At 41.5% G+C, this 72,089-nt stretch overlaps 3 protein-coding genes and 1 long non-coding RNA gene across 8 annotated transcripts; 3 read left to right on the top strand and 1 right to left on the bottom strand.

Moving 5' to 3' along the window:
* Nucleotides 1-2,490: 2,490 nt before the first annotated feature.
* On the bottom strand, nucleotides 2,491-11,869 carry LOC117484120 (phosphatidylinositol 3,4,5-trisphosphate-dependent Rac exchanger 2 protein-like). Of its 2 annotated transcripts, none has more exons than XR_004556077.1 (2): nucleotides 11,593-11,869; nucleotides 2,491-2,802 (listed from the first exon to the last, which is right to left on the bottom strand). XR_004556077.1 is itself a non-coding variant. In XM_034132585.1 (2 exons), exons 1-2 carry the CDS (start codon nucleotides 11,710-11,712, stop codon nucleotides 2,679-2,681), a joined length of 270 nt encoding a protein of 89 aa, XP_033988476.1. In that variant the 5' UTR covers nucleotides 11,713-11,869; the 3' UTR covers nucleotides 2,491-2,678. The 2 variants fall into 2 exon arrangements, 1 of the variants encoding a protein (XP_033988476.1); XM_034132585.1 differs by having other exon boundaries at nucleotides 2,491-2,828.
* A 14,700-nt stretch (nucleotides 11,870-26,569) lies between these two features.
* Nucleotides 26,570-53,624, top strand: LOC117484022 (NACHT, LRR and PYD domains-containing protein 12-like). 4 transcript variants are annotated; one of them, XM_034132428.1, is made up of 11 exons: nucleotides 26,570-26,674; nucleotides 35,564-35,693; nucleotides 38,384-38,684; nucleotides 40,174-41,956; nucleotides 42,043-42,216; nucleotides 44,966-45,139; nucleotides 45,502-45,675; nucleotides 46,036-46,209; nucleotides 46,357-46,530; nucleotides 51,709-51,755; nucleotides 52,861-53,624. In XM_034132428.1, the coding sequence occupies exons 3-11, from the start codon at nucleotides 38,393-38,395 to the stop codon at nucleotides 53,451-53,453; spliced, it is 3,585 nt and encodes a 1,194-aa protein (XP_033988319.1). In that variant the 5' UTR covers nucleotides 26,570-26,674; nucleotides 35,564-35,693; nucleotides 38,384-38,392; the 3' UTR covers nucleotides 53,454-53,624. The 4 variants fall into 4 exon arrangements, with proteins under 4 accessions (XP_033988319.1, XP_033988318.1, XP_033988320.1 ...); XM_034132427.1 differs by lacking the exons at nucleotides 26,570-26,674; nucleotides 35,564-35,693 and adding exons at nucleotides 38,086-38,188; nucleotides 38,304-38,307; XM_034132429.1 differs by lacking the exons at nucleotides 26,570-26,674; nucleotides 35,564-35,693; nucleotides 44,966-45,139 and adding exons at nucleotides 38,086-38,188; nucleotides 38,304-38,307.
* Nucleotides 53,625-57,749: 4,125 nt separating this feature from the next.
* Nucleotides 57,750-60,066, top strand: LOC117484059. Its single transcript, XR_004556073.1, has 4 exons — nucleotides 57,750-57,919; nucleotides 58,442-58,685; nucleotides 59,048-59,147; nucleotides 59,749-60,066. It is a non-coding gene; the product is annotated as an uncharacterized LOC117484059 (long non-coding RNA).
* A 1,304-nt stretch (nucleotides 60,067-61,370) lies between these two features.
* On the top strand, nucleotides 61,371-63,889 carry LOC117483941. The gene is made up of 8 exons (XM_034132282.1): nucleotides 61,371-61,410; nucleotides 61,624-61,715; nucleotides 61,937-62,560; nucleotides 62,650-62,920; nucleotides 63,065-63,201; nucleotides 63,367-63,573; nucleotides 63,664-63,852; nucleotides 63,884-63,889. The coding sequence occupies exons 1-8, from the start codon at nucleotides 61,371-61,373 to the stop codon at nucleotides 63,887-63,889; spliced, it is 1,566 nt and encodes a 521-aa protein (XP_033988173.1).
* The last annotated feature ends 8,200 nt before the right edge of the window (nucleotides 63,890-72,089 follow it).

The following is a 72,089-nucleotide window of genomic DNA, read 5'->3' as shown; positions in this document are numbered from 1 at the left end:
TGGGGCACGAAGACGCTTCGGGAAAGGAGCCAGGGAAGCAGTGCCCGAAGTCCACCCGGCAGCCTTTAACCCCAAAGAAGCTCACATCTGTGAAAGGTATGGCAATCTAAGAGCACTAATTTCCATTCCATTTATTTAAGAGACATAACATACAAACTCAGTAGTATACAAAGCTCTATAAATAAGACTGTTCGTTTTAATTGAAATGTCACTAGTGGAGATGACAGGTGGCCACATTGTGATTAATCTCAGAGTGTTATGAATGATACAACAATTACTTAAAAAGGACACCATTTGCAAACTTTCAGGATCATTTGTATTTAGTGTCTCATTGAGGGTGGTTCGTTTTGGGGTTTTTCTTTCCTGTAGTGTGTTATATAGGTTCTTGTGTAAACAATATTTAACAAGAAATTAGCACATTAGGGCCCCTTAAAGAGGAACAATTAAACATGAAAAAGGAGAAAATGAGTCCAGGGGAAAGAGAGACACCGGACAGTTTTACCATGATGACGGCTCATTACTCATTTAGCATTGTAATCCCTCTCATACAGGTTTGGGAAGTTGCATGGATACATTCCATCAGCGGACTTCACAAGGAGACATTTTTGTTCAAGATCATCAACTGGAACCAAGTGGATCAAGGTACCTTCATTTCCCCTAAAGATATGAGGCACAAAACCATAACCCTGTGGAAGGGGGAAGGACCTAGTCTGTGTGTCCAAAGGTTTGAAGAACATGGCCATTTCTGCTCCTGCTTCTGAGCTCAATGATATTATCTGCTCCATCTCCCCAGAGCGTCCATCTGTCAGACTTACACAATAATCATTGCGTCTTTTGGCGCGGGTATAGTTTTTACTTGTGTAGACCAAACCCTTGTGTGTCATTCTGTTGTGAAGAAGAATTGTAATCGGTGGTTCTATCAATGCTGTGAGGAAGGCATTCCTTTCGTGTTGTGTGAGGTGTTTGATCTTTCCATCATCCAAAACTGTTGTGTCCTGGTAGCGTATACATTTCTGTATTTCTCTGTGTTGTACCACAACACAGAGAAATACTGATAGAAATGTGTGTGTAGTTGTTGATACATTGCTGACAGAGGGAACTACATTTGAATACAGATTTAAGAAATATCAGTCTTTGAGCATGTAATAAGCATGTTTAGTTTTGACTATATTACAACTATATTATAATAAAATAATATAGTATTTATATTATTGAATTGATTATTATTATTAGTAGTAGAAGTAGTTTATTTGCATTAATTATATTTTAATCTTTTTGAGGCTAGTATTTTCACTATATTCATTCTGTAGTGCACTATTAAGATCAGAACATATCTTAAGTCTGCTTGAATGATGGATTTCTTGTCTGCATTGGTCCAGGAGATCATCAACCTCCCAAAGATGCCACTACAAAAACCTGCTCTGGAGATGTTGTAATTTCTCCACAAAAGTGAGTTACAGGAACTGTACCCAAATCTCTGGATTGCCCTCGGCATTGCAGTAACTCTTCCTGTTACAGTTGCGTCTGCTGAGAGAAGCTTTTCCAAACTGAAGCTTATGAAGACGTACCTCCGGTCGTCAATGGCACAAGAACGCTTAAGTGGCCTGGCTATCATAAGCATCAACGCACAGTTGGCACAGCAGCTGCCATACGATGACCTTGTCGATGACTTTGCATGCAGGAAATGCAGACGTATTCACCTGTAAACGCATACTGAACGACATACATGCACATTTACCATTTACCTCACTGTATAAAAAAGTAACTGTTGATAAGAATTATATTTGCAAAGTACTTTGTTTCCCACATTTTTTTCACTCCTGTCGGTGGGGGGGCTCATCTCACAATGTCGCTTGGGGCCCCAAGTTGGCCAGAGACGTCCCTGACTGAGGACCTGACATGGACTCATCACCGAGGACCTGACATGGACTCATCACCGAGGACCTGACATGGACTCATCACCGAGGACCTGACATGGACTCATCACCGAGGACCTGACATGGACTCATCACCGAGGACCTGACATGGACTCATCACCGAGGACCTGACATGGACTCATCACCGAGGACCTGACATGGACTCATCACCGAGGACCTGACATGGACTCATCACCGAGGACCCGACATGGACTCATCACCGAGGACCCGACATGGACTCATCACCGAGGACCCGACATGGACTCATCACCGAGGACCTGACATGGACTCATCACCGAGGACCCGACATGGAGTCATCACCGAGGACCCGACATGGACTCATCACCGAGGACCCGACATGGACTCATCACCGAGGACCCGACATGGACTCATCACCGAGGACCCGACATGGACTCATCACCGAGGACCTGACATGGACTCATCACCGAGGACCTGACATGGACTCATCACCGAGGACCTGACATGGACTCATCACCGAGGACCCGACATGGACTCATCACCGAGGACCTGACATGGACTCATCACACAAACACCATCACCAAAACAGCTCGACAGCGGCTCTTCTTCCTCCACAGGCTAAGGAGGTTCAACATGGACTCCAGGATACTCTGCAACTTCTACGGAGTATCCTGACTGGTAACAATAATAAGCCATAAACCACAATGGGCTCTGATTATGAACCAATAAACCAATATTAAACAAGTCTCTGCTTTGTTGTTATACATATCAAATAGAGCCGCACTAACCCTGTCTGACGCAGCGATGAGATGAAACTGATACTGCCAGTTGCAAGTCTGTAGCAAGGATGTTTGCAGAGTGAAGTCCTACACTGCCCTCTGTTGGTGAAGCTGCGCCACTCTCAGTCCTACGGTGACAAAAAACCACCTTCAACTGAAACAAAGTTAAACAAAAATCCATGTTGGTTCTTAAACAGTGTGAACAATTGGCAAATGCTAAGCTAAGCTAAACATTGAAGGATAAACACTGGCAATTAAACAGCAGCAGTTGAACCTACAAAAGGTGGGGGGTAAAACAATTCACCATGCTGCACACAAACAATTCATTTGAATGTTTTGGACCTATTCACCACAGCAGGTGTGGGTAATTAACAAATCACTGGTATCCTGGACAAACAGAGGCCGTTTCTCAATCGCGAGGATGCTTGCTTGGTAGCACATGTCTTCCGAGTCACTTCCTTCAGAAGCTGGCAAGAATCCTTCCTGGCATTCGGAAAACGAAGAGTGGAACAGGCTAGCAAGTGTGCAGGTGTGCGTCATATGATTCTGTTTTCTTCTAGTTTGTATCTTGTTGGTCGAATGCACTTATTGTAAGTCGCTTTGGATAAAAGCGTCAGCTAAATGTAATGTAATGTAATGCAATGTAGTGCCTACCTGTACCACCAACCATGACTCAGCAAAGAGGGAACAAAGGCCCACAGGTGCCTTTTATAGCAGAACCTGATTGGGGGAGGAGTCTGGATCTGCGTTCAACAACACTGCCCTGTTGTGGAGTGTTATGGGTAACAGCAGATCCAGACTACACACTGCACCACAGTGTGAAAGTGTTATCATTGTGCACTTCCTGCCATTCCTGCCTAAGCGTGCATGAGGTGATTTGCTTGACAGTTTATGTTTGAATAATAATAGTAATATATTGTATGTATTTATGTATTGGGGCAGCGATGGAGAATACTCCAGTTGACCCCTCCGTGCAGTTTCAATGCAGGTACTGTCTATTTTCTGTCACAGTTATCATCGTATCTCTGTGAGCTTCCAGCTTTTGGTTTTTAATATCGGAGACAACACACACAGAACCAGGGACCCTGTTGCTACATCGGCCTCGGTGAAGGAAGGTAGAGATGGCTTGAAATGAGGAGTCAAAGGGATTAAATGAGACAGACCTGGGTACAGCTCTTTTCCTTGTAATTGGTCAGCAGCTTGGACCAGTCCATTGAGCACAGACATGATGCTTTCACTGGAGAGGAGGAGGAGGGTAACCTTTATCAACTGACAGCTGTTAGTGCAGTGGCTGTGAAGAATGATGTCTGTTATCTCATGAACCCTATCACTCAAGGTCATTCGGAGTCAATGGCTGTGTGACACTGAGATGACCAACCAGTGAAGCATGGTGTCTGGAGCAGACACTTCAAACAACCCAAAGGTCACTGAATTACAATTCATCAATGTTATTTTATAAATGCTTTTGTTTAACATCAGTCAAATCATTATGATGCATGGTTACCATACTGAAAAGACAACTGAACCTGTGATCCACTCGACATATGACATTGGCAACACTGAGACACATTTGTATTAGCTAGTTTCATTTGTTTGATCAACATAGTGTTCCAGGAGAGGGTTTGACCAAAGATGACACCAGCATAATTGATGTATGTGGAATCAGGAACAGTTGAGACATCCTTGATTGATAGAAACATGTTTGCAAATGTAGGAATCAATGTTCAAAGCTTCATGAAGTGATGTTTGACCACAAGATGGCAGAAAGAGGCCTGATAGATCATCAATGTATCAATGATATCCAACCCATTAGCATATAACTCCCTGTATCCAGCAGACAGAGAAATGTCTGTGTTACGCTGGACTATTGGTTGTGCTGTGTTACATGACCTGATAGTGACAGTAGAGAACCAGGAGAAAGAGGACAGAGACATGCACACATGCAGAAAGGTAGGAACACTGCATCTCCTGGCGTCTCAACCACAGAAGGACCCGGTAGGGAGCTTCTTGCTTTCAAATGACTGCATATTCATTATCTCCAGGTTTATAGAAGTGGTGCACTGAAGCTCACAGTCTGTTATGAAGAGTGTGAAAGCTGTGGAGCTGCTGAGCTGTTACTACACTTTCCAAGTCTATCGTCAGCATTTAACCCTTTGCTGTTTCCATTAGTCATCTGATTCAGTGTTTTTGTAAAACAGAATGAAACAGATATTCAATTTCACATTGAATTGAGTTAGAACAGCTGACCTGGAGCTAGCAGAGTGTGATTCTCTTCATGTATTGAGAACAGGAATCATCTGTCCTCTTCCCATCACAGCAGATATCAATCTACAGACCTAATGTAGGACGCAGCGCAATGCACCTTTAAATCATTTCTCAGTCCTTTAGTATTTCCAGTGTGTAATGTTAAATAATAGATTACAGCTATTTGAATTATTCACTGTTAGCTTGACATGGCTGTTCAGTTTGAGAGCAGTCGGTTAAGCTGCTCCGTGGTTATGACCTGATTTAGTTTATTTGATTGTAAAATAATGCATCTCTTTGTAAACACAGCACACATTTGTGTTTTCTCTTCACACTAAGGACACACAGATCTCAGCATTCATTGCAAATGTGAAAATGATAACATATTTATATGAATGTGACAGGTAGTCAATTAGCTTTGGTGAAATGCACTGTTGTTATTAAATGTGACTCTGGTACAGTTCATCTCATAATATGATAAATGAACAGTTCTTCCTGAAGCTGGATAATAAATCCACTCAAATAAACTCAGCAAGATCAGCGAAGATGAATCTGCGTTACAACTTTAACTAACATTGCCTTGTTAAACTGAATGAAAATATGCTTCAAAGAGACACAGTTACAGACATCTTAGGCTAGAGGAGACCAAAGTGAACTTTAGATTTGAAAAGATGCATTTCATTTGGTCAGAGGGTGGACAGGGTGAAGGACCTGAAGAGACAAACATGGATTGGTTTCAATAGCAAACATTTATTCAAATCCTTTGGACAACACAATGTTTGACATCTACCCTGATCAACGTGCTCTGAATGCTCAGTGCTAGCTTGAAGTTACACATGGTCACGTTGTGTTATACAAAAACGTAACCATTGAGCTTTGAAATGTTTGAACTCAGATGATGGTAAGTGCCGCATAGAAATCAAACAGCTGATCACAGTATCAGAAAACTTTAATGATTGATCCAGGGACAACACAAGAGGCTACACATGCAGAGAGCATCCATCCACAGCTCGACATATTCATCTACATTTCTACCCACGTGTACATCACTCTTTGATTTCAAATCAGACAGTTCTCTTAAACAATACCATATCATTGTTCACGTCATATCTGCTCTTTTCCTATCCAATCCATACTTTATATAAGATATGTTATTCTGGTGGCTTTCTTGATGTTTCTCTGTGGCATCCTAGGTGCAGTATGGACAGTATAAGGCTTTGACCTGTACTGTGCACACTACATCGTGTCAGATCCGCCTCATAAAGAAGTCTGTTACAGGCTCACATACACAGTACCATCTGCTGCACATAAACAGTCAGTCTTGTCCTGTAAAGATTTAGATGATTCTTGAATAAATGAGTGCTGTATTGTTTCAGAGGGTAGCTGTTATGTATTGCACATCATAAGACATTGTTAGTCACAAATGTGGTCCTCTTTGAGACTTTGAAAATGTTGCTCTAACCCTACTTGGCATTGCTCCCCCGCCCCCCCCCCCCCCCCGTCCTCTCATTGCTCCCCCAAATCACCTGTGTTTCATTAACCATGTTTGAAACACTTCTCTCAGCGGCTGACGTGAAGCTGAATCTGAGCGACTAATGCACTGCAGAGCTCTTAATATAGAAAGTGAACTCTGCAGAAACACACACTCATTCAAATGTTTCCTTGACTCTTTATCTGTTCCCCTCATGCAGACGCTTCTAAGAATGGATGTCAGTTTATTGGCTCGTCGTCGTCGTCCAACATAAACACACCGCCCACTATCTGAAGATATAATTGTTCATTATGTAAGACAGGCTGAGACGACTTCCTCTCTAAACTACTACTGTGGACGCTTGTGGATTAAAAAGTGATGTTTTAATACAAAGAAAGTCCCATTTAGACTTTTAATATCCGACTAAAGTGGATATCTGTGGGCTTCTGACTGACAAAGGGGATGCAACTACCCTTTCATTTCATCATTTAGTAACCCATTAGTCAGGAAATGGTGAAAAGTCTCCATCCCAGTTGCTCAGAGTCTGGAAAAGGCTTTAGAAGTTGTTCATAGCAGTACGTTTCTTCATGTAGAAATCTCAGAAAAAGCCGTTTTCAGCCCCGAAATATAGACATTTCCTCCATTATCTGTTTAATATCATACTAAGTGAATATGTGTGGGTTCTGCACACACAAGACATTTGAAGACAGAAACGTTCATTTTGACATTTTTGCTCTTTTTCTGACATGAAACCATTAATCTATAATTAAAGCACTCGTTAGCTGCATCCCCCTTTTCTCAAAATAAGATATAACGTGCATACCCCCAGATAAAACACCCTCACACCGTCTCCTCTGAGGGGGGGGGGGAGTTCAGTAATCTCAGCTCATTGTTCCAGAACATTTCCGACCCTCGGAGGAATTCGTCCTGCAGGAAATATGGTTTTCAGGAACAGACCCCCCCCCCCCCCCCCACTCCCCCACCCTCACCCTGTGATACCCTTTACCCCCCCTGAAGTTAAGATGAAGTTATGACCCCCCGCCTCACAGTGGGGGGGCCTTTGATCATCCTAATGACTTAAGTATAATTAACTTCTGCTTGTCTTATATTGTACTTCTTAAATATATATGTTCACATATATTACACAGCAGTATTCATGTGTTAATACGCCCACTTTTCAAATAAAGTCAGTCAATTAAAGTTGGAAACATGTTCTAACAAATCTAAGTTGATAAGAAAAAAGCCCAATAACTTATTTACTAGGGCTGTCAAGTTGTCAACGCAAAAAAAAATTAACGCCACTAATTATTTTAACGCGATTAACGCATGTGTATTTTTTGTCCTCGGCCGCCGTAGTTTCAGAGCGCATCGAGTGTAAAATACCATCGACAAGCTGATGCTGACAGCCTCGCTCCTGCCGCCCGCTTGTGGCAGACCACACTTCCACGCTCACTGGCAGGCCCGGACTGGCCATCGGGAGGACCGGGAGGGAGTGTGTATGTGTGGCGCGACTCGCGCGAGCGAGGCACACCTTACGTGTTGTTGTTGTTAGCATCTGGTGCTAGCTAGCTGCGCTAACGGATATAAGGAGCTGTTTTCAATGACATTTCGCCGGACAACTGCGCCGAGCACTGACGTTATGCAGGTAGCCAGACAGTGGGACATTGTACGAAAAGTCAGCACACTCAGCACGGATGTACGCGCAACATGATTGCAGCGTCCAGGCAGCTCCCATTCGAGCATATATGCCTTGAGCCACACTAGAGCGCAACGATCATCACAGTGGGCCGCGCGCCACACACACACACACACACGACCACACAACACACACACACACACACACTACACACACAACACACACAACACACACACCACACACACCACACACACACACACACACACACACACACACACCACACACACACACACACACACACAACACACCACACACACACACACACACACACACACACACACACACAGCACACAACACACACACACACACACACACACACACACACACACACACACACCACACACACACACACACACACACACACACACACACACACACACACACACACACACACACACACACCACACACACACACAATTATTGTTATGAGAGGGTTCCAGGTTTGAATTGAGGAGAATATTTGTAATGTTCAGGTTGTTGTGTTTAATATTCATGAGAATATTTGTCATTGTTCAAATGATAATAAACAAACATATAAAGCATATTTGTCCACTCATATGTTGATAAGAGTATTAAAAACTTGAAAGATATCCCTCTAAGGTACATTTAGAACAGATAAAAAATGTGCGATTAATTTGCGATTAATCGCGATTAACTATTTTAATCGACTGACAGCCCTATTATTTACACAACAACCTTGAAATCAACCCTTCATATTTCCTCTCATTATCAGAAATCTGAAGTTTCTGTTTTAAGGAATGAGCTGCTAACACGATAAAGTGAACCCTCTGGAGAGCTGAATTTTAAAAGCATTTTCAAGTATCAAGAATAATTGACCTCCATTTGATTGATTTTTCCAACTTAAACAGAACTTATGAGGCGATAAACCTCTAGTGAGCGGCCCAGAGCTTTGTATATTTTTCTGTGTGTGGCCGTCGGTGAAAAAAGTTTGGACACCCGTGATTGAAGGGGTCTCCCTGCCCCCCAGATTATATAACAGTTGATCATAGAGCTGCAACCATTAGACGACTAACACACAGATTTATATAAGTATTATCACCGCAATAAACCGGATTACATTTTGTACATATCCCATATTCTATTGACATGTACATAGACTTCTTGCACTACTTTTCATTTAGTATTTGAGTATACATGTTGCATTGTTGGAGGAGCTCAGGTCAGAAGACTGTCTACTCTGAAGCATCTGATGATACAACCTTTGAATCTTTGAATTGAGAAGAAGAGATGTTTTGTTTAAAAAGTTTATTTAAAAATAAAATGACACCAAACAATTAATTTATTGGTAGCCAAGTATCCCCTTGATGAACCGCTAGATTATTTAAAATCATTCCTATTTCCTCATTTCTCTGTTTATTTCTAATAAGGTTGATATCTGTTGGTTTCTGACTGACAAAAGGGATGCAACTCCCCCTTCATTTCATCATCAGTGACCTATTGGTGAGAAAATGATGCATCTCAGTTTCTCCAAGTCTGTAGATGTTTTTACATTTCAAATGTTTTTGTGTAAAACATGTGTTTTCAGCCCATTATCTGTTTTATATCATATCACATGAATATCTTTGGGTTTTTCACTGACAGAACAAGACATTTAGCAAAAGATTTGATAGCAAATGATCCCCTAGATTATTAAAAATAATTCCTTTTTCCAGCTGTAGATAAAAGTGACTTTTATGTCCTTTTTTAATCACTTCTTCTTTATCAGCTGCTGAGTTTCTGTCAGATCTCAGTCTGATGCCTCCCACAGAGTTTCCTTGTACAGATCAGTCACTTCTGAAATGAATCCCACTCCCAGCACCACAGGGGGGAGAAAGGGGGGGGGGCACTGCATTCCCCAAAACCCCCTCAAACCCCCCCAAATCAGGACAGAGGACACATCTCCTCCTCCACATCCACTGATGCTCTGCTAAAGGTCAGAAAGTAGCAGAGATGTTAAAGTACACACATCCTTTCCTCAAGTAGAAGTACAGATACTCGTGTTTATAAAAGTACTGACTAAACTTCTTTACTCAAGTAAAAGTAAAGAGGCTTCGAAATGTACTTAAGTAAAAAGATAGTTAGTCCACAACGTTATCGATGAATGACGTCCCTGTGAGACTGAGCTTCTCCACAGCGAGTCTCGCAGAAAGCATCTCTTTAAATCTTGGAGTTCACAAATCTTAGTGGACAAAAACCTAAACAACCGCTGAGTTGACGTCTCGACAAATACTAATATGTTATCAACCAATTAGATCAGTTAATGTAATCGACTAATGGGAGTTCCTCCATAGAGAATCTTGTTTTGATCAGAGAAGCACCTCCAGACTACTTATTGGACTTAAGGAATCTTATTCAGCGTAGACCAAAACCACCCTTTAGTATCTTTAAAGCAGTTTCTCCACACAGACATCTGGCTTGTATCAAAGATGTGTTCATAGGTTTCTTCAGCATTCAAATAAAACTATTTGACCAACAAATCTTAATTGACTTTGACCGAAACGTCCAAAGAGGAGGCAGCAGTACTCTGTAGTTTAAAATAAGCATTTCCAAGGTTTCTCTCTATAAAAACAGTGTGTGGTTTTGATCTGACTCCACCTGCACCGAGTCTGGATCTGACTCCACCTGCACCGAGTCTGGATCTGACTCCACCTGCACCGAGTCTGGATCTGACTCCACCTGCACTGAGTCTGGATCTGATCAGAAGTTGGCAAAGGAAGCAGCTCAAAGTAACTCACTGTGTTTTATATACTGTGTGGGAAATCATATGAAGGGACAACTATAACTTACAGCTCATTTCCAGATGAATAAGTCAATAGTTTGGTGAAAGCAAAGTCAGGAAATAGTTTGAAAAGTCCGTCAAAGTTCCTGAAACTCCAAAGATGTCCAAAGATATTCACTTTACTATAATTTAAAACAAATAAAAGCAGCATTTTCTGACATATTTGCATAAAAACTACTTAAACGATGAATGCATTATATAAAAAAATAGATGATGTCTCAGCTTCAGTATCCAGCAGAAGCCTGAGTATGAAATACAGATGTCCTTGCATTAGCTTCCCTGATGAATTTCAGTTGTTTTAGGAGTTTTAAGGTGAAGTACAACAACTGGACTGTAACTTGGAAGCAAACAGTGCATGTAGAGAGTGAAAACCACGTGAGAGAATGTTCATTTTAACAGAAAACAAGGTCTAAAACCATTAGATTTAGAGGTTTATGTGCATTATTGTCTCAGTGTCTTCCTCTCAGACCCCAGACTGTGAGGATTAAACTCCTCTGGCTGTTCTGAACTAAAGCTCACACATGCCTGCTTTCACAATTTCACCCCATCAGTCTGATAGATCAATCCCTCCATCCCAGAGAGACCAGAACATCTCCCAGTATGAGAATAAAGTGCTCCCACTTGGTGCTGCAGCCTCACGCAGTTTGCATACTAAACAGCAGCCTGGGATTGTTTGTCCCGGAGCTTTTTGGGCTTCTTTTAACCCCAGAAATGTGCTTTTAACTCACCGAGAGGAACTCCAGGGTTTGCACATAGTCCCGCTCCGTGTGCAGCAGCTCGCTGAGGACGCACACCCGGAGCCGGAGCTGCTTCTCCGGGCTTTCCTCCGTCATTGTGAGGAGGTTCATGCAACAAATAATAATCCTGTAATATGTATTAAATCCTGCAGAAGAAAGTTTCCCCTCAGCCTTCAGAGGAGGAAGATGTGCAGCATGGTCCGGTGTCTGCAGGAAGTGGAATTTAAATAAATAAAAGTCCACAGAAGAGAGAAGAGTGGGCAACAAGTGCACAGAAAGTTATTTCCATGTAACTAAAGTCTGCATCCTCGATCCTGCCTCCACAGATTCACTGCAGAGGATAGATGTCAAGCTGCTAGTGTGTAAACAAGGCAACTTCCGGGTGTGGATTTCAGAATGAAAGAGCAGCAACAGGTTTGACAACTAAAACACAAACTAACTTATACTAACTAACTGTTTATATGATCAAAAAGAGTATTTACAATCTAGTAGCATTACTGGTGGAGACAACAGGCAGTAAGAGAGTGATAAACTGCCTGAATTAATAGTCCATATGACTTGGTTTTTATTTATTATCTTATTTTGAAGGAGCAATTTCTTGGATTTTTGTCTTTCTTTCCTGAAATTTTCACAAACTCCATTTCTTTTATTTAAAATATGTTAAAATTATAATAAATAATACATTTAATTTAAAAAAGGTTTTAATAAAATTGGATAAAGATAGGATTTAAAAAAATGCTAAATGTACATGTTATAAAAAGTGTAAACAAAGTGACTTCCGGCTGCGGTTTTCAGAATAAAAGAGCAGCAACAGGTTTGAAAACAACATGATTCATAATAGAGTATACTTTGATTGAATACAAGCAGGACATTAATAATTAACCTGCTGAAATGATGCTTTATATTACTTTTAATTGATATATTACTTTTATTTTAAAGGAACAACACCTGAAATGTCCTAAATGCAAAACATAAACAATTAATAAATGAGATGTTATTGAGCATTTGGTTTACCTGAGGAGCTCCAGAGCAGTACATATTGTAGAAATTAATTCAAAATGCCACCTTGACCCTGTAAGCTACACTTAGAGTATTTAGGTGGTTTTAATTGAGATAAATATCTTCCTCCACATTGACCAAGATGCAGTGTCACTACAAAAGTAAACCATGAATGGAGTAATGCTGCTTCACTATAATCGCTTTCTGTCTCCACATAATAAAGCACACAGCAGTCGGTTAACGAAGAGCAGTCAGAAAGCTCTGATTGGATCATTAAGCTTTAAAATAACTCAATGTTTTACACGCTCTGCAAAGCCATCAGTTCTTCAGATGAGGTGTGTGTGTGTGTGTGTGTGTGTGTGTGTGTGTGTGTGTGTGTGTGTGTGTGTGTGTGTGTGTGTGTGTGTGTGTGTGTGTGTGTGTGTGTGTGTGTGTGTGTAGGGCTGAAATAATGTAATTGCGATTTTTCTGACAGATATTGCGATTGCGATTCAATTTGCGATATATATATATATAATCTAAAAGGCTCAGTTTTGTGAGATGAGGACAGGTAAATGTTGACATATAGTGCCCTCTGGTGGAATGTGGTGGTACTGCATGCTCCAGGTATTATATTGTAATGTGTGTTTGCTGCCAGCAGGGGGCGCTACACTTCCAGATGTCATTGTGCATCCTCTGCTGGAGGCCTTCATGCAGATGTAACACACATTAACACAACTTCTGTCTTTATTGAACTGTGATGCTGTGATGAAGGGTTACAGTCTAGATTTGAGAATAAAGTTTAATCGTATGGTATAAAATGGAGGAAATGCAGCAAACTCACTTTATGGAAGGTAGGATAACGTTCTCTAAAAACATTCTTAACATTTTTGGTGATAACTTTCTTAAGATGTATGAGTGCATTGAGACAATGAATAGGACGTATAAAAACGAATTTGCAGGCAATATTCACTCACATACACTTATAATCACACTAAGGTATGTAGGCCCACAGTATTCATAATATCATGTGTAAAATATCAGAAAATAATCACACTTTTTTCTGACTATAAAGGTTGTGTCTCGTATGTAGGTTCTAACTGTTAGATAAGCTATCTGGCCGTGTGTGGTTTGTGAGGGCTGCGTATAAACAGTGTCCGCTGTTTATGCATATTGGATACAAATCGTTATTGCACCCTTTAGATTTGATATAGGCCCGTTCTTATTTCATCAAATCCCCCTCCTCGACTCCTCGACTCCTCGGTCCTCCGGTAGTTAACCGGAAATTAATTTTAGCGCGCCATGTTGAAGGACATCTAATTTCTCTAAATGCACATCGAGGACCGAGTATCGAGCGTCGAGGAGGCTCTCTGGAGGAGCTATAACCGAGGATACACTGATGGGTCCTCCACAGTCCTCCACGGCTCCTTCGTGGATGCATTTCCGGGAACAGAGATGTTTCAAAGAGTCGAGACGCACGGCCGGACTGATCTCAGCCAATCACAGCTCTGCATGCATCCCCTGGATATTATTTTATTAACTACTTTCATCGCGACACGATGTTTACAGTGAGAACAGCTGTGAGGTCCGTGCAGAAAGCAGAGCAGTGTGTATAATATATATCACTCAGTATAACAGGCCTACTCTCTTTATTTGCTTTAGTTTAGTAGATATCTACAAACAAAGTCGATATTTTTCTAAAACCATTTAGTGCTTCACATAATAAAATACACAACAGCTGTAGCCTGATGATTATGCTTTAGGAGCTGTAGGTGCGTGTGTGTGGTGTAGGTGTGTGTGGTGCAGTGTGTGCGTAGATGCAGCGGACAGACAGGTCTCAGTTGGTTTGAGGCCTGTACTACGAAGCCGGATTTTCTCTTAGCCGGCTGACTTCAGGGAAAACTCGGGCTTTCCGGTCCTACGACGCTGGTTCTCTTTTTAGCGTGCTAGATCTCCATGGTAACTTATGCTGAGCGTTGCAGGCTGATCAACTCAGTGAAAGCACTGCCTGCTGACCAATCAGAGCTCCGTGTGCGGAGTTTAAAGCAATCAAGTCATATTACAGGATAGAGGAAATACAGAAAAACTGCCGTTGCAGGAAAGACGGCCGGCAAAAATCAACTGACTGTGTGAACGTGAAAATTAATAGAATATCCCCTCCCACCTTCAGAGCAATCTGACTATTATAACATTAGCGTTAAGAAAGCTTACTTAAATATCTGCCACAACATAAGTAACCGGATCAGAGTAACATTACGTACAGTCCGCGGCACTGTGAGTGCAGACGTCGATGTGTCCCATTATCATTCATATCATATCACATCATAATGTATCATATATTTCCTTATCTGAGTCAGCTGAGCCGTATCTGGCCGTGCAACACTCACAGTGTCACATACTGGATGCAGAAGTATTATTTTAAGCAACACATTAAGTTGACGAAACACTGGAGTCAAATGTAATTAAAGTCAGATCGTGTCTTAGACGGGGCAGTGATATCATAAACCTGTTAATGTACGCATTCAAACACTTTCTCTGTTACCAGCTGTATTCACCTTGCAGGTGCAGCTATGTGGCTTTGATCCTGGATAAAGTGTTTAAGTCATGGATGTTTAAAGTTCAACTTCTTCATATTTGACTAATATTAAAGTTCACTTTTCATTCAGGAAGTATGACGCTGCGCTGTCAGTACGCTTGTCCATGTTTGTGATTGGTCGAATGCTCCAAATACCACCCCTTTCATGTGAACGCGCACCTAACTAGATAGGACACGGCTGGCTTGAGCGATCCACTTGATAACCAGCGTCGTAGTACAGTTTAGCGAGAGCGCGTATGTTTTGGATTGGGCCAACCGGCTAACTCAAACATATCCAGGTTAGGACAATCCGGCTTCGTAGTACAGGCCTCTGGTGTCCTCTGCTTACTTGTAATACTTGTTTGATTCTGAAATTGTATATATTTATATAAATATATGCATATGTGTGTGTGTGTGTGTGTGTGTGTGTGTGTGTGTGTGTGTGTGTGTGTGTGTGTGTGTGTGTGTATGTGTGTGTGTGTGTGTGTGTGTGTGTGTGTGTGTGTGTGTATGTGTGTGTATGTGGTGTGTGTGTGTCCGCATCTGTAGCCTGTTATTGTCTCATTATACCGCACTGTGAATGAATCAAAGTAAATATATAAGTGGTCATGAACACATCTGTCCATCAGACAGAGGGCTGCTGTGCCTCCTGTCATCATTAATGGACGTCTCTTTAAAATGACCGCTCAGAGGAGAGGAGTTCTCATTTCTCTAACCGCCTGCTGCTTCCCCTCCTCTCTCCTCGGCTCCCCTCCTCCGCTCGCATCTCCTGTGGGCGGGACTAAGTCTCGAGGATAGGAGTCGAGGAGGGGAATTTGATGAAATGAGAACGGGCCATAGAGGAACGGACCGACTGTCACTGCCCGTCCCTGAAACCCCTGTTAGTGTTTGCATGTGTTTGTTTCTACTGTGTGTCTCTCTCTCCCCCCCCCCCCCCCTGCCTGCTGGTCTGCTCTACATGGCTGGGAGCAATCTCCAATCAACCACACCTGCAACCTGCTCATCAGCCACACTATGAAAGCCTGCAGCCTGCTCTCATTCCCTGCTGGATTGTTGCGTGCCGCTCTGGCTTTTTGCCAGCATATTCTTTGACAACTTTGCCTGCTTTTGCCTCACACTCATTGTTATGTCTCTCCCAGGAGGAATCCAAGGCCTTCCACACTCCCAAGACCAGCCAGGCCTCTCTACCCACTCTGGAACAACTGTTTCCCACTGCCGCCATAACCAACCTCCACTCCCAGCTCCCCTTTTCTAATAAACAAATGTTACTTTCACCAGCTGATTCCGAGTCTGATTCTGGGTCCCCTCCAGTACATGTGAAGGCCCGGACACACCAGCCCGATTTTGGGAGTCAGAGGCCGTCAGAGGCAGTCGGGCATTCGAGGCACCCTACTCAGGTTTGTGTGTCCCGCACCGTCGTCTCTTTACGGCACCTTTTCACACCTCCCGACGCCTCACGTGGCCCGGGAGGTCAGAGAAAGTCGGGACAAGCAATCGCTCTGATTGGCTGTTCACACTACCGCTGCCTGCCGCTACCTAAAATCACCAGAAGTCATAATTTAAGGGGTTTAATGTTTACCGCCCTAGTATTGTTTGGTCACCATTTCCACAGCCCAACCTAAAATATTTTCCACCAACCGCCACTGCTATTAAGAGTTACATAAAAACAGTCACGACTTGTTAGACCGGTTCTGACACGCCCGGCATTTTTCTCTGATGACGAGAACTCAGATAACAATCAGACTGCAGCTCATTCTGCCTGAAACACTGACAACAGTACATGGAGATCTTTCTAAACCCATTCTGCTTTCACTCAGAGAGAAACCCTACATAATATTTCAGACAGATGTTTAGAATCAGCATCAAGAAACATGTGTCCTGTCCAGTGTTGGGCAAGTTAAATGTAATAAAGTACATATTACTTATTACTGTCTCTTTTAAGTAATAAGTTACATTACAATATTACTGTCTCTGAAATGTAATGAGTCACACTACTTTTGTCACACTACCAGCTGCTCTTGCAGTAACAAGTAGCACCTTTCTTACTGTCCTAATGTGCACAATGTAGTGACTGCTTTTTCCTCTTTTGTTTTCTTAGTTGTGTTCTCTGTATTTCATATGTCTGTGTTCTGTGTTAGAAGCCCTGAGACACAGTTTCGTGAGAAAAAAAACGGGGGAAAAAAGCCCCTTAACAGGTTAAATTGGAATTAAATCATTTAAAGTAATTTTGAGTGTTCCCAAAGCCCCGGTGTTCTGCAGTTTGTGTGGGCCTACTGTACTGTTACACAGTGTATGCTGCAGAAACTATGTCCAGGACAAGGTGTTTGGAAGTTTTGGAAGATTCATAGCTAACCACACTGAAGATTATGGAGGTATTGATCAGTCTTCTCATATTTTTAAGCCTCAATTTGTCCTTCCCCCCCCCTCTAACATCACCAGAAGTAATAATTTAAGGTGTCTTTTCTCAAAAATGTTTTACCGCCCTAGTATTGTTTGGTCACCATTTCCACAGCCCAACCTAAAATATTTTCCACCAGCCGCCACTGGTGAGTACCATGAATTGATGCCTCGGATATGAGTCTGTCGGCCTGGTTCTTCGGGGCACTCTACAGCTCAGTGCTGATATGGATCAGAGTCAGAGGCCGTCAGAGGCAGTCGGGCATTCGAGGCACCCTACTCAGGTTTGTGTGTCCCGCACCGTCGTCTCTTTACGGCACCTTTTCACACCTCCCGACGCCTCCCGTGGCCCGGGAGGTCAGAGAAAGTCGGGACAAGCAATCACTCTGATTGGCTGTTCACACTACCGCTGCCTGCCGCTACCTAAAATCACCAGAAGTCATAATTTAAGGGGTTTAATGTTTACCGCCCTAGTATTGTTTGGTCACCATTTCCACAGCCCAACCTAAAATATTTTCCACCAACAGCCACTGCTATTAAGAGTTACATAAAAACAGTCACGACTTGTTAGACCGGTTCTGACACGCCCGGCATTTTTCTCTGATGACGAGAACTCAGAGAACAATCAGACTGCAGCTCATTCTGCCTGAAACACTGACAACAGTACATGGAAATCTTTCTAAACCCATTCTGCTTTCACTCAGAGAGAAACCCACAATATTTCAGACAGATGTTTAGAATCAGCATCAAGAAATATGTGTCCTGTCCAGTGTTGGGCAAGTTAAATGTAATACAGTACATATTACTTATTACTGTCTCTTTTAAGTAATAAGTTACATTACAATATTACTGTCTCTGAAATGTAATGAGTCACACTACTTTTGTCACACTACCAGCTGCTCTTGCAGTAATAAGTAGCACCTTTCTTACTGTCCTAATGTGCACAATGTAGTGACTGCTTTTTCCTCCTTTGTTTTCTTAGTTGTGTTCTCTGTATTTCATATGTCTGTGTTCTGTGTTAGAAGCCCTGAGACACAGTTTCGTGAGAAAAAAAACGGGGGAAAAAGCCCCTTAACAGGTTAAATGGGAATTAAATCATTTAAAGCTCCCATGTCATGCTTTTCCGGTTATTACCCGTCCCCTTGTGTGTTATGAAGGTTTTTATGCATGTAAACGGTGTGCAGAGTCAAAACCCTCAAAGTACACCCTGTAGCGAGTAAAACTCTAACACAGAAAATACCTCCCCAAAACGCCTCGTTGGAGATACGTCACTGCCCATTTGAGTCTTCCATTTAGTTCCGGGTACCGCCTGATGTCATGCGGTACCCGGAACGAAATGGACCAATCCCGAAGAGCTATGGCCACACCAGCAGCGGCGTGTTCCTCCTCCAGAGGTTCGAAGAACCGGCATTTCACAGACGAAAGCTTCCAAAAACATTGCCCAGTTTGAGGCCGGATATGCACAGCTTGTTTGGACCGTTTGGAGCAGGGGAAGATCTGGGTATACAACCTGTAAGTTTGCATTGTTATTTGTGTATTTATCAAACAAGACTGTTTAAATGTGTAAACTGTGTTGGACTGCTAAGCCATTGACACAGTGCTAACTGTGCTAACTAAGTTGCTAGAGTTTCCATATATCAACTCTAATATCAGCAGATGGCCTTGCATACATGTATCTCATAGCAGGAGAATGTCTGCATTCACACACAAAATACCTATTGACAGTATACTGCGGGTGATTTGCCGGTCAGTCGCGAAACGTAATTACATTATAGCTGGCGTAGCGATCTAACACACGGAGCTTGAGCTAGTTTTGGTCAGAAAAACATTTTTGTGATGCTACGTTGCTAGCGTTTAAATATATCAACTACAATGTCAGCAGATGGCCTTACATGTTTGTCATGGCAGGAGAATGTCTGCAGTCACACACACGGAATACTCATACAGTATACTGTACTGTGATTTACCGTACATTGTGACCGTACATATACTGCATGTAGCTAACGAGGCTAGCTGTATGCTAGCGCAAAACAATGTATTCATGCAAGTTACATTGTATGGTAGCAGAATACCCGTATACGATTGCAATTATAAACACGTTATTGCTAGCCTAATATGAACCACTAGCTTTTGTTCATAGTAGTTTTATTACACTGCATTATAGTTGCCTTTCCTCCAAGCTAACGTTCATATCGTGTTAGCTACCAAGGTAAACAAAGCTAGGTTAGCATATTAGCAGGCAAGCTGTTCATTACACAACTACTACTAACGAATCTAAAACAACTAAGTTTCTCTAATATTTTGTGATTTGCATTTGATTTCGTCCAGCCAGATCCTGGCGGACAATCCATGACGGGGAAGGGATTCTACTACTACTGAGGCCTCGTGCTAAAAGGCACCGCACCGCACCAGCTGTGCGCAGGCAAGAGGAGGAGGAATGGATGATATACCGTGTATATATGTATATTTATGTTCATTTTGTACATTTCTAAAAATAAAGTTTAATGGAAATACTTAGTAGGCCTATCCTTTCTTCCCTGAATTCATATATAGCAAACCATGATTTGATTTCTCATCAAACAGTAGTAGTTTATAACGGGTAAAAATAACTTACTCTTTGTTATGAGAGTAGCTCGTAGGCCACAACGGAAAGACAAGGAGACATACACGAGTTTACAAAACCACGGCACATTTATTGTGGTAAATGCAAAGATAGGTGGTTGAGAGGATCGCAGAGTTAGTCTTCCTGCAGCCGCTTTGGAGAGAGACTGGGGCCGTAGTGTCCGGAGGTGTCCGTGATCGTGCTGATTAGCTTCTTCAGCTCCACCCCATCGTAAGACAAAGGCCCTGGGGCCGTCACACTCTTCTATAACAACAGTTTAAAAATATATATGTATATAAAATATACCGCTGTACCGACGCCATGATAAGACTGATGTTATGCTGAGAGCAGCCGGGAAAAGCACTGACATGGGCGCAGCCTCTCTGGTGGTTGACTAATCAGAACGAGTGGCCGAGCTGACCAATCGGAGCACACTAGGCTCACAGGGAGGGGGGGGGCAAGAGCTCCAACGAGTCGTTTAGTGGAGAAAGTGAATACTGCTGAATACACATGCTTGACAGAGATGCTGTATGCGAAACCAATGTGAGTTTGGAAAATTGCACAGTATAAATCTATTTTAGTATACCTCAACAATGTAATTATGATCAGTGGAAATGGCCATGACATGGGCCCTTTAAAGTAATTTTGAGTGTTCCCAAAGCCCTGGTGTTCTGCAGTTTGTGTGGGCCTACTGTACTGTTACACAGTGTATGCTGCAGAAACTATGTCCAGGTCAAGGTGTTTGGAAGTTTTGGAAGATTCATAGCTAACCACACTGAAGATTATGGAGGTATTGATCAGTCTTCTCATATTTTTAAGCCTCAATTTGTCCTCCCCCCCCCCCCCCCCCCCCTCTAACATCACCAGAAGTCATAATTTAAGGGGTCTTTTCTCAAAAAACGTTTACCGCCCTAGTATTGTTTGGTCACCATTTCCACAGCCCAACCTAAAATATTTTCCACCAGCCGCCACTGGTGAGTACCATGAATTGATGCCTCGGATATGAGTCTGTCGGCCTGGTTCTTCGGGGCACTCTACAGCTCAGTGCTGATATGGATCAGAGTCGGAGCCCCCCTTCTCCCGGTAAATTGAATTTACCCAGTGGTGTTGAACGATGATGGAGCCTCCCATCCCAAAAAAAAGCGTACCTTTCAATCGATTTTAATCGATTTCAATCTGCTTGTGTCTCCACAGGCTTGACTGATTGACTTCCATTCCAAGATGCTGTCCGAATTCCCGCTGTGTCGCCTGCAATACCACGCTCTCCCGAGGCACTTGGTGGTCAGGCACCTAGTCCTCAATAAAGATCGCAACATTCTCCTACGCATGTCAAATGGAAGAATTAACATTCGCTTGGAGCCCTGCTCTGTTGTTGGTTGTTCATACCATGGCACCAGGCTGGACCGGCATATCAATTGTGACCACCCGGAGCTCAGCCAAAAAGACTTGGTACTGCAAGAACTGAAACGCAAGACGGGGCTTAAAATGCTGAAGGAGCTCCGGGAGATAGACCCCCCAGTACAAATGATAACGACACTGGATGTCGAAGATGGTGCTCATGGTGCTGGGGGGCAAGACACGCGCACAGCCCCTATGAGGCATCTGAACAGCGTGTAAATTGTACATTGTAAACATTTTGACAATAAAGCTGATCTTTTGTACAGTGCTTTTGTTTCTCTCTTTTATTTTCCAGTCAAGACAGGCAACATTACAATAGTGTACAGTGTGGCAATATAATAACAATAAACTGTGCCAGGTGTGTTGTATGCACAGTAAATAGGCTCAGCAGCAAACCCACCTTTATTATTTATTATATATCTTCCTGAGACCCACTGCATCCGTCTGCCATAAACACTTTGGAATCCTACATGTTAGTTTCGGCCCATAGTGGACTCCATTTTGTGTTGTGTAAAATGGGGGGGGAATTAAAAGTTTGCAAATCCCCATGTCCTCCTCAGAGGACAATCATAAAAACAAATAATATTTAAAATGATGTAAATTATCATATTTGTGTATGTGGCCCTGCCATTCCTCCACAAGGTTGCAACATTGATGATAAATAAATGACAAATAAAGCTTTGCCAGTTTATAACCGATGAAACATGATGGTATCAGAATAATCACTTACATGTGATGTATAGGATGCTACATAGGTCACTAAAGATAAAGTGTCAGGAGAAATAAGCAAGATACAGGATCTGTTTAATCGCCATGTAGGTTCTCTTTATTGCACTCTCAAGACATAACAGTAAATAGAAGTTCACATTTTTAATGTAAATAAAATAGAAGTTGTACATGTAAGTTAACATTATCAATATAAAATAAAGTGTCAGTTGTATCAAGACTATATAATAACAGTAATAACAATAATATAAAATAAACTGTCCCAGGTGTAGGGATAGGCTCAGCAGCATACACACCTTAGTGCAAAGTTGTGTGTCAGTATTAATAAAAACAATACAAAATGAACTGTCCCAGGTGTAGGTATAGGCTCAGCAGCAGACATTGTTAACAGTGGCAACTATAGGGAGGAAGACCTGTTGGCTTTCACTAGCTGGGAAAGCACTTCCAGAAACCCATTCTGAAAAGTGGTTTGTCGCTCATCCTGGCGCTCCTGGCGCCGCTCCCGCTGCGCCGACACTTCATCCTGGCGCTCCTGGCGCTGCGCCGACACTTCATCCTGGCGCTCCTGGCGCTCCTGGCGCTCCTGGCGCTATGCCGACACTTCATCCTGGCGCTCCTGGCGCTGCGCCCACACTTCATCCTGGCGCTCCTGGCGCTGCACCGACACTTCATCCTGGTGCTCCATCTGCCACTTCAACACTTCAGCCTGGCGCTCCATCATCGTGAGCATCTTGTCCTCCGTTTCCTGGGCCTTGGTTACCAGCACCATCTGATCCCCGTGCATCGACTCTTTCACCACGGCACGCCGGTCCTCCAACGCCTCGACGGTGTCAAAGAAATTCACATCCCGTGCCCGCTTTCCTAAGAGGGAAAATAAGCAAGATACAAGATCTGTTTAGTCGCCATGTAGTTTTACAACATACTAGGAATGTGTTTACTAGTCAACATTGGACAGGGTGCAGGCTGGGACAAGACAGTGTACACAATGCAGGTGTATAGTAGAAGATAATATAGGATCAAATAGCATAATATATATATATATATATATATACACACACACTGAGTGTGTGTGTGTGTGTGTGTGTGTGTGTGTGTGTGTGTGTGTGTGTGTGTGTGTGTGTGTGTAGCTGCCGCTCAAAGTGCCCTTATTTATTTATTAAGTCATGTGACCTCTAGCCCGGATGTTTACAATGTTTGTGAGAGAGTAAAAACGGCACGAAAATGTGTAAACGCCGGTCTAGGCGAATACGTTTTCACGCTGTTTCATAATTGTACCAAGAAGGAAATAAACGTGATTGTGAACATCAGTTCGATGCGTAACGTTCTTTCAAGACCAAGTTACAGTGTGTGTACCTTTGCGTTTGGTTGCTGGTAAGGGGGACGAGCAAGCGCTGTGATCTGGAAGGGAAAGCTCGCTTGTTTCCAATCCTGAGAGTTGTCCAGCCTCGCCTGAAACACACGATTAGTGCCATGAGTTAGTGAAGCAAATTACAGAAACACTGCACAGTTATTCACAAGTCAAAACGTTTTCATAGCGGCCGAGAATATCTAGCTAGCTAGATGTTATTAGCCAGCTCGGGGCCGGTGTTAGCCAGTTCAGCCTAGCATGGCTAGCTCGATCTACTGAGCAAATAAAAGTACATCTGAGACCATTATTGTGCAGATTAAAACCCCAGTGCATGTAGTTGATTTTACCTTCGTCGTGGTCGTGGTCGTTGGCCACTGAATCCGCCGTTTGAGCGGCGGCCTCCCACACCATCGTGCCCGAATCGAAGGTCGATGCTGTGCCGGAGAAAGGTCTGTGGCCTAGCAGAGCATCCAAGCGCTCGTACCATTTACTGGTCTTCCGGTCGTTACCACTCTTGTTATAATAGTCTTTAATTTGTTTGTAGTCCTGCCTGAGTTTCTTTATTTTTAGCCGGCGTGCCGTGGCGCTGTGCACGATTCCCAGCTTGAGTAACTTTTTCGAACAACGCTCGAACATTTTGGAGTTGGGTACTGGCTTCAGTAGCATTCCCTGGGTCGCGTCCTCGGCGTAGATTTCCAGAAGCGCCGACACCTCCTCATCACTCCACCGCTCAAACAAACTACTCTCCGTTGGTGCGCTAGGTTTATGTAGCGAGCAAATAAAATGGCGGCTCTACAAAACATTTCAGAGTTTTACGGGGCGCGGTTTGCAATTCGCCCAGCCAATCAGAACTGGGGCACTTTTTTCCCCAAGGAAAGTACGATCTCTCAGCAGGCACTAAAAATGGGGGTAAAAGTTCCCGAGATTAAGTGCTCTTTTTGGTGTGAACGCGACATAAGGGGTACTAACGGAACTAAACGCGAAAAGTTCGGTGAAAAGTACTCCGGTTTGAACGCGGCTATTGAGTTTAAACATCTCCAAATGTCATCACATAAACACAATACATGTTACTAATCCTTACAGTGTAAGTGTAAGGCTTACACTTACACTTACAGTCATTGCTTTCTGACGGACTTGACCCTTTTACTCTTCAGGTTGCATAGCGAAAATTAGTAGCATTCTACTCATAGACTGTATATATAAAGATTCTACTGCCTTTCTTGGGCGGTGTCCGTCAGACGAAAAACGTAGAGCCAATCAGGAACTGAGAATTTAGTCCAACTTCCTTTTCAATCAAACTCACTTCCTTTTCAATCATACTCTCTCACACTCATAACTATTCTTATGCACACACCCTATCATTCTGTTAATACACATACCTATAGTCATTCACATGAACTATTATTACCTCTTATATAAGCTATTATTCGGCCTTTCATTCACTGCTATTCTGTTTTACATATATGACTATTGTTATTAACATGAAATACTATTCCCTCTTATATAGGTTATTATTCTGTCTTACATACATTGTTTACCGATTACACACATACTACTATCCTCTTTCACATACACTATTATAATGTTCTATTAGATTATAGTTGTTTGTGAAAGACGATAGTGGTGTGTGTACGAGAGTATGATGGTGCGTTTAAGAGATGTTGTTTTTGTGTGTGAGAGAGAATAGTTATTTATGTATGATAGTATGATAGTAAATGAAGGAAGGAATGACAGTACGTTAAAGACAGCCTCTCATAGCACAACACGCCTCCCACACACTAAACTCTTCACACACACACACTAAACTCTGCACACACACACACTCAACTCTTCACACACACACTAAACTCTGCACACACACACAGTAAACTCTTCACACACACACACTAAACTCTGCACACACACACACTCAACTCTTCACACACACACTAAACTCTGCACACACAAACAGTAAACTCTGCACACACACAGTAAACTCTTGAAACACACACTAAACTCTTCAGTAAACTCTGAACTGTCTGTACTACTGTATTAACAACGTGTCACGTGTTCTGAATTGACCAATCAGAATCGAGTATTCAACTAGCCGTGTAATAAGTTGTTAGTAGCCTTAAGGGCCTACACAGTTATTGTGCTATACCACATTGCCTTTCACTGGATGTATAATGAGCTGCACTAAACTACATTTGAGCATTTAAAATACCTAGCCATTCTTTTGTGGTTATTTTGGTGAAAGCAACTCAAAAGTAATATAACATTTATTTATTTTATTTTATTTAACCTTTATTTAACCAGATAAAAGCATTGAGATAAAATCTCATTTTCAATGCTGACCTGGCCAAGAAGGCAGCAACGTTACACATAACACAGAACACAGACATATGAAATACAGAGAACACAACTAAGAAAACAAAAGAGGAAAAAGCAGTCACTACATTGTGCACATTAGGACAGTAAGAAAGGTGCTACTTATTACTGCAAGAGCAGCAGGTAGTGTGACAAAAGTAGTGTGACTCATTACATTTCAGAGACAGTAATATTGTAATGTAACTTATTACTTAAAAGAGACAGTAATAAGTCATATGTACTGTATTACATTTAACTTGCCCAACACTGGACAGGACACATGTTTCTTGATGCTGATTCTAAACATCTGTCTGAAATATTGTGTAGGGTTTCTCTCTGAGTGAAAGCAGAATGGGTTTAAAAAGATCTCCATGTACTGTTGGCAGTGTTTCAGGTAGAATGAGTTGCAGTCTGATTGTTCTCTGAGTTCTCGTCATCAGAGAAAAATGCAGGGCGTGTCAGAACCGGTCTAACAAGTCGTGACTGTTTTTATCTAACTCTTCGACGCATAACTAAAGTTAAACAGTCACATCTTATCTGGATAAGTGGTGCAAAGTGCAGAATACCGTGATAAGGGAGACGTGTGTGTAGTCTTTACTATTAAACACAATCGCTGGTAGATAGCCACAGAAGTCGTATCACAAGTTAAACTGAGCGGATCACAGCTCCACAGCTGAAGACTTCTCCACGCTGCTTTCAAACTGTGAGTAAATAACGTGTGCTTCACTTGTAGGCTGTCTGAAGGTGTACACAGGTCTCAGATGGACTTGGTATCACATTAAGAACGATATTCAGTAATAAGTCTGGCAAAAATAACTGGTTTAAATGATTTATTCAAGCTTGCAATGTTTTGAACAGACATCCCCAGTCAGCTCATTGTCATTTTGTAGTCCTCGCTTCGCGTCCGGATATCGGCATCGCAACCACAACCTCACTGGTACTGAATGTGCATGTAAACGACAGAAGAAGATTTCCGTGTGTGTGCAGTGTGTGTGTGTGTGTGTGTGTGTGTGTGTGTGTGTGTGTGTGTGTGTGTGTGTGTGTGTGTGTGTGTGTGTGTGTGTGAATACCGTCTTTAACGTACTGTCATTCCTTCCTTCATTTACTATCATACTATCATACATAAATAACTATTCTCTCTCACATACAAAAACAACATCTCTTAAACGCACCATCATACTCTCGTACACACACCACTATCGTCTTTCACAAACAACTATAATCTAATAGAACATTATAATAGTGTATGTGAAAGAGGATAGTAGTATGTGTGTAAACGGTAAACAATGTATGTAAGACAGAATAATAACCTATATAAGAGGGAATAGTATTTCATGTTAAAAACAATAGTCATATATGTAAAACAGAATAGCAGTGAATGAAAGGCAGAATAATAGCTTAAATAAGAGGTAATAATAGTTCATGTGAATGACTATAGGTATGTGTATAAAACAGAATGATAGGGTGTGTGCATAAGAATAGTTATGAGTGTGAGAGAGTATGATTGAAAAGGAAGTGAGTTTGATTGAAAAGGAAGTTGGACTAAATTCTCAGTTCCTGATTGGCACTACGTTTTTCGTTTGACGGACACCGCCCAAGAAAGGCAGTAGAATGCTACTAATTTTCGCTATGCAACCTGAAGAGTAAAAGGGTCAAGTCCGTCAGAAAGCAATGACTGTAAGTGTAAGCCTTACACTTACACTGTAAGGATTAGTAACATGTATTGTGTTTATGTGATGACATTTGGAGATGTTTATACTCAATGAGAAAATGCGTTAGCATTCGCGCTAGCGTTAACATACACGCTAGCGTTAGCCATACTAGCCTGTACACATGCTTATTGAACAGCTAGTGTAAATAACCCCATTTGTGTTCTGTGAGACTGAAGGGGATGTTGTATTGTTTTTGTTGCTTTCGTTGCAGTTTTATTTACGTCTTAAATGTAATTTAGGTTAACTTCCTTTTTCAGTTAGATGCTTTTATTTTGAAGGCGAGTTAACGCTGTTGACAGGAAGTTGTTGTTGCTATGGAAACAACATGACTGCGAAAAGAAATATCTTCTATAAAGACGGAGAAAGTAAAGAATAAAGTGTATGTTTAAATGTTAGCACCCCCCGAAGAGGCACAAGGTTGGTATTTACTATAATATAAAATTGTAGGTTGTGTCCTAATTCGTTTATAAGCTGTTTTGTAGCTTTGCTGTCTGTTTATAGTTAACTTTTGGTAGTATGCTAAAGTGATTCTAATACGGATTGAGCCTAAATGTATTTGTTATTTTTGTGTCTTTATAGCTCTTACGTTGACTCTGGAGTTTCAATAAATTCTAAATCATCAGTAAAGTCTACGACCATATTTCGGAGGGATATGCTACAGCTAGCATTAGCTATATTTACCTTGTTTACACTTAGCGGTCCTAAGTGTTAATCTGTGTATGTTACACTTGCATGTATGAGATCATTAAGTGCCTTGTATCTTCTTTTTGTATAGTTTCACTCCGTTTGAATGTCAGTGGACTGCAAATAATTAAATAAAGCAGCATGGCTGCGCATTCCCTGGCTCTCAAAAGAGTTTGGCTGGCTGTTTAATCTGTTCACACTGAGACAGTACAACACAGTACACCTATTGTGTAAAGCAGGTCACACAGTATGATCACAAATACATAAAATCTGTTAATAAAAGTTTTTATTAAGAATTATACAGGCTGCATATCATGTGTTCTCAGCCTTGGAGAAACTTGACATGTTTTGGTATGTGTCTGAACCTCTCTTTAGTGGTTTAATAAAACAGATATTTCAACGTGTGCCTACTTTGTTCATGTGCTGTTGAGGTTAATTTCAGTAGTTGCGTGCTATAATGTATTTACAAAGTGTGAAGAGGAGGCAACTTTAGAATAGGGAACCTGTTCAGGTCAATTAGAGTCAAACTACTAGCTTATTGGTTATGAACAAGACTTCACTTTAAAATAGGGAACATATTCTTCTGTGGAGGCGTGTCGCAGTGGGTTGTGTGTAGGTTCGGATCAGGGGGTCACAGGTTCAAACCCCACTGCAGTCAGCATGTCGTTGTGTCCCTGAGACACTTCATCCCAAAGTGCTCCTGTGGGGATTGCCCACAGTATTGAGTATGTAAGTTGCTTTGGGTAAAAGCGTCTAACAAGTAACATGTAATGTAATGTAATTCTTCGATAGAAATACCTAATTTTGAGTTATTTAGACTTAATTAACACTTATAGTTTCATGTCTTGTTACATAAGGATATATCATATTTGTTAAGTGTGGAGAATTACTATTCTTGTGGTACTACTGCCTTATTAGGCCCATATTGAGCATATTAAGACCAAACAACTTCCTTACTTGCAATAAATAAGCACCAATTAGAGGGTTATTGAGGAAAGACTCTCAGCTAATGGCCTATTACTCGTAGAATATGGTCATGTAGAATAAGGCATTAATAAGTGTTTTATAGTGACTAATAAAGAGCCAATATACTGCTAATATGCATGTTAATTAACAACTAGTTGATGGTGAATTGGTGCACCTTAATATAAAGTGTTAACAAAAGTTCTTATTGCAGCTCAAATGTAGCTAGCAGTGCTCTGAGCAGCTTCAGGCTTTGTTTTCAAGGCTGTAAACCAGTCAAGGAATGAATATTTAAACTGGCTTCCTGTTGGATCAACCTGACGTCCTTTTAAAGTATACTCTCTCACAACCAGTACAATGTCCTCTCACATAAACTGTCATAAGCTCTCAAAAACACAAGCATGTCTTTCACATACACACTACTATACCCTCATACAGAATACAAGTCTCTCTCTCACATACACTATCATTCTCTCTCACACACACACACTACTAGCCCCGCAGACAGACGACAACGCCGCGCGCACAGACACGAGCAGGCGCGCGCACACACTCACACGACGAGACCCGCAGACAGACGACAACGCCGCGCGCACAGACACTAGCAGGCGCGCGCACACACACACACACACACACACACACACACACACACACACACACACACACACACACACACACACACACACACACACACAGACACACACACAACAACACACACACACACACACACACACACACCACACACACACACACTACTATACCCTCATACATACTACAATTCCTCTCTCACATACACTATCATTCTCTCTCACACACACTACTATTCCCTCATACATATTACAATTCCTCTCTCACATACACTATCATTCTTTCTCACACACAAAGTTTTCTATCTTGCATACACTACTAGAGTATTATATTGTAGTATGATGTTGTCTGTAAGTGGGAATAATAATGTTTCTAAGAAAGTACAGTTTGGTATGTAAGTAAGTTTGATTTATGGCCCAGACAAAAGTGTGTGAAAGAGGGTATGATTGTGTGTGTAAAAGTGTTTAACTGTATAAAAGAGTTTAATGGTGTATGTGTGAGATTCTGATATTGTTTGTAAGACCAAGTATGAGTTGTGAGCTAGACGGTCTCTCATAGGTTTGTGTCGCTGTATCGACGCATAACTAAAGTTAAACAGTCACATCTTATCTGGATAAGTGGTGCAAAGTGCAGAATACCGATTTGATAAGGGAGACATGTGTGTAGTCTTTAATATTAAACACAATCGCTGGTAGATAGCCACAGAAGTCGTATCACAAGTTATCCTGGGCAGATCACAGCTCCACATCTGAAGACTTCTCCACCCTGCTTTCAAACTGTGAGTAAACAACGTGTGCTTCACTTGTAGGCTGTCTGAAGGTGTACACGTATGAAGGTAGATATGGTGCAAAATGCGAGAGCGTGTAAAACCTGATGTGAGCACTTGCAGAAAAGAAATCTGAGCTTGTGTGCATACATTTACACTTGTATAACATATCCACGTATCTGTGAACCACATTTGAAGTCACAGAAGAAAAGAAAAAAGTTGTGTAGCTTGTAGAAAAAAAATGAACTTAGTGATGAAATGTTCACTTGCAGAAAAAAATATATTTTTTAAATATATTTTCCATTACAACTGCAACTTGGTTATTACAACCTCTCAAATCAGTCATTACAACTTCACGAATCTGCTCTGTGGCAGTATACATCCACGAATCTGCGGCTTTGACTTTTGCTACACTTCTTGCGATGAATGTGTCGCAAAAGTAATTTTCACCTGTAGATGTGGGGGGAGGGAGGGGGGTTGGAGCGAAGGGGCGGAGCTATCAGAACGACGAGGCTCGGGTCAGTCACACAGTCACAGCCATAGTCAGGTCGAACCAGATGACTGCGGGGCTAACGGTCCGTGTCGCTACCAGTCCGCTGACATGGCGCGTCAATCAACGGTAAGTTTTGCCCATTACTTCTCCAGTATTACTTTGAATATTATTATTGTGATTGAGGATGAAATCCGCTATGAAGACCACCGTTTTATATCGTGCAGTTTAGCGGCAAAATAACGTCAGTTAGCCAGCTAACGCTAACTTTGATGAATTTATGCTAGCTAAACAAGTAGTTGTTGTAGTCTATACAGCAGTAATTAATATATTATAGCCTACTGCTTTGGCACTAACGGTTGATAACCGTTTATGAAAATAAAACCAATTGAACTGTACTGAAATAAAGACAAGTTTTATAATTGTCTTGGGCTCCTGCTATGTTTTTAAAGCCTTTGTAAATTATCCATGCTATTTAGAACGAAGACTTCAGAATCTTAAAATCCCTTGACGTTTGTATGCAATTGTGCTAAATTCAACACTGGAATCAAGCAAATATGCTTATACAGTAATAGTATTGACAATCTAAAAAAACTGAGCAACTCAACGGTTCACTTTTATATTTCTTATTGTCTAAAGCATTTATTATTTTCATTTTCCCCCTCTCATATTCAGTGTGGACGGATTGAGACAGCGTGGTGTCCAGAGAGCTGCAGGGACTTCAGGGAGAAACCTCCGTGTGATGGACGTCCTGTCTGTTGGTTTGGAGAGGACTGAGGGTCTTTCCTCTGCGAGGAGGACCAGGCCTGATGGAGGAGCCCATGCTGGGCATAGCTGATACCAACTGCACAGGCCTAGTCTGTCACTTTATTTGACTAAATGTGTTTACTTATACATGTAATAGGTTTACACCTTCTGTCCATATGTGCTTTTATTTAAAACATTTTTGATGAACTTTTGGTTCACATTTCAATAAATTGTATTTGTATTTGCACTCCTTTTGTCCATTATTCTTACTGAAAATGTTAGATTACACATTCACATCCGACTGAAGATTGGCCCCATTTATTTGTGACGTTGCAAACTCTGCGGTACAAGGTACATGTTGTGAAGCTCATAAAGTGAGGCAAATAGAAATAATCAGCTGATGGAGTGTAGATGTGGAAATAGGTGCATTCGATCAGCTGACTGTGTTTTCACAATAAAAGTAGTTTCTTAGTGAATGTCCTGTACTGGTCTTAACATCTCATAACATCAGCTTTTAATTTTCCTCTTGGATGTTCTTCTTGACCCTCAGAGAAGGAGAAAATGTTGAGTCGTGTCTTTCAGGCATGTCCTTTCCTAACAAAAATTACAGGAAACATAAAACATATTATTGCAGAACAAGTGTGTTATTTATGAAAGAGGTGTGTTTGTGTTTTTAGGGGCTGTAGATATAATTATTTTGTAATGGTAATGTTTTATTTTATTTCAACAGTGAGCTACAAAGACAATCAGATTATGAATGAACAGTATGAAATTCATCAACATTGACATTTTATTATCAAAATAATATTGAACTGTTATCAAAACTTACTGCAACTGTAGAAGCTTGCTCTGTTGTCTCACTGAAAGAATCACTTTTACCACGTTTTTACAGACAATATTGAGAGATAAATAGCAGTTCTCACTATGTGTTAAATAGCTTTGCCTTCAATACATTAAATTAGAAAGCTGACAAAGTCATATTGCTTGTTAACATCTAAATTTAACCTTTTGCATGGAAAATACCCTCAACTTCACTGCTGTGTAGGTGATCTAGTATTTAGTATTGTTTAATGGAATATATATCAGTGTATTAAAGTCAATACTTCATTTATTTAAACCAATATCTTTCTTGATTCTTTGTACAGTATGAAAAAAGAGTCTTTGTACCTGTGCTGAAGTTCACTGCTGTGAGGAGTCCAGTTCTGTCTCTCACTCTCTGGTCCAGCCTGTCTGCATCACCTGGACACTTTAAACAAACAGATATATATGTAAAGAACCATGTGTACAAACAATATAACTTATTCTCTTCTGTTGAACATGTTGGATTGTGTATTGCCCGAGTCAGGGTCCTTTTTATTTTACTGTAACTTTGGAAGTTGTGTTACCAATGCTTACTGTTTATTTGATACCAATTTGGTAATGCAATTAATAAAAACAACAAGATTTGGGTTCGTTCTTCAGATGACTGTGACGTTAACGTGTAAGCTCAATAATGAACTCCAGCTCAACCAACCATATTGTAATATCCAAGTAATCATCTTGAAATATGACATTAATAATTGTAATATACACACATCTTATTGTGAGGTTGATTTCACATACACTACTTCGACGTTAGCTTGTCTACATACTTCAGCATAGCGGATTTAAATTAACCTTAGCGATGCATACAGTTACTACCTACATAATAAAATATCTCTCTAAGTTACAAGGATGACCTTATTTTATCAACCTCAAACAGAAGCCGTTTGTTCTACAGTATTATCCCACTTAACGCTTAACACTTGTCTATTTCGTTTTAACCTTTATATATACAGTCTATGGTTTTAACTTGGAGGCTACGAATAGCATCGTTAGCACAGATGTAGCTACCACTTGCTTACACGTTAACCCAAGCCTTAACATTCATTACGTAGCTGATTAAAATCATAAACACATAAATAAGTACTCGAATTTCACTTACCGCAAAACCGCATTCAAGCACCGTCTGTTTTAACCGCAGAGCGAGTCACAATAGTCCGATATAAGCATGAAGACACGGACCGTTAGCCCCGCAGTCATCCGGTTCGACCTGACTATGGCTGTGACTGTGTGACTGACCCGACCTTGTCGTTCTGATAGCTCCGCCCCTTCGCTCCAACCCCCCTCCCTCCCCCCACATCTACAGGTGAAAATTACTTTTGCGACACATTCATCGCAAGAAGTGTAGCAAAAGTCAAAGCCGCAGATTCGTGGATTTATACTGCCACAGAGCAGATTCGTGAAGTTGTAATGACTGATTTGAGAGGTTGTAATAACCAAGTTGCAGTTGTAATGGAAAATATATTTAAAAAATATATATTGTTCTGCAAGTGAACATTTCATCACTAAGTTCAATTTTTTTCTACAAGCTACAACACTTTTTTTTTTTCTTCTTTGACTTCAAATGTGGTTCACAGATACGTGGATATTTTATACAAGTGTAAATGTATGCACACAAGCTCAGATTTCTTTTCTGCAAGTGCTCACATCAGGTTTTACACGTTCTCGCATTTTGCACCATATCTACCTTCATAATTCTAAACATCTGTCTGAAATATTGTGTAGGGTTTCTCTCTGAGTGAAAGCAGAATGGGTTTAGAAAGATCTCCATGTACTGTTGTCAGTGTCTGATTGTTCTCTGAGTTCTCGTCATCAGAGCAAAATGCAGGGCGTGTCAGAACCGGTCTAACAAGTCGTGACTGTTTATGTCTAACTCTTAATACTCTGAATAAGGGAAGGAGTGTGAAGGGCCCGTCTTCCAACACTGACCTGGTTTCACTGAATAGCCTTGAAAATGTCAAATGTTTTTTTTAAGTTTTAGATTATACATCTGGGACTAGATTGCCCGAATTCGAAAAACATATATAACAGTACATGTTTTGATATATATGTTGGGCTATACAAAAAATTAGCATGAAAAGTAAATGGGAGATTATATCAAACTTCAAAAATATTCTTCCCCTCGATTTGAACCTCATTGTAACTTAGTTATCAGGGAACTTGCTTTTCCTATTTTCAATGATATATCAAAAACACATTTCTTATCAGTTCACAAAAGACCTCGTTTTAATTAAAGTCCGTAACTGCTTTCATGTAATTAACGTACATATTTTAAGCCAAAAAATTATGTTTTTTCTAAACCTAACAAAGAAGTTTTGTTGAATGGTTACTGAGCGCAGTTCAGTTGTGTGGGATATCTTGTGGGGGGCTGGGCTGTACATTACCTGTGGATGTACATTGAAGTGACTGTTTGTGTGTGCTGTGATACACTGTGACACACTAACACATATTTAGGGGTCACACTGGGTTTCTGTGTGGTTCTGGGGCTGTGGGGAACATTCTGGGCTGATCAGGTCCTGTTGAGGCTCCAACAAGGTTCCTGAATATCTGAGAGGAGGGGCTGCCTGTGATGTAAAGCTTGTGGTAATGAATGAGCATGTTGTTGTGTGTGTGAAGGTGGGGGCTCTGCTATGGATCAGTGTGAGGACAGAGAGGAGGAAGCCCCCCCCCCCCCCCTCTAAAAGCTCTGGGGAACATGACATCTCCACCTGTCCATCACTCTTCTCCATGTCAGAGCTCAGCACTCATTATTCACTCAAAGCTCTGTGTGTTGTGTTCAAGCCCATAGCAAACACCACACTCTGCTGGACCTGGACCTGGACCTGGACCTGGACCTGGACCTGGACCTGGACCTGGACCTGGACCTGGACCTGTGTCCAGTAACCAGCTTACTGCCAGAGACCAGAACCAGGTGTGTGAGTCACTCTCTTATTTCTCTCATGGTACTTATTTGTATAGTGTAGGTCAACTTGGTTTGCAGAAGTAAGAAAAGGTATCCATTGTGGCACATGCTTCATACAATATAGACAACAGACACATCTTTAAAAAGTCCCTCTGGCTCCAGAACATCCACAAAGCTGTTTTTAAACCTCTTGGTTCTACACCTTTCAGGGTTCTTACACCTTTTCCAAAGTCAAATTCAAGCACTTTTCAAGCATTTTCAAGGTGCATTTTCAAGCTTTTCAAGCATCTTACAGCTGTTGTAAATTACATATTTATATACACATACTTATACTCAAATGATTATTTCCCTACCTCACATTAAAACAGATGTTCTTTATGCTATAAACAACCAAATGTGTGTTTCATAATAGCATTCTACATGAGGATGAACAATTTAAATTTTTAGAAAAGAAAACTAAGTTTAATATTTCAAAATGAGTGACCCATCTGTACGTAGACTGGGCATCCCATATAACCTGGCTGAGCCAATATAAAACAATCAGCCAAATAACTTTTCAATACATTATTGATTACTATTTTTGAGGTACTTTTAGGTTGGCAGTAAACACAAGTCAGAGGTAAATGGTGTACTTTTACTCCACTCCATGTATTTAATAGCTTTAGTTACTTTACAGATGTGGATGAATGATGTGAAATATAATCAAGTGTTTAATCAGACTTTAGTTCCACCTGGAGTAAATTCACAAGCTACCCTGCAGTATACAAAGTCATTCAAACTAGCTGCACCTTTACCAGCTTTGATAACACTTTAATGATCAATTATTATAAAACATATCATATACAATTATTAGGGATGCTCCGATCGCCAATTTTGGGGCCGATCGCCGGAATCAGCTTGTTCCAGAGGTAGATAAAATAGCTAAGTGTGTTAGGTCTAACTCTTAATGTGTGTTCTGCTCCGCTCACCGGTCCGTCACAGCGGGTGGAGCTGCAGGATTTCTGCTTCACACACACGTTGCATACCGCTATTTTATTGTCATTTTCGGACACTTAAAATACTGCCAGACTAGTGAAGCCATTTTGGCGAGCTTGTTTTGCCGCGCACAGAGAAAAGTGTCATGTATTTTACATGCAACGATAGCCTAATCTAAAATGCTCTACTACGGCGTACCTTTCGTGTGGTGTGTGGCTCGTCAGCGCAGACTCTCGCATCGTTATTGTTGCACACTTTGCAGGAGGCTACTCTTGGGCTTCGCTTGACCCTCGTCTTAGCCATGGCTTGTATTTGTCTTCTGCTAGCCAACGCTCGTTGAAACGGCAACCTCCTGGCATACTGTCATCTATCACTCTCATCAGAATGCCCAGGTCACACACGTAACAAAAAGACTTGCCGGTCACGCGCATTGCGCGGGAAGGCCGGGGCGGAGCTGTTTTATGTAAAAGCGAAGCAATTAAGTGCGCTCCGACTTCTTTATTTTCTTTTAATCTAAAAAGCGAAGTAAAGCATTTACAATTTCAAGCACTTTATCCCAAATTCAAGCACCATTCCCAAAATGCAAGCACTTTTCAAACCTTGAAAACACCTCGTACAATTTCAAGCATTTTCAAGGATTTCCAGCACCCGTACGCACCCTGACTTTTAGGAAGATTAACCTCCGGCCCGAAGGAAGAAGCTGAAGCTCAGGTTGCAGGGGGTGGGAGTCTTCATTGAACATGGAGTTAGACAGCCTCTGTAACTGTCTGATGAGCAGGGGCTCCAGGTTTAGCTGTGACTCACCAGTCAGTCTGGTAGACCACTTTATGATCTGACTGAGACAGTTTCTGCTCTTTTAAGTCAGGTTACCAAACCAAGACATTAAAGGAAAAGACAGAACTAGTGCTGACTGTCTTCAAGTTTAGGATTGACTTCCTGAATGTCGACATCTGAATTGAAGCCATTGTTACGCCCAGGTCTAAGGGAACCTAGGCGCAGCACAAAATGTGCACTCTCCCCACTCTTCCCATTCCCAAGAACATGGACACCGAGACAGAGAAAGCCGTTTGGTAATTTTAATTACCAAAGTTTTTACAAGGAGGCGCAACAACCCACAAAACAAACAAATCTTTGAACACATAAATCTTGCCTAACAAATAAGAAAAATAAACGTACAGGCTTCTTACCTACTCTGACGTAAAAACAGGAGAAAACGAGAATAAACCAAAAGAAAAGGGTTTCACACTCCTGGGCAAATTCAAGCGTGTCCACAAGGACAGGTTAAAGTAGTTTCTACTTCTGAGGTTTCAAAACAAGCAAGATTACTGGTGTACGGTATAAGTACACCCACAGCACAACAGGACAGATATATAAATACACAACAGTGTTGGGAGTAGGAGAAGTCGAGTCAGAGAGGGCAGAGGAACTGCACGGCTGCAGCTTAAATGCTCCCGTCTCCTCAGGTGGACCAATCAGCCTGTCGAGGGCAGCCAATCAGCTACCGGGCACCACCTGCTTACTCACACGCAGCCACACAGACACAGGAGGAAGAAGAAATATCTGCACACAAATGACATAACGACCCAGGGTCGTAACACCATTCAAAGTCACATGGCAGCTGTTTTTTGGATCCCGAAGGCCTGTTATGGTTTTCAAAAGTACAAAGTAAGAACATATAGTTCTGTAAGATAAATATTTTCTTTCTTGGTATCTTTGCTCTGCAGGTAGAAAAGATGGAGACACCTAAAGTCCTATTAAAAACTTTAAAACATTTGAAGGAAGAGGAATTTGAAGAATTCAAGTGGCACCTGAAGGAGAAGGTCCTAGAACTCCCAGGAATCCCAACGAGTGAACTAGAGAAAGCAAACCGGATGGAAACAGTGGATCTGATGCATACGTACTACGGCAGACACGACATTAATGTGACCATAGAAGTTTTGAAGAAGATCCCGAGGAATGATCTATTAGAGGCATTATCAGAATCTTCATCAGAATCCTCATCAGAATCCTCATCAGACCCTAAAGGTAGGTCTTTAAAAAAGAGTGTACCAAAATATAGCTATATATATAAATATAATTTTTTTTATTTTTCACAGCCATGCATCATGTTTTTAGACTCCTGATATACCCCTCAGAGAACCATCACCTCCACATGGTGTTGGGGCTGAGGTACCCCTGAAAGCAGAGAGGTCAGGGTCACTAGTTTCTGGCAGGGTCAACCTGTTGGTTCCAGGTGAGGGGTAGTAGAACCTTTATAGATCAGCATTTTAGGAATCCAATTACCTTCCAAAATATATCGCCTTTCGTCTCTTCCTAACCACAATTCCTTAACCTTTGTGAAACATATTGGGGTTAATGATAGGACTTAGGGAAAGAGACTGCTGTTCTTTGAGAATCCGACCGCACTGACACTATCAAACGTCATTATGATGCGCCAGCCGATCTTATTAAGAAGGAGAATTCTACCACTGAACCACCAATGCTATATCAACGAGTTTCTCCTGCTGGGACATTGGAGATATGTAATACAAGTGGGTGATGCTAAAAGCCAGTATTGGGGAGGGGATGGATCAGAGGAATGACCAGAAAGTCATCAGTGGGCTCTGAAATGGCAGTGAGTCCTTGAGTGCTACGTTTTCCCAGGAAACGGCCAATTCTGTTAGGAATGAGGTTTGTCCTGCCGAACTGTCAGATATCTCAGGAGGGGGAGTCCTGTATAAACCCTGGCTGTTTTCCACAGTGTAGGTTAGCTGCTGACTCAGTCTCAGGATGTTGAATGGGACTGATGCACACTGAGTTCAGGAGGCAGAGCTGAGGGCTTGGAGAACAGCTGCTCAGGTGGTCAGAAGGGGCCACAGGGACACACTGTGGAGGTTTGTCCTGACATAGGATTGGACAGTTGTGATTTAAATTCCTGTTCAATGTTGTATGGAGGCAGACAGTGTCATTTTCCATGTTTTAAAGGGGACTGTAGGGTAAGCTCTAAACATCAGAGGAGCACATTGCTGAATCTCACTGGGATTGCTCACTGCAGATTCTGTCCTAGTCATTACTAACGGCCCAGCCCCCTACAGGTGGAAGGAGGTATCATTTGCCGTCCAACATGACTTGGTGAGGAAGGGACGGGTTATTGCTGTGACCCCCCAGGGTGTCTTGTAGATGGTAGGCTACTGCAGGAGTATACTGCGACACAGTAAGAGCCATCCACTTCCTGTATAACTGGAGAGAGAGCTGTGTCCACACCCTCAGTGGGTGTTGGGATCTGCTGGTATCATGCCTCATCTCCCAGCAGCAGGAATAAGAGTCAGTCAGGTTTAGGGCCATGGTTCTCTGTGGGAAAACTGATGGTTCTCTGTGGGGTGGAACTTATACTGGACAATGTACAGATATTTATGCAACACGATCCAGTGACTTGATATAAGGAAAATAACCTGCTATTTTGTCAGAAATGGGTCCAATTAGAAGGAAATATTTTGATGTGTCTTTCGTGTAAATGTCTTTCTTATTCATTCAGATATTCTCACTAAGTGCCAAGGTGAACTCAAATCAAACCTGAAGAAAACATATGAAAATATCAAATTTATGGAAAAATCTGAATCCCTACATAAAATCTACACGGAGATCTACATCACCAGGGGAGACACCACAGAGGTCAACAAGGAACATGAGATCAGACAGATCGAACAAGCATCCAGGAAACCAGACAGACCAGAAACACCCATCAGACAAGAAGACCTCTTTAAAGCCTCACCTGAAAGAGGTAAACCAATCAGAGCAGTGCTGACAAAGGGTGTGGCTGGCATTGGGAAAACAGTCTTAACACAGAAGTTCACTCTGGACTGGGCTGAAGGCAAAGCCAACCAGGACATCCAGTTCATATTTCCATTCACCTTCAGAGAGCTGAATGTGGTGAGAGAGAACAAGTACAGCTTGGTGGAACTTGTTCATCACTTCTTCTCTGAAACCAGAGAGGCAGGAATCTGCATGTTTGATCAGTTCCCGGTTGTGTTCATCTTTGACGGTCTGGATGAGTGTCGACTTCCTCTGGACTTCCACAACACTGACATCCTGACTGATGTCTCAGAGTCCACCTCAGTGGATCGGCTGCTGACAAACCTCATCAGGGGGAAGCTGCTTCCCTCTGCTTGCCTCTGGATAACCACACGACCTGCAGCAGCCAATCAGATCACTGAGTGTGTGGACATGGTGACAGAGGTCCGAGGGTTCACTGACCCACAGAAGGAGGAGTACTTCAGGAAGAGATTCACAGATCAGGAGCAGGCCGGCACCATCATCTCCCACATCAAGACCTCACGAAGCCTCCACATCATGTGCCACATCCCAGTCTTCTGCTGGATCTCTGCTTCAGTTCTGGAGGACATGTTGAAAACTGAGGGAGGAGAGCTGCCCAAGACCCTGACTGAGATGTACATCCACTTCCTGGTGGTTCAGTCCAAAGTGAACGTCAAGTATGATGGAGGAGCTGAGACAGATCCACACAGGAGTCCAGAGAGCAGGATGAAGATGATGGAGGCTCTGGGAAAACTGGCTTTTGAGCAGCTGCAGAAAGGCAACCTGATCTTCTATGAGTCCGACCTGAGAGAGTGTGGCATCGATATCAGAGCAGCCTCAGTGTACTCAGGAGTGTTCACACATGTCTTTAGAGAGGAGAGAGGAACGTACAAGAACACAGTGTTCTGCTTCGTCCATCTGAGCGTTCAGGAGTTTCTGGCTGCTCTTCATGTCCATCTGACCTTCATCAACTCTGGAGTCAATCTGCTGTCAGAAGAACCAACAAACTCCTGGTGGCCTAAAGTCTTTATATCCAAACCTAAACTAACAGATCTCTACCAGAGTGCTGTGGACCAGGCCTTACAGAGTCCAAACGGACACCTGGACTTGTTCCTCCGCTTCCTCCTGGGTCTTTCACTGCAGACCAATCAGAAACTCCTACGAGCCCTGGTGACGCAGACAGGAAGTAGCTCAGAGATCAACCAGAAAACAGTGAAATACATCAAGGAAAAGATAGGAAAGAACCCGTCTCCGGAGAAAAGCATCAACCTGTTCCACTGTCTGAATGAACTGAATGATCGTTCTCTAGTGGAGGAGATCCAACAGTCCCTGAGATCAGGAAGTCTCTCCACAGATAATCTGTCTCCTGCTCAGTGGTCAGCTCTGGTCTTCATCTTACTGTCATCAGAAGATGATCTGGAAGAGTTTGACCTGCAGAAATACTCAGCTTCAGAGGAGGCTCTTCTGAGGCTGCTGCCAGTGGTCAAAGCCTCCAGGAAAGCTCTGTAAGTGGAGATCAAACTACATTAACTAGGAACAGGTTGAGACATGAGAATAAAACTCTTTGTGTTCACTGCTGACCTTTCCCCAGGCTGAGTGGCTGTAACCTGTCAGAGAGAAGCTGTGAAGCTCTGTCCTCAGTCCTCAGCTCCCAGTCCTCTAGTCTGAGAGATCTGGACCTGAGTAACAACGACCTGAAGGATTCAGGAGTGAAGCTGGTATCTGCTGGACTGGAGAGTCCACACTGTGAACTGGAGACTCTCAGGTCAGAGTTCAGCTGATATGTTAACAGTCAGTGGTTTTGTTCAGCCATTTCTATCGACTCATTTCCAGTTTTATCAAATTAGAATAATAATACATTTAGATTCTCCTTCGTTTTTTTTAAATTTTTCTTCTTCAAAACAATAAACCACAAAACCATTATAACAATCTTATTATATTTTAAGACAGATGGCGTCACTTATCTTCATCTCAATGTATCTGACTGATTGACCAACCCAAACATGCACAGACAAATAGATGGTATCATTTGACAAAAGAACTAGAAAAGATTGTATGTTGAAACCTTGCGCTCAATCACATTTAATATTAAAGGAATGTTGTCATATTTATTCATTTCTTTCAAGGTTAACTGGCTGTAACCTGTCAGAGAGAAGCTGTGAAGCTCTGTCCTCAGTCCTCAGCTCCCAGTCCTCTAGTCTGAGAGATCTGGACCTGAGTAACAACGACCTGAAGGATTCAGGAGTGAAGCTGGTATCTGCTGGACTAGAGAGTCCACACTGTGAACTGGAGACTCTCAGGTCAGAGTTCAGCTGATATGTTAACAGTCAGTGGTTTTGTTCAGCCATTTCTATCGACTCATTTCCAGTTTTATCAAATTAGAATAATAATACATTTTGATTCTCCTTCGGTTTTTTGTTTATTTTTCTTCTTCAAAACAATAAACCACAAAACCATGATAACAATCTGATTATATTTGAAGACAGATGGCGTCACTTATCTACATCTCAATGTATCTGACTGATTGACAAACACAAACATGCACAGACAAATAGATGGTATAATTTGACAAAGGAACTAGAAAAGATTGTATGTTGAAACCTTGCGCCAGAGATGGAGTACTCGAGTCCTGGACTCGGACTCGAGTCGGACTCCAGTGTCGATTTTCGGGACTCGTGACTCGACTCGGACTCGCGCACTGATTGACGTGACTCGGACTTGGACTCGTGAATTCTCGCGCACGATGACTTGGACTCGGACTCGGACTCGTGAATTCTGGCGTACACTTGGACTCGGACTCGTGAATTTCCCCCCCACGATGACTCGGACTCGACTTGTACATTGACGCTCCGACTTAGACTCGGACTCGAGCAAGTTTTCTCTGGAGTCTGATGTCCTCTATCCCTGCGTGTGCACCTGCAAGGCGAGTTCACGTACTGGGCCCCGCTATTCCAGTCTAGAGATGTCCAGAGACACAGCCCGCATCGTGCTGTATGCTTTCACACATTCTGCTTCCACATTGGAAAAGAGCAGCGCAAAATGCTCGTTATGTGGAAAAAATATTGAAGAGAAGACTCCGTAACACATTACTCTAAGGATCGAGTTCAGACATATAGGCTGTCTTGAACACTATCATCAGAGTAACGTGATTCAGCCGATAACACGAAAGCACATGGCTACTTAACATACAGAATGAGGTCATTTTGCATGCTAAGTAGCCATGTGCTTTCTGGGGCTTAATCTTCATCAGTAAACCAATTTAACCGGAAAGGTTCCTTCAAAATAAGAGTCCCGATCTTATTACTATCAAAATAAAAGTGCAAAACGAAAACTTTACCATAGGAAAATATTGGCATACAAATATAATCACTTCTCTAAAAGGTAACTCATTTTAAATATAGTTAGACATATTATAGGTCATTTACAATAATAATAGTAATAATAATAATATTAATATTAGTAATACGCTTTCTATTTGTATAGTACTATTACAAGAATTGTAGCCAAACTGGCTTCACAGCAGTTCAATAGACAGATTAGTATAACATGACAGGATAAAAGCAATGTAGAGGAGCAGCTACATTTCAACACATATATCCACAAAGATTAATACATGAAGACTTGTGACCCGGACTTGACCCGGACACTCGTTGGGTGACTCGGACTTGGACTCGGACTCGAACACAGGTAATGATGACTTGGACTCGGACTCGACTCGGACACTCCTTGGGTGACTCGGACTTGGACTCGAACTCGAACACAGGTAATGATGACTCGGACTCGGACTCGACTCGGACACTCCTTGGGTGACTCGGACTTGGACTCGGACTCGAACACAGGCAATGATGTCTCGGACTCGGACTCGACTCGGACACTCCTTGGGTGACTTGGACTTGGACTCGGACTCGACTACGACTCTCCCTTGGTGACTCAGACTTGGACTCGGACTCATGTTGTCATATTTATTCATTTCTTTCAAGGTTAACTGGCTGTAACCTGTCAGAGAGAAGCTGTGAAGCTCTGTCCTCAGTCCTCAGCTCCCAGTTCTCTAGTCTGAGAGATCTGGACCTGAGTAACAACGACCTGAAGGATTCAGGAGTGAAGCTGCTGTCTGATGGACTGGAGAGCCCACACTGTGAACTGAAGACTCTCAGGTCAGAGTTCAGCTGATATGTTAACAGTCAGTGGTTTTGTTCAGCCATTTCTATCGACTAATTTCCAGTTTTATCAAATTAGAATAATAATACATTTCGATTCTCCTTCGGTTTGTTGTTTATTTTTCTTCTTCAAAACAATAAACCACAAAACCATGATAACAATCTGATTATATTTGAAGACAGATGGCATCACTTATCTTCATCTCAATGTATCTGACTGATTGACCAACCCAAACATGCACAGACAAATAGATGGTATCATTTGACAAAGGAACTAGAAAAGATTGTATGTTGAAACCTTGCGCTCAATCACATTTAATATTAAAGGAATTTTGTCATGTATTAATTTCTTTCAAGGTTAACTGGCTGCAACCTGTCAGAGAGAAGCTGTGAAGCTCTGTCCTCAGTCCTCAGCTCCCAGTCCTCTAGTCTGAGAGATCTGGACCTGAGTAACAATGACCTGCAGGATTCAGGAGTGAAGCTGGTATCTGCTGGACTGGAGAGTCCACACTGTGAACTGAAGACTCTCAGGTCAGAGTTCAGCTGATATGTTAACAGTCAGTGGTTTTGTTCAGCCATTTCTATCGACTAATTTCCAGTTTTATCAAATTAGAATAATAATACATTTCGATTCTCCTTCGGTTTTTTGTTTATTTTTCTTCTTCAAAACAATAAACCACAAAACCATGATAACAATCTGATTATATTTGAAGACAGATGGCGTCACTTATCTACATCTCAATGTATCTGACTGATTGACAAACACAAACATGCACAGACAAACAGATGGTATCATTTGACAAAGGAACTAGAAAAGATTGTATGTTGAAACCTTATGCTCAATCACATTTAATATTAAAGGAATGTTGTCATATTTATTCATTTCTTTCAAGGTTAACTGGCTGTAACCTGTCGGAGAGAAGCTGTGAAGCTCTGTCCTCAGTCCTCAGCTCCCAGTCCTCTAGTCTGAGAGATCTGGACCTGAGTAACAACGACCTGAAGGATTCAGGAGTGAAGCTGGTATCTGCTGGACTGGAGAGTCCACACTGTGAACTGAAGACTCTCAGGTCAGAGTTCAGCTGATATGTTAACAGTCAGTGGTTTTGTTCAGCCATTTCTATCGACTCATTTCCAGTTTTATCAAATTAGAATAATAATACATTTCGATTCTCCTTCGGTTTGTTGTTTATTTTTCTTCTTCAAAACAATAAACCACAAAACCATGATAACAATCTTATTATATTTTAAGACGGATGGCGTCACTTATCTACATCTCAATGTATCTGACTGATTGACCAACCCAAACATGCACAGACAAATAGATGGTATCATTTGACAAAAGAACTAGAAAAGATTGTATGTTGAAACCTTGCGCTCAATCACATTTAATATTAAAGGAATGTTGTCATGTATTAATTTCTTTCAAGGTTAACTGGCTGTAACCTGTCGGAGAGAAGCTGTGATGCTCTGTCCTCAGTCCTCAGCTCCCAGTCCTCTAGTCTGAGAGATCTGGACCTGAGTAACAACGACCTGAAGGATTCAGGAGTGAAGCTGCTGTGTGCTGGACTGAAGAGTCCACACTGTGAACTGAAGACTCTCAGGTCAGAGTTCAGCTTTTTATTTTCAAGCAGTTCAATTATTTTCATCCAGCTTTTTGTTCATGTTGATGAAGATGGTCCACCTCTGTATGATTTTCCTGCTGAGGTGACTTTTAAGAACACTGAGTTTACTGTATTCCCTGATTCCAGTCTGTCCGGCTGTCTGGTCACAGAGGAAGGCTGTGTTTCTCTGGCTTCAGCTCTGAGCTCCAACCCCTCCCATCTGAGAGAGCTGGACCTGAGCTACAATCATCCAGGAGACTCAGGAGAGAAGCTGCTGTCTGCTGGACGGGAGGATCCACTCTGGAGACTGGAGACACTCAGGTATGGACAGACTGACTTCCTCCTATTTTTCTAATTTCATCTCTGTCATCTCTGGTCTTCCATCATGAAGGACGTCTCATTTCCCTTGATTATGTTCACTGCAGTGAGTTAACCTTCAAGTCTTATTACATGGAAACAGCCATTCAGTCCAAACATCAGAACCACTGGTTTCCTGGCTCTAGGGAGGATAATGATTGTCAGTTTATGGATTTGGTTCTGACTGAGATATCTCATCAACTGCTAAATATGTTGAGATGAGATTCTGTTTGACATTTTAGACTCCCAGAGGGACGATCCGGACTCTTTAATATGCGTTCATTTGATGTAGGTTATTTTTGTGCTTATTAATTGTTTCACTTAGTTGTTTGTTTGTCTGTTTTTTGTTTCGTTAAACTTGGGGAGGTTGGTTCGGTTTTGTTTGTTTTCGGCAGCCAGTGTCTCTGCCAGTCGGCATCTCGGCGATCTATCCCAGCTGACTCGGACGCAAAGCATCAAAATCTGCGAATCTGTAAAAATGGATGAGTTTGACTACATTATATTCGCCACGTTGTCAGTCATGAAGTGCTTTAATGAGCGACCCGGTAAACTGAGGGCTCAAGCTAGCCGAGGAAGTGGCAAAGAAGGGATGTCCTTTAGTTTTGTTGAATCAGCTTCATATGTGCACGTTGTCTTGGTCAGGAGGAATGCATGTGCTTCTTTGGTGTTTAGCAGGAAAGCACATACAACAAGGATTGCTACTGTTTGGACCACAGTTTTGGTTTTCTGCAAATTATGAGCTTTGAGCTTTGTTCTTAACACAGACCTGGAAGTGAAAGTAGTCTGTGTCACAACAAGCAGAAGGATCCGCAGAGAGACGGAAACACTCATTTCCTCTTTCTCTCCGTTATATAATAATCCTAAACAAAACGCAATGCCACCAAAAAAGATTCCTCCGCATGCTGAGGAGGTTGACGACATTAAACGATCGTTAGACATGTTGACGGAGGAGGTATCTGTTGTAAGACAGCAACAGATAACATTATGAGCCTGGTGGAGGAAGTTAAAGCCCTGAGGCTACAAAACTCAGAAAAGGAAAAAAGGATATTCTTGCTGGAAAATCGGGTGGATGAGCTGGAGCAATACACCCGAATCCACAACATCATAATCACTGGACTGGAGACGAAACCCTGCTCATACGCCCAGGCGGCGATGAGGATGACCGGAGGGGACACAAGTGAGGAGGATGCTACATCTGTGGAGCTACAGGTGACGGCCTTCCTCAACTCCAAGGGAATAGAGATTGACAGCGACAACATCGAGGCCTGTCACCCGCTACCACACAGAAATAAAACAGATAAACCGGCAATAATAATAAGGTTTGCCAACAGAAAACATAAAACTGAACTTCTGAAACAGGGAAGACGGCTTAAGGGCTCGGATGTATATATGAATGAACACCTCACTAAAAGAAATGCTGAGATCGCCAGAAAGGCCCGATTCCTGAGAAAACAGCGAAAAATACATCAACATGGACTGCAAAGTGCAACATCTCCATCAAGCTTCACGGATCCCCAGAACAAAGTGTTCATCATCAGGGACCTGGAGGAACTGGAAACATATCAATGAAACAAATCAGACCAGGTCACGGAAATAAAACACTACCATGACCATTCCAGATAATAAACACATCTCTCTATCAAGACTATAAACGTTTGCATATACAGAGCATAACACACAGGACATGGAAAATGACATTGATCCGGAAAACAACTTACTGAACAATATCAACAACAGCTGCAACTATTTCACAGAAGAGCAATTCAATATAACGTGTCAATCAGAAGAGAACATATCAATGATCCACTTCAATAGCAGAAGCCTAGATGCCAACTTCCTCAACATTAAAGAATATCTAAGTCAGTTTAAGAACCCATTCAACATCATAGCAATATCAGAGACCTGGATCAGTGCTGAGAAAGGTGTGGACTTTGAGATGGATGGCTATGAACTGAATTATACAAACAGAAGGAATAAGAGTGGAGGGGGTGTGGCAATCTATGTGGATAAAGGAATGAACTAGAAGGTGGTGGAGAGCATAACAACAGCAGTTGATGATTTGTTTGAATGTGTTACAGTAGACATGTGTATGGAAAGGTCTAAACATGTTATTGTGAGCTGTATATACAGAGCTCCTGGAACCTGTATTGACACATTTACAGATAGGATAGAAACATGTTTACTAAATCATTACAAAACATGATGTTTATCTTAGGGGTTAGGGTTAAAGACTTAAGAAGACTTCATCAATGCATTGTACAGTATGGGTTTGTATCCTAAAATCACCAGACCTAGTACAATCACTTCTCTGCTACATGAATAGACAACATATTCACAAACATTATGGAGAACAATACAGCAGGGACTACTATATAGTGACATCAGTGATCATTCACCTGTTCTTATTGTCTATCACTGCAGTTCTAAGAAACCGAAAGTCTCCAGCCATTTCAAATACAAAAGATTGAGAACTGAAGAAAACATAAATGCATTAAAGAATACTTTAATCACAATTGGAGGGTAGTATATGAGAGAGACGATATGGACAAGGCCTATGAGGAATTTCTAAACATTTTGAAATCACTTTGTGACAAAAAGTGTCCTGTGAAACAATGCAGAGAGACACAAACAAAGTCACAGTGCATGGATCACTGATGGCCTAAACAATGCAGAGAGAGACACAAACAAAGTCACCGTGCATGGATCACTGATGGCCTAAACAATGCAGAGAGAGACAAACAAAGTCACAGTGCATGGATAACTGATGGCCTAAACAATGCAGAGAGACACAAACAAAGTCACAGTGCATGGATCACTGATGGCCTAAACAATGCAGAGAGACACAAACAAAGTCACGGTGCATGGATCACTGATGGCCTAAACAATGCAGAGAGACACAAACAAAGTCACAGTGCATGGATCACTGATGGCATACACAATGCAGAGAGAGACACAAACAAAGTCACAGTGCATGGATCACTGATGGCCTAAACAATGCAGAGAGAGACACAAACAAAGTCACAGTGCATGGATCACTGATGGCCTAAACAATGCAGAGAGAGACAAACAAAGTCACAGTGCATGGATCACTGATGGCCTAAACAATGCAGAGAGAGACACAAACAAAGTCACAGTGCATGGATCACTGATGGCCTAAACAATGCAGAGAGAGACAAACAAAGTCACAGTGCATGGATCACTGATGGCCTAAACAATGCAGAGAGACACAAACAAAGTCACCGTGCATGGATCACTGATGGCCTAAAACAATGCCTGCAAAAAGAAAAATACACTTTATAGACAACTCATATAATATAGAAGTTCAGAAGCAGAAAATAAATATAAAAGATATAAGAATAAATGAACCAATATTATGAGAATATGTAAGAAAGAATACTATAATAAAATACTAGAGAGTACTCAGAATGAAAGGTTTATGGAAGGTATTAAATAGTATCGTTAGAGATGGAGCAAAGAGTACAGGTTACCCTGAGTTTCTTGTTGACAAAGATAATGTTATCAATAACACAGAAGATGTGGTTCATGGTTTGAACCAACTCTTTGTAAATGTGGGGCCAGATCTGCAGAAAGAATGAAAAGCGTAGAAACAACTAAAGGGGAAGATACAGAGCTCTGGAATGAAAACAATAGCTCTTTGTTCCTCAGAGCAGTCGAAGAAAGAGAAATCATAGACACTGTACGGAAATGTAAAAGCAAGTCCTCGAGCGATTGGAATCATATTGATATGATGATAGTCAGAAACATTATTGAAGACATTGCAGAACCATGAACACATCGTTGTAACTTGTCTTTTCAATCTGGTACATTCCCTAATGAAATGAAAATAGCCAAAGTTATACCATGATATCAAACTGGGGATAAACACCGTGACACACATCACATGTTTCTTTGCTCTCCCACTTTCATCCTTGAAAAGGGTTTTACAAAAAGACTTGACAGTTTCATGGATCAGAAGACATGAACGTAACTTGTGGAGTACCTCAGTGGTCTGTGTTGGGTCCACAGCTGTTCATCATATACATCAACGATATTTGCAGAGTATCAAATATATTGACATGTATTGTATTTGCAGATGATACTAATATGTTTTGTTCTGGTGACAGTTTGAAACAACTGGCTGAGACTATCGCACTATTGGGGAAAGCAAGACACACTCTGGAGTACACATCATGATATACTCTGTGTGATACACTCATATCACATCATGATATACTCTGTGATACACTCATATCACATCATGATATACTCTGTGCGATACACTCATATCACATCATGATATACTCTGTGTGATACACTCATATCACATCATGATATACTCTGTGTGATACACTCATATCACATCATGATATACTGTGTGATACACTCATATCACATCATGATATACTCTGTGTGATACACTCATATCACATCATGATATACTCTGTGTGATACACTCATATCTCCATGTCTGAGTTACTGTGTGGAGATCTGGGGAAACACAAAACCAACCTGCAGCCGTTATGCACATTATAAAAAAGGGCTATAAGAGTAATCAATAATGTTGGATATCTTGAACACACTCATTCATTATTCTTGAAGTCACACACACTGAAGTTTACTGATCTGGTTACATTTCAAACTGCATCATGTACAGAGCAAGAGATCATCTACTTCCTAGGACACTACAGACGTTGTTCATAGACAGAGAGGGGGGGTATCATCTGAGAGGAGATCTACATCTGAAACAACTCAAGGTCAGAAGAACTCTGAGAAGAGCAGAACAATCTGTGGGGGGGGGTTTCATGGAGCGGCTTGGAGCAGGAGTTCAAACAAAGCACACATATCATTCACTTTGAAGGATGCACAGAAACACTTCTTTGGGAAAGTATGAGAATGAAGAAAGGAGATTGAAGAGGAGAAATGATTGTAAATGTATAAATGTAAATATGTAAGTAGGAATAACTTTCAGAGATGATTGAAAGGATAATCATTGATCAGCAGGAAGTGAGGGGGATCAATAAGCATCTGCTCCCTCCTGCTCCCTTCGGACACATAGGATTTATTATTATTATGATGAACATTGATAAATACTTTATTCTAACAATACGCTGTTCTGTTTCTCACATGTGTTTCTTCCTCCAGGCTGGACCATGGTGGAGAGCAGAGGTTCAGAGCAGGTCTGAGGAAGTGTAAGTGTGGATCAGTCAGCTTCTCTCTAGAGCAGGGGTAGAGAGAGAGAGAGAGAGAGAGAGAGAGAGCGAGAGAGCGCGCGAGAGAGAGAGAGAGAGAGAGAGAGAGAGAGAGAGAGAGAGAGAGAGAGAGAGAGAGAGAGAGAGAGAGAGAGAGAGAGAGAGAGAGAGAGAGAGAGAGAGAGAGAGAGAGAGAGAGAGAGAGAGAGAGCCTTTATCTATTTAATAGATGAAGTCAGAAATCATTCCAGTGTGTAGAGGTCAGCAACAAAAACAAGTAACAGTTGAAAGAGTGATCAGTAAAATCAGCATGAATAGAAAGAAAGAATGAATAACATCAGATCAGAATAAACCAGTTTGAATGATTTGTTATTGGTTGTGATCATCTAAAGAGGTTTGGATTATTGGAAAGTTTTACAGCTCTCTTTCATCTGAGTGTTGAGAGCTGTTTTCATCAATTCATCTGGGGCTCAGAGTGCTCCAGATTGATGCATGCCCCCGGACCCCCTAGAGGAGGTGAGGACCCCCCTAGAGGAGGTGAGGACCCCCTAGAGGAGGTGAGGACCCCCCTAGAGAAGGTGAGGACCACCCTAGAGGAGGTGAGGTCCCACCTAGAGGAGGTGAGGACCCCCCTAGAGGAGGTGAGGACCCCTAGAGGAGGTGAGGACCCCTAGAGGAGGTGAGGTCCCCCCTAGAGGAGGTGAGGACCCCCCTAGAGGAGGTGAGGACCCCCCCCCAAATAAAGCAGGTTAAAATAATGAGATAGCATCCATGTTCTTTGAGTAAACACTGAAGGGGTCCCACAGACCCAAACAGACACAAAAGGTTAAAGGTCAGCATGTCATAATGTTAAAATGTGCTAAATATATACACTGCAAAAAAACAACAAAAAGAGGAGTAAAAGTAGCTCACGACTTGTTTTATTTTTTGAAAGTAGCCCTCACCCTAAAAAAGGTTGGAGACCCCTGCTCTAGAGACACAGAGGATGGAGGTGCTATTTATTCATTAGAACATGACCTCTTGAAGCTTTATAGAAAGATCACTGACAGAGAGGAAAGCCTTCAGGTGAGTCTGGTGATAAACTGCTGTCTGTGTCTCTCCTCAGATTCCTGTGGACTCACCCTGGACTCAAACACAGTGGGCTGGCTCCTCAAACTGTCTGAGGACAACAGGAAGGTGACACGTGTGGAGGAGAGGCAGCCATATCCTGATCATCCAGAGAGGTTTGATGACAGGGCTCAGCTGATGTGCAGAGAAGCTCTGACTGGTCGCTGTTACTGGGAGGTCGAGTGGAGAGGAGGGGTTATTATAGCAGTGACTTACAGAGGAATCAGGAGGAGAGGAGGGAGAGAGGAATGTGCGTTTGGAAGGAATGATCAGTCCTGGAGACTGTACTGCTCTGATGGAGGTTACTTTGTCAGGCACAATAACAGAGGAACACCCATCCCCTCCCCCTCCCCCTCCTCCTCCTCCCCCTCCCCCTCCTCCTCCTCCTCCCCCTCCTCCTCCACCTCCTCCTCTGGTAGAGTAGCAGTGTATCTGGATCATGCTGCTGGCTTTCTCTCCTTCTACAGCGTCTCCTCCTCCTCACTGATCCTCCTCCACACCTTCAGAGCCACATTCACTGAACCTCTCTACGCTGGGTTTGGGTTTGGGCCTGACTCCTCAATGTCTCTGTGTCCTCTGTGTCCTCTGTAGGAGGAGTCCACTTCCTGTCCTGGGGTCACATGGTGTTTTAAATGGAGGCTTCTCATTGGTTACCGTGTGTCTCACTGATTGTGTCTGTAATAAAGTTTTCTTGAAGCAACGTATTAAAGCTGATCCTGAAGACTGTAGTGATCGATACGTTCAATAAAGATTTAGAACAAGCAGCGTCTATGAAGTCAATCTGTTCCTCCTCCTCTCCTCCTCCTCCTCCTCCTCCTCCTCCTCCTCCTCCTCTCCTCCTGCTCCTCCTCCTCCTCATCCTCTCCTCCTGCTCCTCCTCCTCCTCCTCCTCTCCTCCTCCTCCTCCTGCTCCTCCTCCTCCTCCTCCTCCTCCTCCTCCTCTCCTCCTGCTCCTGCTCCTCCTCCTCCGCCTCTCCTCCTCCTCCTCCGCCTCTCCTCCTCCTCCTCCTCCTCCTCCTCCTCCTCCTGTTCCTCCTCCTCTCCTCCTCCTCCTCCTCCTCTCCTCCTCCTCCTCCTCCTCTCCTCCTCCTCTCCTCCTGCTCCTCCTCCTCTCCTCCTCCTCCTCTCCTCCTCCTCCTCCTGCTCCTCCTCCTCCTCTCCTCCTCTCCTCCTCCTCCTCCTCTCCTCCTCTCCTCCTCCTCCTCCTATCCTCCTCCTCCTCCTCCTCTCCTCCTCTCCTCCTCCTCTCCTCCTCTCCTCCTCCTCCTCCTCTCCTCCTCCTCCTCCTATCCTCCTCTCCTCCTCCTCCTCCTCCTCTCTATCTTGCAGCATCAAATAATTATGACATTGACTTCAAAATGTAGCTTTTCACTATTTTCGACCATATATAGCAATTGTTCATGTTTGCTCTAATAAATGCAGTTTTTCTGGTGTCTTTACAAATGCATCCTGTTTTTGAGAATCATTGATCTATTCCATAAAGAAAAAACACCCCACAAGCAATGGCATTACGTAAAGAAACATTTAAAGAGTTAACATTCTGATAATGAATGAATATTGGTATTTGGTAGTTATGATAAGGGTGGTTAAGGATCTTAGCATTTCACTTCAATACATTTTTCGGGGGCTGACTTTTTTTCTCTAAGGACATCAGAGCAACTCTTTTATAAGGTCTAAAACTAACCGGTCTGTCAAAATATCCAGTCAGTACCAACAATGCCACCCCCAATATAAAATCATCTATAATTTGACCTAAGGTCCACATGTGCAACTAAATAAACAAGCACCATTTGCTGAAGAAAGACTGATATTTGTTCAACAGCTCAGAGAAGTAGTAGTTCATTTGTCAATAGCCATAACCTAGGTATGAAAAGTTTTTGAACACTATATAAGTGCATTTTCAGCGGTATTAACAATAGGTACTTCAGCAGCCCAAGATTTCAAAAGGTCAAATGATGTGTTTAGTCTCTTTAAAATGTGACGGTACATAGATTTTGGTCTAAACTTTACAATGATATATTACTTTAAGCTTTTGGAGTAGGTTGCCCGCTTTCATACTGGCTCGATGCGTAAACATGTAGAATTTTTTTTGAAAGAATTGCAATGATATAGGGTTGAAATAAGGAGTAATAGCATATAGAAAGCTTATATTCTTGCAATGCTATAATGCATTTTTCAAAACTATAGACCTTTAAAAAGTCACTATGAGACATGGTCCATCTACATTGGCACAACCAACCCCCTGGCTCATTAACTAAGTATAGTTTATAACCTCAATGATTGAGTTATACATTCATATGTTATCAATTCATCTGTTCATTGCTTTCACGATGATGAATAGCTTAACTGTTATTTTTACACAACAGTAAGAAAATACCAATTCAAATGTCCAGAGGCATAGACATTACATACACAATGATATAAAACAGAAAAACAACAAATCCTCATATTTACAAAGCTGGACTTATTTATAAATATTGTTATTGCTTCATCAATTGTATTGATGTAATATCTCAAAGTGAGAGTATTCACAGAGAGGCACAACTTAAAGATCAGACAGAATGGCCGTTTCTCAATGTCGAGTAAACCTGCTGCAGAGCCACTATTTCAAGTATACTACGTCATCGAGTGGCGCCGAATGCTGGGCATTTAACATGCATTTAAACAGTCATTCGGCGCCACTCGATGACGTAGTCTACTTGAAATAGTGGCTCTGCAGCAGGTTTACTCGACATTGAGAAACGGCCACAAACTGACTGAGCAGCTCCATCGGCTCCTGTGTTCACTGGTAAGTTTCTAATGCGTACAAGAACGTTTCTTTTCTATATCCCCTTAGGGGCTCTGTATGTTGCAATATATTTACAAAATGTTTTGACAGCAGCATTTGTTTTCCTCGAAGGGAAACCAAACAGTGCAGCTGATCATAGTTTTAGCTGGTGCTTTCAGGAATATTGCAGCTAAATACAAGCTACAGTATGACAACCAATGAGCAATACTAGTCCCTCTCATGTGCGTTTGGAAAGTAACAAATGTGCGTCTGTTCACCCATTTTTTAAATCATGCATTTCTGCTCTACCCTGTCACCTGTTTCTCTATTAGAGTACCAGGATGTAGACAGAAGCCGCAACCAAAGTACCCATTAAACTGTGTGGTGTTTTGCATTGTAGGTCTTGCCTTTGAGTCTACACAGCAACAAAGTCCAACAGCTTTGCTGTTCACACAGGTTCCATTTTCCCTCCAAGACACCTTTGGATGCCAATGTTTTTGCCTGATCAACAAAGGGTCTGAGAACAATAGACACGACAGACTCATGGGAACCAAACCAAAGACCTGTAAGCATTACATTCTGCGCGGGCGGTGCACGCTTTGTGACGTGCAACAACATGTGACAAACAACAAAAACGTGTGAGTTTTAACAACATGTTTATTGATTGACTTTTCATTCCTGTATGGCAATATTCATTTCGCACAAAGATGGCACTGTTTGTCAGAGCACATTTTGGGGACAACGTGATCTGACGCAGTAAGGATACAAGTTTGTCAGTATATCTGAAGGCTCCCGTACACTGAGTATTTACATGCATGTATAGTGATTGTGAGTTTGTAATAAATATGTACTTTGTAAGGGTTATAAGTTAGTTATTGTTGGTAAAACAGTAAGGTTGTTTGTTACACTTAAATATGTTTCAGTAATGCATTTTAGTGACCTGCCATTAATGGCAGAAGGTAAATAGTCAACATGACAGGTTAGCAGTAGCGTGGCGTGGGGAAAAATGTAGGGGAAGCCCATTTTTTTGGGTTGGGGGGGGGGGGGGGGGGGGGGGGGTGGTGGTCAATAATGTAACCAGATGAGTGATTACAGCGCCCATCATTTTACACACATTTGTATCACACAGATGCAGGACTTGCACACGCCTGTTATCTAACCGACAGGTCCGCACGCACTCTCCAGCCGAAACTCTCGTCTTATTAATTTAAGCATTTTCTTATTAATTTATGCAGACACACCTCCCCCCCCCCAAATGCAATACCAGCCGCTCAATGCGCAGTGCATTCATTCACAAAGTAAATCAGGAGACCTTTAAAGTTTTTACGTTCACATCAAAGTATCAGTAGGCGTGTATGAAACACATGAATTCAAAAACAATTATGTACAGAAACATCCACCTTCTCTTCCCTTCCCTTTCTAACACACGGCAAGTGCAGCAACAGTCCTCGTCTCTGTAATTAGCTCAGTCCGTAGTCCAAAAGTAACTAAAAAATATAAACAATCTCATCTATTCAGGTGATCGATTACACATTGGCAGTGTCCAATCAAATCGCCAGCCGCCTCTGAAGGGAAGCCAGAGGCGGCTGGCTTCCCTTGGCATGGCCCTGACCAATCACAGGTTGGCAGGGGCATCACGTGGGCCTCATCTGATTGGTCAATCCCTGAATTTGTTTTCACCAAGGGAAGCCCGATTCAGCTGGCCTCCTCTCGCAACAGTGAATGCAATCTACTGTTTCACCATAACATCTAGAGGGGCGCTGTTTGTTTCACTCTTTGTAAAATACTCAATGAGAGTGGGGGAGAGACGGGCCGGCAGCAACACACAGCAAAGGAGAATTATCGAAACAAACCAAGTGTTTTTAATTATTTATTTAAATTATAACTACAATCCGAGAAAACAGGGGAAGCCTGGCTTCCCTTGGCCTCCGGGAGAAAACGCCACTGCAGGTTAGAGGGGTCATGAAATACTACTTTTAAGTGAAAGTAAAAAGAAGAGTAGTATTAAATACAGGTTAATACTGTATACAAATGTATTTAAGGTACACAGATTTTATTGAATGTGAAATTCAATTCGAAATAGGCCTATGTGTTTATCACATAAAAGAGTAACATACAGACAGAGTGAAGGTATGTGAATGGTTATTGAGGAATGTAAGTCGAAACTGAAATGCATAAGATAATTAATATGTTTATATGATTTTGTGTAATAAAACAACCTCAGAAGTAATCTGGAAGGAAACTGAACACAACGTGTCCTCATTACTTCTGTTTCACCTGCACCATACAGGTATCATAACTGTTACTGTGGTCCTCATATCGGGGACCCGTAACACATTCATAAAGTTATTCAAGTCGTTGAATAAAATAAGATGTTTAGGTAAAGTAAACCTAAGTAATAGTTCAAATGTATTTGCATCAAAATGTACTTAAAGTACTAAAATGGAATATTACATTATTGGATTATAATTATTAATGCATTAATTTACTTTAATGTTGCAGAAAATAAATGTGAATCTCAATAAAGTGTTATCTTAACCTGTAAGAATGCATGATACATTATTTGTTGATTGCATGTTGTAGTATATTTCTTAATCTTTAAAGTAGGTAAAACTATTAAATATATTTTGTGGATTAAATAGTACAATATTTTACTCAGTATTTTAGTAGTTGTCAGAAAGAGCCAGAAATGGACACCCTCGGGTAAAGTAAATGTACCCTGAAAACAAAGCACTTGGATCAAATGTATTCAGTTACTGTTGTATTATACTATGTTGCCTTTGTCTAATTGGGCTTTTATCCATGTTTCCAGAAAATACAGAAGAAGCAAAAAGAAAAGATCTCTTGGCCATATTGCAGGAGAGGAAAAAAGAAAACAATTGTCTCCACTCTGCCCAACACAAACAAAACAATGCAGAGAATATACTCCCTCCGATGACTCCGATGATGATGGAGCGGTTGTGCCTCAACAACTCTTTGAGGAGGCAAAGCTGAAACAACGCCTCTATCACAAGAAATTGAACGAAATGAGTGCAACTGAATGAAAACCAAAAAAAGTAAGTCATAAGGTTTTTAGTTAAAGTATATATGTATGGCATATTATGATAGACAAATCATAAACGTTTTCTATTGTTATTGAGTCATGAAATGATTATATTCCCAAAGTGTCTGCGTTTCAGTTCATTGTGTGATGTGATATTTAAGTGTACTTTTGTCAAAGTTGCATGGTATGAGGCTGCTACTTGTTTAAGTTACATCATTACAATATACCATCCAGATACGAGCTTTCAGTGATTGCTGAATATTAACAACATGTGTGCAAGTGGACTACGACTATAGACAACAAACTACTAGATGTTACTTAATATTAGTTTTTCTTGTAAGTTAGCTCCTCATAACATATTCCCTTCTGTCTTAGGCTGGAGGAGCAGGAGAAAGTGACACACTGCGTGTTTTAAATATCAAGTTGCAGCAACATCTTTTCAAACAGCTGAACCCCACAGCAGATGAAAGTAGTGGTGAGATTGATTTGTGTTGTTCTTATTACACTGTCCTTATAGGATGCCATTTGATCAACATGTTGAATTTGTCATGGTTGATTCCTGAAAGAAATGTGATAGTCAAAGATTGAAGAATTATTTAATTACATAAAATGTTTCTAACTTTTTTTCTGTAATTATGAACCATTTTATCTTAAAATAATGTATCCACTAATGAACAATTATGATGCAAACAATATGTGTTTGAACAAGTTTTGTCCCATAATATAATTGTATAGACTTTCATAGACTAGTTTCCAGAAATGGGAATAAACTGTCTCTACTTGCTCGGCTAAGCGCTAAGCCATTTTTAACTTTTGAGAGATGTTTTTTACGATGAGTTCAGCGGCACCTCTCAGCATCCATTTGACATCAAACTCTAAAAATAGTTTTAAGCTGTTTGATCTTTTATGGGGTTAATCATCTTTTATATTTTTACAGAAAGTGACAATGAAATAAAGAAAGAAAGCCTGTAAGACTTAAAATAAGGTTTATGATGCTTACTTTTATTTGTTCGTATGTTTTCAATCACTTTTCAAATTGGTGACATGGTGGCTTGTCTCCTCTCTTACTGTCAAAGATCCCGGTGCCCAAAGAAGACCATCATTGGTTAGTGTTACCTCCAAAGTGCCTTCTGATGTTAAGACATGTTTATTGCAATGTTCAACAGTGCAAATGAAAGGACAAAGCTGGCATTAGTTAAGTTAAATATTTGTGTCTGACTTATTCTTCTTGCTCTGATAAGACTTGTTATTAATGATGTGATCACTTAAGAGCTGCTCTGAAATGTAAACTCAACTGTTAAAGCAAGTGGGTGGATTTCAACGAGGTGCAACTGTTACCTGTCTTCACCTTATGCTCTATAACATTACAGAGGCAATGAGTTGGCACCATGTCAATCCCCAAAAGGAGATGAGGTACAATATTTCATGACAGCTCCCAGGCGGCGGGCGCAGATGACACTCCTCCCGGGAGCTGTCATCTCAATCCATCATGACAGCTAGCGCGTCCCGGTTGCGAGCTGAGCTGTGCGCGCGATTCTTCCTGTCGGCTACGCTTCTCGGACTTAACTACGCTGGAGTCGATAGCCGTATAACTCTACAGGCAGCTACGAGCCTAAATTCCTGTCGCAGAACGTGGAACACACTCTCACGGTAAGCTATCTGTTATTTCAGTTATTACGAGGTTGTTAAGGTTAGCTGCTGATGTGTTTTTTAGCTTACCAAGGGAACTAGCGAAGCTATTGATAGCCAAGGGGCTACTGTACGAGATGTGCACGGCCTGCTGTCAGACCGGCCCGGGGTCCGGCCCACTTTCTGTCACGCATTGTGATTGGCTGTACGGCATTCACACACTGATTGGATGTATCTACCGGGAGGTTTGAACAAATAGGAATGAGTGTAAAGAATTTTCGCACAACAGGTTAAGTAAAATAATAATACAAATAATTTTTCCATCTTGAAATAACATAATATAATATCAAAAATGTGTCACGTCAGGGTGATGGAGAAGCGCCAGGGACTCATAATTATTTCTCTTTAAATGTCCTTTTATTCCTTTGCTGTTTTATAATATGGCTTTTTATTGCCATTGTGTATGAAATGTGCTATACAAATCAGAGGAAGATTAGAAGTACTCCGATTGTGTACATAAGTAAAGTAAAAGTAGCAATACTAAATTGTAAAAATAGTCTGATACAAGTAAAAGTTCTGCATTTCAAATCTTACCTTTTAGCTAAAGTGTATTTTAATAAATGTGTTCAAAACAGTTGGCAAATGTATTTGTATTTACTTTATATATTGCTGCTGGATATCTTAACCATCATTTGACCTAATGTATATTTAATAATCGTTTTTTATGTAACTAAAGCTGTCTGATAAATGACGTTGAGTAAAAAGTTAAATATTGGCTTCTAAAATGTAGTAGAGTAGAAGTATAAAGTAGCATAACATGGAAATACTCAAGTAAAATACAAGTACCTCAAAATTGTACTTAAGTACAGTACTTGAGTAAATGTATAGTTACTTCCCACCTCTGATACAAATGAACTTGCCTTGCCCGTTATGTTAGCATCACATTTCACCAGTCTATGCAGCCTAGCCTACTAACCACTTTCCAACTTAAATGTATTTTCAGAATGAGAGCATTTGAGGAAGAAGATGCCCTTACTGTGGCTCAACTAGAGGCAGGAGTCAGGTGCAAATGGCACTGGTCCTGGCTGAAGCTAGACTCGAGGAACGAGGTTAGGGGAAAAGAATATGCGTTCCCTTTGTCGCAATTCTTCACAAAAATTGAGAAACCAGGCCATGCCCGTTGCAGCCTCTGCTGCAAGGAAATTAATTATTCCACCAAGGGCTCCCATGCACTTTTTGCACACTGTAAAACCGAAAAACATAGCCAAAAGGTGGTGAGTATTATGACCACACTCAGTGTTGTACCAGTGTCAACAACTCAGGGCCAGTCACTGCAGGGGCCATCAACTCAGGGCAGATGAGGGAAAGAGTGAAGGTGCCAGTACCTCTGTTTGAAAGGATAGCAAATGCAGAGGTGAGTGTTGGTTAGCCAGTTTGTGTGCTAGTTATCACAGATAATTAAATAGTTAAGCCTAGACTTTGATAAGCAGAACAGGAAATTCCCCTAATAGCCTACTCCATCAACAGTGAATCATAATTATTGAATTGTTTTTATAATGAAGTATGTTTATTACATGCTATAGTGCTTTGCAAGTGGCATCATATAACATGCTAATACTATTTTTGTTGTTCCAGGCAATGGTTCTTGGAACCATTGCAGAATATTCCCTCCCCCTATCTGCAGCTCCTGTCATTGTTGAGCTTGCCCAGACACTGGCTCTGGATAAACCAGCTTTGGCAGACATGAAGCTATCCCGGACTGCTGCATCTTACAAGATGGTCCAGGGCCTGGGCCACACCTTCTCAGAGAGGACGTTTCAGAGAATCAGGTCAAGTTCATTCTCGATCAACCTGGATGAGAGCACGTCAAACTCCAACAAGAAGGTGTTGTCAATTTTAGTAAGCTACTTCAATCAGGAGCTGAAGCATGTGGTGGTGGAGCACCTTGGCTCCTTCGAAGTCCTTAAAGGCACGGCTTATCACTTGGAAACTGCCTTAGTCGCCTTTTTTAAAGACCATCAAATCCCATTTTCAAACATGGTCAGCATGATGTTGGACTTGTGTAATGTGATGAGAGGGAGCAAGTCTGGGCTGGAGACAAGAATAAGAGACAAGCACTGCCAGAACCTGCTGGACATAGATGGAGATTCATGCCACCATATCCACAATGCTGCCAAAAAGTTGGCTGCCCCCTTCTGCCACAACCTTGAGCAGCTCTTCACAGACCTTCACACAGACCACCTGTGGGCTTCAGACCAGGTATTGTGGATACGCCTCCACTGGAAATACTCATTGCAAAATGACAAATAGGCCTAATAAGTGTCAGCCCATGTTCTGCTTGTTTTCAGGTGAATTATCTGATGGAGGTTTGTGAATTCATGTGCATTCCAGGCACCAACCCACAGAGGTTTACGGCTCATCGGTGGCTTTCAGCGTACGATGTGGGCATCAGCACTCGCCGAATGTTGCCTGCATACAAGGTACTGTATTTTGGTTTCCTCAATCGTGCAGACCAGAACCTCTACATGGATATCCTAGAGGAGATTTACAAGGACCATGGAGTTGGTGAGCGGGCAAAGGCCAGGAACCAGTTCTTTCACCAGGACCTCAGAAAAAAAGGTAAAAGTCTTGAAATGGACCTAATATTTTCTGATCAGTTCCGCCCACAACATGTTATCTGATAATTCCTCTTGTGTTTTTCTTTTTTGGGAAACACAGTATACTATGTAGCCCAAAACCCTTTTTTAATTACATTTCTTCCAGGAATGACGCAAGTTGGGAAAGACCGAAAAGAGAGGGTGGTAAAGAAGCTCTGGTTCGAGAGCCTTAACACAAACCTTTATCTGAGTGTTTACCTTGGCGTCCTCCCCATCTTGAAGGAGTATGTTATGGTGTTCCAGGTGTATTCACATTAAGTGAATAATCAATCTCTGAGAAATGAACATAATTAACCTATCCTTGTATGACGAAGATAGGAGTCAGAACTGACCCTCAACTCCAAGTCACGTCTGTGTATGATAATATAATTGTTGTATTTTGGATTAACATGCCATAATTATTCACAGGGCAGCCAAACCCTTGTCCACAAGCTACATGACAAGCAGCTTGAAGTGGTCACCAGTTTCATGGCATGCTTTGTCAAGGCTGAGCATCTTCACACCACACCAAAGAAGCTCGTGGAGATGGAGTTCAGCGATAAAATGCTGCCTCTCAGGGAGCTGTATGTTGGACCGTTGGCTGAAAAACTGAAGGCAGAACATCCTCAACATCCAGTCAGTACATTTTATGAAAATGGCAAAATCATACATTGAGTCTAGTCGATGATTTAATTTCCAATGTTTTATTTTGATAATTTTTTCCAGATTGTGCTGCAGTTTCTCAACACAGTAAAGACTGCATACATCTCCACAGCAGCCTACATGCAGAAAAAGCTGCCACTGAACAGCAGGACTCTACAAGCCCTGTCTGCGTTGGACCCCTTAGTGAGAGGACACTCAGAAACTGGCATACTGCTGAAGCGGCTCTCAGGGCCAGAGATGATGGGCCACTTGGTGCCACCTGAGTGTGACGTGCCACTGGAAGTGTTGAAGTTCAATGTTGACCACACCCTTCCCCTGTACCTGGATGGTGACAGCATGGTTACGTGGTGGGCAAATATAATGGCCACTGGCAAGTACCCAGGTCTTAACCATGTGGTTAAAGGGGGTCTTTCTATTTTCCATGGACCTATGGTAGAGTCCTCATTCAGTGCAATGGGAGACATCATTACTCAGAAAAGCACCAAAATGAGCATGGCAACATTTAATGCCATTCAAACAACCAAATATGTTCTCAAGTCCAGATGTCAAACAGCCATCCAGATGTTCAAGAGAGAAAATGTGAAGCTCTCCACGGTGGACAAGGCCCTCTGTAAGAACATCCGCACTGCAGGCACAAAAGACAAGACACGCAGAAAACAGGCCCTGTTGAAGAAGAAAGAGAGGCAGGAAGAGTTTGGGTGCCAGCCAATAACCAGTGCCGAGCAAAGCAGGAAGATTGCAGTGGAGAAGGACAGGCAAGCCCATGTGAGGCACAGAGCTGCTCAAAAGCGGAAAAAAGCCCTTGAACTACTGGTACAGGCAAAGAAGGCAAAAAAGTAGTATGTACTTTTAAATATTTGATCTCTTCATTCAATAGTAGTATAAAGTCTAGTACAGAGGCTTTCACATACGTTTTCTAAATGTTCAACAGGGAACTGCTGCTAACAAATTGTTTCTATTTTCCCTTTAGAAATCATCTAGATGAAAAAGGAAGGACGTTTTGATGTGCCGCAAGAAGTGTCGGAGAGTTCACTGTCTTCTGCCTTCCCTTTACTTTTATCTCTAGCGTTGCAAAGGCAGTGTGAGAGAAATATTCATGCTCTGACTGGATATGTTGTTTTGGTTACTGTCTTTAAAATTGTGTAAGATAGTGGTACGGCTCTACAAGTACACAAAATAAATGCTTTGTTATATTACAAATGGAAACTCTGTGTTTTTCTTATTATTACCACTGCTTGTTTTGTTGTTCTGATTGCTAAAATTGCCTGTAAATCCACATTTTAAAGCTGATAATTAAAAAAAATCTACTTTAAAATCTACTAAAAAAACTAGCCTTGCTCTTTGTTGAATTGGAAGGACTTGGTTATTTGTCATTTATATTGAACATTAATATAATTAATTTTAATTGATCATATTTCCTTTGTGGAAAGTCCTGGTCCTGCTTTGTTCGGACTGATACATTTTAGACATATTTGATTTAAGTACTTCTTTATTTGTCCATTTCATTTTAGTCTGCTTCAAGAGGTGGCTTTCAAAAAGAAACTTGGAGAGCGAAATGAAGGCCAGATGGGCGAAGGCTGGACACTACATCACGGCAAAAATACCAAACCTCTGAAGACTGAGAATGCTTTATTATTTATAGGACTCTTTATTTATTTGTAATTAATTAGTTGATATTGATGTGTTAATGTGTTATTGTAATTCGTTTTTTTATTTTTAAAATATTGAATTATATTTATTATTTTTGAATTAAAATGCAAATGTTGTATTTATGTGTTTATCTGATAAAAACCTACGTCAGAAATGATCATGCTTGTCATATGTCTATCTCCATAGAGGCTGAATCATCATGTTAATCACATAGCTATCATATGCCTCAAACAGTCCTGATGCTCTTCTAGGTAATCACACATCCTGTCATGTTCACAGCTACAGTTGGGATACCTTTGTTATCATGTTGCTCTCATGTTGGAAGAGGACATTCAGGATTTTCACAACAAATACTCAAATCTATAAAAGCTCACAGCCCTGGCCACTGTCTCTCTCATAACTAAGAGGCAGATAGCATGTTAACAACAAGCGGGAGGAATGTACAAAGTATATGTACGCAAATTGAACCCAGATCATTTGAGAAGTCGAATGCAGGGTTGTTTTATCATAATCTCTTGACCCGCCCACTGCAGGTGTGATGGAGAGGTGATGTTCCAGTCGGAGGAGTGTGTTGTTAACTTATTGTATTTTGCTATAACATTATATATATACAACTATTTGTTACTATTTATTCAATTTACTTATCTTTGTTGTTACTGCAATAAATGACACAGTGAACACATCTTTAATATGTTCATGTACTCTGGTGTATATACCATCATACTAGTATTTATTGTGGCTCTGGTATTCTTTCAGCATGCCCCCAGCATAGTATGTGTAATACTATCATTAAACACAACAACATACCGTGCTGGTGGATCATGCTGGTCCCCAGTATGATCCATGATGGTGGATCATGCTGGTCCCCAGTATGATCCATGATGGTGGATCATGCTGGTCCCCAGTATGATCCATGATGGTGGATCATGCTGGTCCCCAGTATGATCCATGATGGTGGATAACCAGCATGGATCACTCTGGGGACCAGCATGATCCACCAGCATGGACCATATACATATCTTCAGTATGATAGCTGTCTAACAGAACTTCGGGTAGTCACACCTACATTTAATGTGCAACGTTAATGGAGGCGGAACTAATCTGCGGTGTTGTTTGTGTTACACCTGTTTTATTAATCGCCATACTTGGCAATCGCAACTCCAGAGCAACGCATGCGGTCTAGTGATATTTCTGGATACAAGAAAACTAAAGGAACAAGATGCAGCCTAAGCTATCAGCCCCTCTGCAGTAGGTGACGAGCAGCGAGGTACGTGTTTGCTGGTTGTTTGTGGTTGAGCTGCGGGTTATGTGTGTTTATGTAGTGTATGCTGATAGAAATGTGTGTGTAGTTGTTGATACATTGCTGACAGAGGGAACTACATTTGAATACAGATTTAAGAAATATCAGTCTTTGAGCATGTAATAAGCATGTTTTGTTTTGACTATATTACAACTATATTATAATAAAATAATATAGTATTTATATTATTGAATTGATTATTATTATTAGTAGTAGAAGTAGTTTATTTGCATTAATTATATTTTAATCTTTTTAAGGCTAGTATTTTCACTATATTCATTCTGTAGTGCACTATTAAGATCAGAACATATCTTAAGTCTGCTTGAATGATGGATTTCTTGTCTGCATTGGTCCAGGAGATCATCAACCTCCCAAAGATGCCACTACAAAAACCTGCTCTGGAGATGTTGTAATTTCTCCACAAAAGTGAGTTACAGGAACTGTACCCAAATCTCTGGATTGCCCTCGGCATTGCAGTAACTCTTCCTGTTACAGTTGCGTCTGCTGAGAGAAGCTTTTCCAAACTGAAGCTTATGAAGACGTACCTCCGGTCGTCAATGGCACAAGAACGCTTAAGTGGCCTGGCTATCATAAGCATCAACGCACAGTTGGCACAGCAGCTGCCATACGATGACCTTGTCGATGACTTTGCATGCAGGAAATGCAGACGTATTCACCTGTAAACGCATACTGAACGACATACATGCACATTTACCATTTACCTCACTGTATAAAAAAGTAACTGTTGATAAGAATTATATTTGCAAAGTACTTTGTTTCCCAACATTTTTTCACTCCTGTCGGTGGGGGGGCTCATCTCACAATGTCGCTTGGGGCCCCAAGTTGGCCAGGGACGTCCCTGACTGAGGACCTGACGTGGACTCATCACCGAGGACCTGACGTGGACTCATCACCGATGACCTGACGTGGACTCATCACCGAGGACCTGACATGGACTCATCACACAAACACCATCACCAAAACAGCGGCTCTTCTTCCTCCACAGGCTAAGGAGGTTCAACATGGACTCCAGGATACTCTGCAACTTCTACGGAGTATCCTGACTGGTAACAATAATAAGCCATAAACCACAATGGGCTATGATTATGAACCAATAAACCAATATTAAACAAGTCTCTGCTTTTTTGTTATACATATCAAATAGAGCCGCACTAACCCTGTCTGACGCAGCGATGAGATGAAACTGATACTGCCCGTTGCAAGTCTGTAGCAAGGATGTTTGCAGAGTGAAGTCCTACACTGCCCTCTGTTGGTGAAGCTGCGCCACTCTCAGTCCTACGGTGACAAAAAACCACCTTCAACTGAAACAAAGTTAAACAAAAATCCATGTTGGTTCTTAAACAGTGTGAACAATTGGCAAATGCTAAGCTAAGCTAAACATTGAAGGATAAACATTGGCAATTAAACAGCAGCAGTTGAACCTACAAAAGGTGGGGGGGTAAAACAATTCACCATGCTGCACACAAACAATTCATTTGAATGTGTTGGACCTATTCACCACAGCAGTCGAATGCACTTATTGTAAGTCGCTTTGGATAAAGCGACAGCTGACAGCTAAATGCAATGTAATGTAATGCAATGTAATGCCTACCTGTACCACCAACCATGACTCAGCAAAGAGGGAACAAAGGCCCACAGGTGCCTTTTATAGCAGAACCTGATTGGGGGAGGAGTCTGGATCTGCATTCAACAACACTGCCCTGTTGTGGAGTGTTATGGGTAACAGCAGATCCAGACTACACACTGCACCACAGTGTGAAAGTGTTATCATTGTGCACTTCCTGCCATTCCTGCCTAAACGTGCATGAGGTGATTTGCTTGACAGTTTATGTTTGAATAATAATAGTAATATATTGTATGTATTTATGTATTGGGGCAGCGATGGAGAATACTCCAGTTGACCCCTCCGTGCAGTTTCAATGCAGGTACTGTATATTTTCTGTCACAGTTATCATCGTATCTCTGTGAGCTTCCAGCTTTTGGTTTTTAATATCGGAGACAACACACACAGAACCAGGGACCCTGTTGCTACATCGGCCTCGGTGAAGGAAGGTAGAGATGGCTTGAAATGAGGAGAAGTCAAAGGGATTCAATGAGACAGACCTGGGTACAGCTCTTTTCCTTGTAATTGGTCAGCAGCTTGGACCAGTCCATTGAGCACAGACATGATGCTTTCACTGGAGAGGAGGAGGAGGGTAACCTTTATCAACTGACAGCTGTTAGTGCAGTGGCTGTGAAGAATGATGTCTGTTATCTCATGAACCCTATCACTCAAGGTCATTCGGAGTCAATGGCTGTGTGACACTGAGATGACCAACCAGTGAAGCATGGTGTCTGGAGCAGACACTTCAAACAACCCAAAGGTCACTGAACAGACCAATGTGAGACATAAGGCATGAATTACAATTCATCAATGTTATTTTATAAATGCTTTTGTTTAACATCAGTCAAATCATTATGATGCATGGTTACCATACTGAAAAGACAACTGAACCTGTGATCCACTCGACATATGACATTGGCAACACTGAGACACATTTGTATTAGCTAGTTTCATTAGTTTTATCAACATAGTGTTCCAGGAGAGGGTTTGACCAAAGATGACACCAGCATAATTGATGTATGTGGAATCAGGAACAGTTGAGACATCCTTGATTGATAGAAACATGTTTGCAAATGTAGGAATCAATGTTCAAAGCTTCATGAAGTGATGTTTGACCACAAGATGGCAGAAAGAGGCCTGATAGATCATCAATGTATCAATGATATCCAACCCATTAGCATATAACTCCCTGTATCCAGCAGACAGAGAAATGTCTGTGTTACGCTGGACTATTGGTTGTGCTGTGTTACATTACCTGATAGTGACAGTAGAGAACCAGGAGAAAGAGGACAGAGACATGCACACATACAGAAAGGTAGGAACACTGCATCTCCTGGCGTCTCAACCACAGAATGACCCGGTAGGGAGCTTCTTGCTTTCAAATGACTGCATATTCATTATCTCCAGGCTTATAGAAGTGGTGCACTGAAGCTCACAGTCTGTTATGAAGAGTGTGAAAGCTGTGGAGCTGCTGAGCTGTTACTACACTTTCCAAGTCTTTCGTCAGCATTTAACCCTTTGCTGTTTCCATTAGTCATCTGATTCAGTGTTTTTGTAAAACATAGAATGAAACAGATATTCAATTTCACATTGAATTGAGTTAGAACAGCTGACCTGGAGCTAGCAGAGTGTGATTCTCTTCATGTATTGAGAACAGGAATCATCTGTCCTCTTCCCATCACAGCAGATATCAATCTACAGACCTAATGTAGGACGCAGCGCAATGCACCTTTAAATCATTTCTCAGTCCTTTAGTATTTCCAGTGTGTAATGTTAAATAATAGATTACAGCTATTTGAATTATTCACTGTTAGCTTGACATGGCTGTACAGTTTGAGAGCAGTCGGTTAAGCTTCTCCGTGGTTATGACCTGATTTAGTTTATTTGATTGTAAAATAATGCATCTCTTTGTAAACACAGCACACATTTGTGTTTTCTCTTCACACTAAGGACACAGAGATCTCAGCATTCATTGCAAATGTGAAAATGATAACATATTTATATGAATGTGACAGGTAGTCAATTAGCTTTGGTGAAATGCACTGTTGTTATTAAATGTGACTCTGGTACAGTTCATCTCATAATATGATAAATGAACAGTTCTTCCTGAAGCTGGATAATAAATCCACTCAAATAAACTCAGCAAGATCAGCGAAGATGAATCTGCGTTACAACTTTAACTAACATTGCCTTGTTAAAGTGAATGAAAATATGCTTCAAAGAGACACAGTTACAGACATCTTAGGCTAGAGGAGACCAAAGTTAACTTTAGATTTGAAAAGATGCATTTCATTTGGTCAGAGGGTGGACAGGGTGAAGGACCTGAAGAGACAAACATGGATTGGTTTCAATAGCAAACATTTATTCAAATCCTTTGGACAACACAATGTTTGACATCTACCCTGATCAACGTGCTCTGAATGCTCAGTGCTAGCTTGAAGTTACACATGGTCACGTTGTGTTATACAAAAACGTAACCATTGAGCTTTGAAATGTTTTAACTCAGATGATGGTAAGTGCCGCATAGAAATCAAACAGCTGATCACAGTATCAGAAAACTTTAATGATTGATCCAGGGACAACACAAGAGGCTACACATGCAGAGAGCATCCATCCACAGCTCGACATATTCATCTACATTTCTACCCACGTGTACATCACTCTTTGATTTCAAATCAGACAGTTCTCTTAAACAATACCATATCATTGTTCACGTCATATCTGCTCTTTTCCTATCCAATCCATACTTTATATAAGATATGTTATTCTGGTGGCTTTCTTGATGTTTCTCTGTGGCATCCTAGGTGCAGTATGGACAGTATAAGGCTTTGACCTGTACTGTGCACACTACATCGTGTCAGATCCGCCTCATAAAGAAGTCCGTTACAGGCTCACATACACAGTACCATCTGCTGCACATAAACAGTCAGTCTTGTTCTGTAAAGATTTAGATTATTCTTGAATAAATGAGTGCTGTATTGTTTCAGAGGGTAGCTGTTATGTATTGCACATCATAAGACATTGTTAGTCACAAATGTGGTCCTCTTTGAGACTTTGAAAATGTTGCTGTACTGAGTTGGTTTCCTGTCTAACTCTCAGGTATATGGGTTATAACGTTTTGATAGCAGCGCCAAAAAGCTAACAATATAGTAGTCCACTTATTGATTTGTGTTGGTACAGCTTGTAAAAAGCACAAGAGAACAAAGAAGGATATTTCTGGTGATGTTTATCTTAATGTCTGAAGGTAAAAGACTGACAAAATGCTAGTTAGCTCATGCTAACGTGCAACCGTCATTGGATTGTGTTGGACACGTTTTACTACCCCCAATATTTTCTCAGGTATCCTTTTCAACATTTTGAGAGCAGTCATAAAGTCTGCACATGATTGCTCCATTAAAGAAAAAGAAAACAAGCCTGGAGGGGCCACAGTACTCCGTTAAAAAAGATTGTCATATAACTCTTACTTTGAAACACAGAAATAAAGAACATTTCTAAACACAACTGTAAATTCAATCATTTTGAGTTTTTAGCACATTTATGATAAAAATATTGTGATATACTTTAGAAAAGTGACCATGCAAATCTTATTGGGCTATAGAATAAATCATGTCCATAATAATGCAGGAATGCTGTACAAATACTGAAAATGACATCCCATGATTTATATTCTTTTGGATGAAACATTCTAGCTTTGGCAAATGTGCTCATATTCACTCTGCCTGTTCTATGTTTGTATAAAACTGAATGTATGTCCAGTGGGTGCTAATTAAACCACTGACAAACTAATACATATGTAAACCACTGTAAACAACAGTCAGTATCCTGGTCGTATCTTTACTGGTGTAAAAAAAAGAAAACATATTGAAGGGTTTCTCAAAGAGCTGGCAGCCTCTAATGTCACACACTGAGTTGGAT

The sequence above is a fragment of the Trematomus bernacchii genome, unplaced genomic scaffold, assembly GCF_902827165.1.
Source record: "Trematomus bernacchii unplaced genomic scaffold, fTreBer1.1, whole genome shotgun sequence".
In the NCBI taxonomy this organism is placed as follows: domain Eukaryota; kingdom Metazoa; phylum Chordata; class Actinopteri; order Perciformes; family Nototheniidae; genus Trematomus; species Trematomus bernacchii.
This window is presented reverse-complemented; position numbering and strand designations above follow the sequence as displayed.

Excerpts from the sequence above, each read along its gene's own strand:
- LOC117484022 (XM_034132427.1), top strand. Across the intron at positions 42,217-44,965 it reads TGTGAACTGGAGACTCTCAG|GTTAACTGGCTGCAACCTGT; the intron begins GTCAGAGTTCAG and ends ATTTCTTTCAAG. Across the intron at positions 46,531-51,708 it reads TGGAGACTGGAGACACTCAG|GCTGGACCATGGTGGAGAGC; the intron begins GTATGGACAGAC and ends TTCTTCCTCCAG.
- LOC117483941 (XM_034132282.1), top strand. The coding sequence starts at position 61,371 with ATGGCACTGGTCCTGGCTGAAGCTAGACTCGAGGAACGAG. Across the intron at positions 62,561-62,649 it reads ACCTGTGGGCTTCAGACCAG|GTGAATTATCTGATGGAGGT; the intron begins GTATTGTGGATA and ends GCTTGTTTTCAG. Across the intron at positions 62,921-63,064 it reads CCAGGACCTCAGAAAAAAAG|GAATGACGCAAGTTGGGAAA; the intron begins GTAAAAGTCTTG and ends CATTTCTTCCAG.
- LOC117484120 (XM_034132585.1), bottom strand. The coding sequence starts at position 11,712 with ATGAACCTCCTCACAATGACGGAGGAAAGCCCGGAGAAGCAGCTCCGG. Across the intron at positions 2,829-11,592 it reads AAACCCTGGAGTTCCTCTCG|TTGAAGGTGGTTTTTTGTCA; the intron begins GTGAGTTAAAAG and ends ACTTTGTTTCAG.